The 72,089-nt window shown below is 38.4% G+C and overlaps 3 protein-coding genes and 1 long non-coding RNA gene across 11 annotated transcripts in view; 2 read left to right on the top strand and 2 right to left on the bottom strand.

Moving 5' to 3' along the window:
• Positions 1-18,813: 18,813 nt before the first annotated feature.
• On the bottom strand, positions 18,814-22,936 carry asb1 (ankyrin repeat and SOCS box containing 1). Its single transcript, XM_007256379.4, has 5 exons — positions 22,665-22,936; positions 21,204-21,345; positions 19,901-20,203; positions 19,358-19,740; positions 18,814-18,997 (listed from the first exon to the last, which is right to left on the bottom strand). Exons 1-5 carry the CDS (start codon positions 22,771-22,773, stop codon positions 18,828-18,830), a joined length of 1,107 nt encoding a protein of 368 aa, XP_007256441.3. The 5' UTR covers positions 22,774-22,936; the 3' UTR covers positions 18,814-18,827.
• Positions 22,937-25,822: 2,886 nt separating this feature from the next.
• Positions 25,823-49,525, bottom strand: traf3ip1 (TNF receptor-associated factor 3 interacting protein 1). Of its 8 annotated transcripts, none has more exons than XM_015607631.3 (17): positions 49,244-49,525; positions 44,632-44,700; positions 42,539-42,700; positions 41,322-41,450; positions 40,518-40,973; positions 40,229-40,306; positions 39,022-39,045; positions 38,761-38,784; positions 37,784-37,859; positions 37,612-37,632; positions 36,647-36,731; positions 36,099-36,194; positions 35,112-35,247; positions 34,890-34,926; positions 34,698-34,774; positions 28,109-28,332; positions 25,823-27,185 (listed from the first exon to the last, which is right to left on the bottom strand). In XM_015607631.3, exons 1-17 carry the CDS (start codon positions 49,364-49,366, stop codon positions 27,020-27,022), a joined length of 1,983 nt encoding a protein of 660 aa, XP_015463117.3. In that variant the 5' UTR covers positions 49,367-49,525; the 3' UTR covers positions 25,823-27,019. The 8 variants fall into 8 exon arrangements, with proteins under 8 accessions (XP_015463117.3, XP_015463119.3, XP_015463118.3 ...); XM_015607633.3 differs by having other exon boundaries at positions 36,099-36,188; XM_015607632.3 differs by having other exon boundaries at positions 36,647-36,728.
• A 2,575-nt stretch (positions 49,526-52,100) lies between these two features.
• Positions 52,101-57,933, top strand: agr1 (anterior gradient 1). The gene is made up of 8 exons (XM_007256381.4): positions 52,101-52,224; positions 53,237-53,335; positions 54,862-54,925; positions 55,016-55,068; positions 55,734-55,810; positions 55,955-56,018; positions 56,171-56,254; positions 57,761-57,933. Exons 1-8 carry the CDS (start codon positions 52,149-52,151, stop codon positions 57,814-57,816), a joined length of 573 nt encoding a protein of 190 aa, XP_007256443.2. The 5' UTR covers positions 52,101-52,148; the 3' UTR covers positions 57,817-57,933.
• A 12,931-nt stretch (positions 57,934-70,864) lies between these two features.
• LOC111194893 (uncharacterized) overlaps positions 70,865-72,089 on the top strand; it is a 4,234-nt gene continuing 3,009 nt past the window's right edge. The window contains exon 1 of the long non-coding RNA XR_002651344.2: positions 70,865-71,977. This is a non-coding gene — a long non-coding RNA (uncharacterized LOC111194893). The remainder of the gene's footprint in view (positions 71,978-72,089) is intronic.

Here is a 72,089-nt window from a genome sequence, read left to right as displayed (position 1 = left end):
ATACTGACATAAAAAAAATCAATAACAATGTTAAACACAGGATTACACTGAAAGAGACTTTATGTATATATATATTTTTTTTCACCAAAATATTGTGACTACGAGTACATACAAAAACAAGAATTATATTTATACACCACTGGAACATAATAATGTTAGAAGTGTAAGGCAAGCTGAAGAGAAATAATAAAAAAAAAATCTTAAAATAGTTTTTAAGATTTAACAATAACTCTAAATCCACATCTGTTGCACTGATAAGAACATTTAAATAAAAATCAAACAAAACAAAATAACAAGCAAAAAAAAAAAAAGTGAAATTGCTTGCCTTAAAAATGTGAGCATTGTGAGGTTGCAAACACCTAAGAAGAAACTAAAGAGATTTAGTTTGTTCTTTTAAGGAGGAGAGGGTGTTATATGCCTATGTACCAACAGTTTCAACTATTTTAACTATATTCGTTAAACAGCTCTGAAAGACAAGAGACCAATTCAGTATCTGAATCAGTTCTATTAAATTCCAAATAAAAATATTGTCATTTAGAGCATTTATTTGCAGAAAATGAGAAATGATTGAAATTACAAAAAAGATGCAGAGCTTTCAGACCTAAAATAATGCAAAGAAAACAAGTTCATATTTATAAAGTTTTAAGAGTTCAGAAATCAATATTTGGTGTAATAACTCTGGTTTTTAATCACAGTTTTCATGTATCTTGGAATGTTCTCCTCCACCAGTCTTACACACTGCTTTTGGATAACTTTATGCAACTCCTGGTTCAAAGATTTAAGTGATTCAGCTTGGTTCAAAGGTGTGTGATCATCCATTTTCCTCTTGATTATATTCCAGAGGTTTTCAATATGGTAAAATCAAAGAAACTCATAATTTTTTTCCATAGCTATATGTTATATGTTAAAAAAGGAAAAATTGAGTATTGTAAAGAAATAGATTTAAAATTAATTCTAAAATCTCACTTGTTGCAGTGATGATTCAAATAAAAACAAACAAACAAACAGACAAATAAAAACTCCAAAAATAATTTGTCTTTAAATTATGTAGAGGCAAGATCTTAAGGAGAGCCACATTAATGATAATGTAAAGAGATGAGTAGCATTAAGACAGGGTCTGTCTTAAAGGTGGAGAGTCAGCTGCTTACAGTAAATCCAGCTCCAGAGTAACTCTCTCTGTCTGACATGTGTCAGCCCCTTATGTTTCCCATCTACCTCATCTTAGGAAGTGGTCTGCCATCAGCGATGGTGAATGTGGGTGCGTGCGTGTGTGTGTTTGGTTGAGGGGGAAACTGTAAACACTCTTAATTTCTCAATGGAAGTGACCTGCTGACAGACACTACAAGGACTAATGAAGTAAATAAACAAAGTGTGTGTATAAATAGGTTGGATAAATAAACCTCGCAGAGGAAACACGTTTGCCGTAACATCTGCCCTTCGTCTCAGGCTTGGCTCTGAGCAGCTGGGCTGGTGGAAACCATGATGCCAAAAGCATATTTACTTGACTATGAAGAATGGGACAGGGCCTCGTTTGGCCTCATTTTTTTTTTTTTTTTTCGCCTCTCGTTCTTTGTCAGAGCTTATCAGAGCTGCGCAAATAAAGTATTAAAGCGAGTTGCAGTAGAGCAGAAAGCCAGAATGATTTGAGATGCTGGCAAAATACATGGGTTTACCAGTGCATGCTGCGCTCTCAGGCTTTCATTACTGTACTTTATGACACTGTCAGCCTCTAAAAGGCAACAGACTGTCCAGCAGTTTCAATGAAAGCGTATGATTTAAACATCCAAATTTTAATATAAGGCCTCTCTCTGTAGGTGAAGTAATGAAATGTGCAAGAATGAGTGTAAATCAAAGGGTAAGCAGGTTTTTCATGTAATAGTGCAAGCTGCAGACTGCAGAGGGCTACAAGGGGTCAGACTGTACAGTACAATAAGAACACATGACCTTAGAACATTTGGTAGATGTTCAGCAGTAGGGTACAGGCTATAGTGCGCAAAATCAGATTCCTGCTTTATTATCCTACTTTACTTAAGTACAGTACTTTCAATTACGTGTATGTATATATAACAGTAATTATGTATCAATGTATTAATTATGTGCAGTAGTAATTATTATAGTAAGTATAGTATATTATGTAGGTATAGGTACATATCCAACAATTTATCTGGGTTTTTACACCTTCATGTAAAATAAGGTAAAACTGGACCACTCAGAGGAATATACTGTATCAGCAATACAATGCAAAAATCAATGAATGTCAGAAGCATTTCTTTTGGTCCATTTATTTTATTTATTTTTTTGGAACTTATTTTTTATTTATTTTACGTAGTACAATATCATTCAATACAAATACAATTTTACGTTTTCCTTTTTCCAGTATTTTGCATAATTTTATTTATTATATTATATTTTATATATTACACATACTGACAGTATGCATTATGTCTCATTCCAAAATGTTGTGTGTTGATGTATTATTTGTTTTTATAAATGGCTCGAGCATACTTTTCACACAACACTTTTTTCCTCATTGCCTGTAATGAGTTTAGCAGTAGGCTAAAGTCTACTTGCCTGCATTAAAATGCATGTTAATCTGTTTTTAAGCAGCCTGTTTAAGAGCTGGATCACAGAAAAGCAGGTGTATGGCACTGCAGCACTGCTACGAATTACAGAGAGACACAATCTGATTACTCCTGAATAAGGACACTTTCTTTTAAGGAAGATGAGAGGAGAGGGAGAGAGAGAGAGAGAGAGAGAGGGAAGGAGAGAAAGGTGGGTGGGAGGTGGGTGGTGGTGGTCAGAAGAGCAGACCTGAGCCCACATGTGGTACGCATTTGACACTATAAACACACACAACCTCCTTGGCAAACCTCCCACCCATCAAACACTGAGCGAAGAATAACAGCGTGTAGCGCCCTGTTGCATGCAAAGCACACCCTACCTCCTCTTCTTCCCCTTCCACACCAAGCCCTTTTTATCGGAGAAATATGGCCACCATTACTGTAGGAAGTGCGCTACGATAAATACAAAGGCACTAGGAGCTGAAATGTTTATGCGGCGTGTTAGAGAAGCGTAATTGGACCAGGCCCACTTCATTCCCTCCCTCCTGCTCAGACAGAAGAAAATACACAAAAGCAATTACTAGCTACTCTGCCTGGACCAGACCTATCACACACGCGTACGTACACGTATAAACACTGGCATACACACGCGCCGTATGTTTCTGCCTCCTGTTTATCAGAGTGGGTCCGAAGCAAACTAAAACACAGTGTGTTTATGATAGCAGGGATGATTGCGCAGTAGGCCTCAAGCGGTCCTTGGCAGCGTCACTGTCAGCGTGGTCCTCAGAGGCATACAGTAATGGGAGCCCCCGACATATACACATACATCTGACACAGCCCCTGAACTGGAGCAGGATATTGGGTCGGAGCTATAAACTCACATCAAACACTTATGCTGACCCCTGGCATTCTAGCGCTACAAAAAAAAAAAATCTTTAAGGACTCAAGCATATTCTTTCCTTCTCAGTACTGCCTGCAACCTTAGCTCAATGATCTGCTTGAGTTTGACCCCAAACAGCACCCCTCTAAATACTGCTGATCCCATAAATGCACCAGTAGATACAACTTTATAAAACATTTGGATCCGATGCAAAGTTCCGGATCGTTCCTGATAATCAGCTTGATTTACAGATGAGCGAAATGTCAGATGCCTGCTGGCCACGTTAGGGAACGTCCACAGTGCAATGGCTGGGTTTGGGCCTCTGAAACGTCTCTGGGCTCAGATCAGCATCCAGCTGTTTCCCTAGTTCAGCGCAATCTCTGTCCCCTCCCTTTGGCTGCAGATCGTAATGTGGCGAGCAGACGCAGTGTCCCCAGCAGAATGAGAAACTAGACAAAAGTAAAAGAAAATAAAAAACATTTAAAAAAAAAAAAACCAAATGCACCCGGCTTTCAGGGATGTGATCAGAGGAAGTCCTGTCCATCAGGCAACCTTTACTACATCCTGACATGTGCACACTTACTCAGGAGAAACAGCTGATTTAATATCTGGGAGTGGACACAGTTTTTCTTTGTGATTAGGTAAAGCAAGAGATATTTAGTTAAAGCAATGGTTCTATATCAAGCCATGGCAACTCTTAAATAGATATAGCAAAGCAAAGTGTTTTATGTGGTCAAAGAACCCATGTTTGAAATAGGACCCTTTTAGCCAGAGCTACTACTAATGGTGGAGAGATGGAAGATGCCAAAGTTTGGTGGAAAATCTTCTCTAAATGGTTCTATATGTGGCAAAATGGTGTTCCACTACTGTTAGAAAACAAAGAACCCCTTTTCAGTATAAAACCCTTCTGCTTTAAGTGGTGCTGGACTGAATATAAAAGTAGTTTCTTAAATGAAGTTGTCTAAAATATGAATGGGGCATTAAAATATCCACTGGGTATGCACAGGGATGTGGCATTCATGCACAGCGTCGCTGGTGTGTGGGCGAGAAAATGAGAAGCAAGATGACCTCAGTAAACCGAGGATTCTGCCACTATGACAAGTAAATTACAGAGACTGATTCTGCTAATGGGTGGATGTCCTCTTGACTGGAAGGAGGAACAAATCAGGGATGAAACACTAGATGTTTAAAGCATCTCTGCCATAATAAGGTTTTTTCCTAGTGTGCAGATGCCCAGGGTACACATCAAGCTCATCATCGACAACCGGTCATGTAGAGGTTGCAGTGCATTCATGTGCCACACATTACCTCGTGTCACTCAGGATTCAATTACACTAAAGTATGGGATTCGGGACACTTTCAGCCCACAGACCTCACGCTGATGCTCAAAAAAGTAACTGAACGCCTTAGAGCAAAAGCTTTAATCATAAAAAAAAAAGTCAAAATGTGCTGATAAACTAATCTTGGAAAAGATAAAACGAAGGTGGGGTCATCGATCTTCCAGTGCAGGCAAGTCTCTTTGCACCCATGTTTATCTTACTGGAACTTTATAGACTCATACAAGATCATCATATTTCATCTTTCCTGCGCTAAATGTTTTTTGTTTTTTTTGTTTTTTTGAAAATTGCATCAAATAATCTGAATGTTTAACTGGATCTCAATCAACTCTGGTTAAATGTCATTTCCAACACTGACCCAATCCTAGTGTAAATTTGGACACATTTTACCATGGAATAAGGAGGATTATCTACAACAGCCATGGAATGGTTCTGGGTTTATTTAGAAGGCAAAAGTATCTTAGTTATGAATCTGATAGGAATGTTATCGGGCCACATAGATTTAACGTATATAAGCTTTAATTAGCCCAAATCCTACAAGACAACATTATTGCTTTTCATATTTATGCAGATTACATGCATATATCTGGCTGTACATAGCAACTCCCTCTTTCAGCCAGCAATAATAAAACAAGGCCAAGGGAAAAGACAATATGAAGAGAGTAAGTAAAACAATATGTAAATAGAAGGTGCCGAGAGCCAATAGGAAATAGTTTTATTCATTAAGGCTGCACTGATCCAAAATGTATTTGAGTTAAATGAGGAAACAAATTCAAACCAACAACATAATATTTTTTTGAGTAATTGATGGTATACTGTTCAATAAATACAACCAGATCTTTAAAATCAGAAATTGTGATTTTTTACGAGAACAAATACTATTGCCGAGAAACTGGAACAAAGGTCTAAAGGTCATCAGATCTGAGACCTTTCTCCACAAATGAATGTGGCTATTCTCATGCACATTACGATGTGTAATTCGGCTTGAGAAGTGAAGGTCTGAAGCTTTGGGTTTGTCTCAGTGGAGTGTCACTGTGAAGAATGACATCTGAGACTATAAATCAACAACCCTCTCCAAGACTTCAGAAACTGTTGGAAACCACAAGAGCAATATACTTCTGGATGGAATTCACTGAGGATGGGATCTTTGCTCCACTGTCACGCAACTCTGTTTGAAATCCAAAGCGACTGTGCAAAGCTGCTTGGTTTCCTGAACACCTCTCACTATGCCACAAGAATTTTGCAAAAAAGAGAACAACCACAGAGCAAGACCAAAAATGAAAATATTAATTCATTTATTTTTTATTTCAATATCAACAATGAACATGTAACACTTACTTTTACAGTTTTTATTACATGAATAAACCCACCACTCTCCACCACAAGACCTGAAACATTTCCATAACAGTTCGATTTTAACAAAAGATCTTGTAAATTACATTTTTCCACATTAAGAAACGACTTAATCCCCTTCTGATGGAGCTTGGTGCAGGTCTCTTTACATGCCTGCATAATCCCACTACTGTAGTCACCATTGTCAAAAGAGGTTAATTTCAGCTGATTGTTGGCCATGACGTCATTTGTCATTGTATATATAATCACTAATTTCTAAATAAATATTAAATTAAAAAGGGGCGAAAGTGTGTGAACAAGCTTAAAAGGTTAGCTTGAAAAAGCACACTAAAACTTCCCCTCTGCTGCATCAACTAATACTAATTCCACCTTTAATGCTGTTGCTTTATTCACACAATTACATTAATTCCACTTTAAATGCTGTTGCTCTAGTCACGCAATACCACTACTTCCACCTTAAAAGCTGCCGCTATGTTTATACACACTATATACATTTTTTGTTGATGTATACAATTGTATTGCTCATGCATTTTGACCCTCATGCTATTCTGTCCAGTAAGGCAATTGTAGTCCTATGCTTGGGTATTTTAGTCTTTTAAGGACGTCAACAATCAATTTAAGTGCAAGACAATAAACTTCAGTCTTTTATTTGGCAAGTAAATTATTCACGACGATACAACAAAACTGGCGATGAGGATAAAAGTTTTATATACGGGTAGGAGTTCCGGAGCACAGTTAAGGACTAACTGAGCTACTCGCAGTGCATCTTACACTCGAATTTATCCGTGTGGAGTTAGCGCATGGTGGCTAGGATATGTCGCATGGACGCTATTTAGGGAAGGTGCTAATGGGAGATCGGAGTATGAACACTGCTGGCGGTAAGAAAGTAAAGCACTGCTGATCCTTTAGATACGAACAAAAAAAACTATCACAGAAAGAAAGGAAGAAATACAGACATCTCAAGTTGCAAAAACAATATTTATTTATTATTATTTCAGGGAGGTATACCCCCGCACCTGGACATGGTCCTCATTCTCCAACACCTGTGATAGAGTCATATACCTGAGCTTCAGAAGCTTGAACTAGCCCAAAATATAGTTACGTCTGTCATAAATGACAAAACAACTATCAGTGTACAACTTACTATTTTGTTTCTAAGAGATTTAGTAGCAGTATTGCTATTTATCTTAAAGTCATTAATAGTATTGTAACATTTGGGTTTTATTAGTTCTTTTGTAACAGTTTTATATCCCATTCAAGAACATTTAATAGTAACATAATTAGCAAAAAAAAAGAGAAGACACTTGTAAACTCTCCTTTTTAACATTTCCTTTTCTCCGCCTTGTGATTTCACGTTATATTGTAATCTCTATCTCCTTTCCAAGGAAGATTAATTGTAGCGTCGACTTGTACACCTTTGCCTGATGTAACATCCAAGGCAACACCCACTTTTTTTTTTTTTAGTCAGCCGCAGTAATTTTTAAAAATAGCCTAAACATAAAAGTAGCGAAAACCGCAAGCCTGGCAACTCTACCTGAGAGACTTAATATTTAGGCCCAATCCCATTCCACCCCTTGGCCCTACCACTCCTACAAGCTTCTTTTTGAGTGTAACTCTATTCCAAGGGGGAAGGGGTGAAATCCTCCACCCTAAGAATTGGGACAACCCTTCCAGCATCCGAAACGTCATCACGAGCGCTAAAGTTCAGTAACCTTCAGAAAGGGAGGAAATGGTGCAGAAATTAATTATTGACAATTTATTAATTTCTCTGTAACGTGGGGGGCTGAAATTTGCTTTGATTAGTTTTTATTTTATTTTTCCGTTCCGCCTTAAATGCTGCAGCCCCTGCCGTCTGTTGCACCATTTAAGGTGGAACGGGAAAATTAGCTAGCTACTGAGACAAAATACTAACAGGCTTTTTTATGCTTGTTATGAAAAATCTGGCCATAAAACATTGAAAATACACATTATACTCTGGTAATATAGTTCTAATTGTCACTTTTAACAAGGAAAATACTTACATTTGTGGGTTTTTACCAGTGATTCTCATATACCCAGTACACCCCTACCTACCCCTAGGGGTGAAATATGATTGGGCCTAATCTAGTAGTGTGCCTGGTGCAAACGCGTGCACGCGCTCCCGCGGCAATGATGTCATTGCTTTCTCCCTTTTGCAAAGGCAGCAGGGTGGGATTTCCGAAAACTACTAAAAACCGTACCATGAATTGCTCCAAAAAGCAAAAGCAAGATAAATCAGTCCAGTTCATTCCATTCTGTAGTGATGGGTTCGGCAACACTGATGCGTCGGCACATGCGCCGAGCTCCTAGAGCAAACCCCGCGTCCGTGCGCGTATCGGTTTTAGCAAGTCACATGACCGATACAGGAATTGTTTCGAAAAGACATTAACGCGCCAAACTTTGTTTATAAGGAAGCGCATCTGTCGGGCTGCATCTGCCAAAAAAATCACTGCACTTTAGCGGTACATCAACTTTTTCATCCAAAACTATGGAACAGCCTCAAGGAAAAATAAATTAATTAAAAAAAAAAATCTGCTGTGTGGGACCATTTTGATCTTACATCGAAAAATAAGGTATTTGTTTCAATTGTGTTATTGTTTATGCTGGTTCCTTTCAGAGCTTCAGCTTGATCTATCTGAATCCAAATTGACTCTTAGCTTACTATTCATATTTTGTTCTGCAGGTTAAATGTCGCATTTGTTTGACAAACCTGTCATATTTAAACGAATCCACCACCACCCTGCTGAGGCATTATAGGGACAAACATAAGAATGAAGTCCCAGATAGACCCAGGATGAACTTAGGTATACAACCATAAAAATTTGTAAAAAAAAAAAAAAAAAAAAAAAATGCAAAATGATGTGTTTCCATGTTGAAAGCAGTGGGAGGAGTAGCGTTTAAAAACACCAATACAATAATAAGAATATTACAAAGGACAGCAAATTGGCTTTTCCAAGGCAACTTAATAAATCTGCTAGTGGCGCGAGGAGGAGACCTCTGGTGGTCGCGAGAAGTACTACTGCACATGCGCAAACCGCCGCCGTCCGATAAAATTATAAATCTGGAGCCCTTTGTTTTCTACCAAAACTAGCAAGCTAACCAGCTAGCTCAAAAAATATTAAATTATGAGCTCATTAATAACCTACTAGCTAAATAGATAGCCTATCTAGATTAAGTAACAGCATTAACAGGTAGCAATTTAGAAAATAATCATAAAACTGTTCAAATCTTTTCCTAACTGCTCAAAGAGCATCCAGGTCTTCAGGGTCACACAGACTTGTTGACATGGTTAAGGGTATATTATTACTTTGTACTAAGTAGCTATAAACATTGACAACATATTATTGGCTGGTCCTGTTCCTGTTCCAAACACACACTAAGTGCAGTCCACTTGAATACTTTTAGTTTTTGAGTATTAAATATTAGATTATTTAGAAAATAAATCTGTTCACATTCCCACATCCAGATATTAAGAAAACAATGGGGATATTAAGCATCTGAACCTCCTTATTGTATAGACTTAATTGCAATACTTAAACAAAATTACCCACATAACTCAATGTATGAAAATTTAAGAATAAAATTAGGGGTTAATGTAGATGATTAATGGGAAAATTAAGTTTTGCCCTTAAATATTCCTGAATGCATGTACATTTTGCATCCATTTCTAAAATTAGACTTTAATCTAATTTTAAAAAATTAATAAGAAAATGGTACATTTTGTAAATTAATGCATGACACATATTTGTACTCTTTAAAGACTTCTGATTCATGCACACATCTTATAAGTTTTACCTCTAGAAACAGTAGTGTTTTTTATGTGTACAAATGAATTTTTATAGTGTACAGTCATACTGTAGGCCTGTAGTAAGTCACTGGGTCCCCTAAACCACATCAACAAGTCTGCATGACCTAAGTGAAGATAAAGATAGAGTTTAATCTGTTTGAGAGTGCGAAGTGTGTGGACATAAAGAACATTCATTAATTGGTGACCAATGATGCTTTGTGTTTGTGTTCAGTGTTAGTCTTGTAGATCTGGTGCAAAAACTAAAGCAGCACAATTTGGACATTAAACATATCTTGGCTGAGTAAGTACATATGGGGTAAGTTAAAAAACTATTTGTTAACTTTTTTTTTAAGTGGAAAGCTTCATATCTTTAAATACCTTGATGTAAAGAGCTAAATCTGCTCTGTGATTTTTCTTGAGGACACTGAATTTAATTGGAAGGTAATATTGATAAATACACCTCTGTGATCCTTGCAATAATATTTTGATATCAAGTGCAGTGAAAAGGCGTATCATGTGCACACCTGCCTGTTGCTGTTGAGGTCTGGAAAAAAAGAAAAGCAGACAGGAAATTCATGATCTTGACAGGAAGCTAAAAGGGGGGAGGGATTGGTCAGAAACCTTCAGAAATCAGGGGCCACTAAACAAGCGTGGCTGAGAGGGAGTGCTCTAAACGAGCATGCCTGATTCAGGCCTCCTCTTGGCTCCACTCCGCTTAGGGAGTATCAGGTTCTGCCACATGGGCCAGTCTGTATGTGCCTTCCTTTTCATGTGCTGACTCCTCATATTTAGATCTCTCCGTCACGGCTCTCTGTCAAAACCGGGACACTGCCACCCCCCGGACTCAGGAGTCTTGAGAGTCTGCTTCGCTTCAACTTCCTTCCTCTTAAATATGCCATTCCGAAAGGATGTTTATTGACTGTCATGCAGGTGGCTTTGGAATTTAATGCTTGAAGCCATAGCAAAACAGATTTCATAAAATATGTTGGAATAGTCACAGGATGCAACTTACATGCATGTATTTCTTGAGGCCAGCGCACTTTAATAGCAGGTAAAGCAGCTGGAAAGGGCAACTTAAATTATTCTGCACAACATGAAACTGAAGTTCTACCATCCCTCGACGCAAAAGGAGAAATGCGAGATGCTTTAGAGGGGGCTGGAGGGCAAAACAGGGCCCCTGCCAGGACCATGAGACTTCTAAATGTCTCTTTCCTTTCTCCCCTCTTTACAGAAGATCTGTGAAGCTCGTCTGTGCCTTCTTATCAGGGGAGGAAATGGTTGATTTGATGTGGCATTGGGCTGCGGACTTGGACTTGTTCCCACCCTCTGTCAGAGGGGTCATGCTGGGAGGAGGTTTCTGGGGAGTTCTGAGCACCAGGCTCCAGTCCAAATGGGACACCCCAGTTTCTAGCTCTTCTCCAGTCCTGGTTCCATTTCGGTTTTCTAAGTCACTTGATAGAAATCACAGAGTGTGATATCAACAGACATCCTTTAGCAGTCTGCTAATGTAAGCAGAGCGAGGGAGGTCATGCTGGGTTTGCTGTTGGTGTCAAGAGGGTGGGAATGATGCATTGTGGTGACTTCATCCAGAATCACTGTGAATCACTGTGCCTGCAGGATTCACAAGTCTTTTGGGTAAGCCCTGTCTCGTGGGACACAAACCCTTTCTCTGCTAATTTCCATGCCTGCAGGTTTAAGTGTGGGATACTGGGCTTCAGGAAAACACATTTTACTGCATTCCCACAGTGGTCGTGGAATTATTTTCCTCCACTTTCCTGGGTCTGCTGCTGATGTTGTTGTCGAATGGCGGTTTGTCAGCCGAGTGACAATTCCTGCTTAATTTCACAAGGAAGCACATGTGCTTTCAGACACATCTACTGATAGCTTTGTTCCCTGGCCAAAAGCAAGGCATTCCTCTCAGCTGCAGAGCAGCTCCCCAGAGCCTAAGCTTGACTGAAGCAATTAACTATGGGTAATTTGGCTTAATGAATACTATCAATTACAGATCCTCTGTACTTACAGAGCTGGAAAGATTCGTGGACTGTGGTATTTCAAAGGAAAGAAAAAAACTTTGTGGCAGGGACATATCAGTGATTATTTTTAGTACTATAAGAGATTATTATGGAGTTATAAAACAATTTAAAAAAAAATCTTCTAAATCGGTAGATCAGATAGCATTTATTCACATGAGCAAATTAGCCAGTCTGCCCAGATTTTCTGTACCAACAATCTGCCAGACCAACCACTAGAACAGTTTTTAGTTTATTAGTTTGTTTTTCAGATTTCATACGATTTCTTGGTAAATATATTCTTTAGACGTTGCTCTGCAGTCATAGTTGTGTTTACAGGGCTGCTTAAAGTGTAAATGTTTCATGTGGCAGCTCTTAATTTACAGTGGCAAGAACTGAGATTCTGGGACAGTAATTTGTGATCCTGCCTTCCTGTATTTGCCACAGTTCACGACTACCGGTGCCTGTGGAAAAAAGGCACATTAAGCGCCATTAAGCAATTTTGGTTTCCCAATTAAAATCAAGCAATGGATTTATAGGTAAACTTCCTCCATTCCATATTTCCAGCGTTAAAACCCTACTAATGGTTCCAGTGTTGCCTTTCCTTGAAGCTACAGGCACGACACCAGTCCAGACACCATCTTACACTGAACATGCATCATTTATTAAAGGAAATACTTTACCACACACACACACACAAAAAACAGTGTAACTGGTTCTGTATGTGCTTGACACAAAAATGAAAAATTACCAATAATTTTAAAATCACATCGCATAACCTCTCTTGTTGTCTTGGCTCGACACATAAAAAACATTAACATTGTTTTACTCGGAGTCCATATAAAAAGTGTTCTTGATCTTGACAGCATTCTACTAACAGGAGACACAAAATGCATGCGATCCACAAATAAGAAATGGGAAATGTTTTTAGTCTGTACTAAAAACATGCATTGTCTAAAGCAATAGAGGAAGTTCAAAAGGAAAAAAATGAGATCATCCTTAGAAAAATGTTTTGTAATTAAGGCAGTGAAATCCTAGTGCAAGTGCGAATTACTCAGGCAGGCAGACAGAGATTAAATTGAACTCCAAACAACATGCAGCTGTTGCTCAATCTCAATAAAAGCCAAAAAAGCCATTTTATATGAAACACACGCACACATTTTATATGGTCAAATAAAATCTTTAGATGTAGTCTGTAGCATTTCCTATTTAGCCCATATCAACTGAACCGCCTAAGGATCTGCAGACGTTTCACTTAAAAAAAACTGTAATCCCTAATGAACATATTTATGAGGCAAAACTTCTATTGCCAGTTGCTGCAGCATCTGTGATTAAAAAATAGGCTAACACCGGCCAAACACAATCTGTAAAGCTACAGGAAGACTGCTGGTTATGTTAAGCTACATAACTAAAGCTGTATTTACCTAATTCTAATTAAACTAAATAAGGGCCTTTGGTCAGAGACAGTGATAATCACTAAAGAGAGTAATCACATATAGTGTAATTTAGTATTTGGTGGATTTAGAGCTTCTATTGCCTTCTATAGACTTTTAAACATATTTAGGATATCATCAGTGATAGCCTGATAGCAGAACTGTCTCTACTTTCTACAGGAAAGGATTTCTGCTAGATTTTGGAACACTGCTGTAAGGTTTTGATTCATTGACAGGAACATTGATGAGGTCGGGATCTTTGATGATGACCACTCCTCCTCATCTGCAACACCCCAACTCATTGTAAAAGTATTTGATGGAGAAACACAAAAAACTCCAAAGAACACAGTTCCACTACTCATACAGAAAAAATATACTTAGTTTGCATGTGAACAGTTACATGTGGTTAATCATGTTTTAGGCACCTTTTCCCCCACATTTTCAACATACTTATTGTTTTTTTTTTTCTACTTATGCATGTAATGTTTTGTTCCAAGATGTTAAAATGGACCATGTTCACACATCTGCTTTTTCAAGACTTGTTTTCAGATGATCACATATTACGCATATGATTTTTTTAAGACAAATATGTTGTGTGATTACATGTGTAAATTGTTTGTGGGTTCTGTAAGGGTTCACAAATATAACTTTTGAAGAAGTAATAATATTCTAAAACTCCTGCATGATATTTGGATTATGTAGTATTCCTGTCAGAAATCACTGGAACTGAAATTGTTTTTCATACAACTTCATGGCTCCATGGTGAGTCAGACTTGGACTCCAGTGCGGCACCAGTGACTCGGATGTGAGCCATAGTGACTTTAAATTCAACTCTGAGGACAGAGTACAGAGACCTGACAGCACTGGTGTCTAAGTCTCAGAACTGAATAGTTCAGATATAATTTTTTTGCCTTCTTTGAACTGGATTAGTTTTACTTAGGGACGTGGGCTCATGTACATTTACGTCTCTAATGTTAATGATGGATTCACACGGAATAAATATCTGTATAAATGACAGAGATGGGAGTTGCTCCATGATTTATGAACCAGTCAAACCACAAAAGGCCCTTTAACAGATTATTGGCTACAGTTTTGGTCGGATGTTAACATACACTCATTGTGGACATAAATATAATGGCACTATTGGGCTTTCATTAATTTCTAAACTGTTTTTTTTGTATCAGATACACCAATCAGCCATAATATTAAACACCACTTATAGGTAAAGGGAAACATTTATTATCTTCATCTACAATGGCCTCTATTAAAGGATGGGATATATTAGGAAGCGAGCAAACAGTTATTTCTTTAAGTTGATGTGTTCCAAGCAGAAAAAAGGGTCAAGTGCAAGGATGTGAGTAAAATTTGCAGACCCGAACTAATGCAAAAGCCAATCTGAGCCACATGGCGCAACATGTATTTCACGTAGGCACACTGAGAGAGTCTCAACCATATTTGCTATGCTGTGACTCATTTAACCACACCCCTTGCCTTTGATGCCATGCCCCCATGCAATGAAATTTGAAACTGTGAAAAAAATAAATAAATAAATGATTCCAAAAACTCAAAATCTGCACCTGAAAAATATAAGATCTCAAATATTAAAATACACAAGAAAGTAAAAAATTTAAAAAACTAAAATTGCTTTAAAAAATTGCTTTAAAATTATATATAAGCTGGAAAAAAAATTGATACACTTGTTTATATTGTTTTTTTTTTAAAGCTTAATACTTAAACTTTCAGTTTCCATACTTTACTTTAATTGCTTTACTTTTCCAAATTTAAAAACGTTTGTCCCTAATTAGTCCCTAAAGGGCTACCTCAGATTTCTTCTGCTTAAGCTCAAACCATAAGCTAGACGGATATCTAGGACACAGTTGGGTGTTACAACAGCACAATGACCACAAACACACATCAAAGGTAGTTGTGAAAATAATACAGAAGCCTAATGTTATTCTCGTGGCTTTTATCGCTTTCAAAAACTGCATAAGCGTCAGGTCCGTGCCAGGAAACCAACAAATTTAATTGAACCAATTCTGCCAAGAGTGGTCAAAAAACATTCAGAATCCTGCCAGAAGCTTGTTCCTGCCAAGAGGCAACTTGCATTGGGACATTTGTATGCATATTTTTTATTTGCCCTGTATGTATATAGTCTTGACCATACGATGATTTCAGATCCCCCTCTTGTGAATCAAGTTCTCAAAAAAATCATGATCATGATCGTGTATAAGAAGTTCCAACTGTATCATTGTTTCTGAGTGTGTATGGAACTAAACTCTTACTACAGCTTATAGAAAATGGCCCATCTCTAAAGGCCTTTGAAAACCTTAAATATTTGATTGTTTCGTTGTTCAACACTTTTTCACATTTATCACAGACCTGTATGGCCTGCTTGGTTTCTGACAAATTGTGCTGGTTTCACTTACTTTCACTTTACCACACACACACACACACACACACACACACACACACCAGCACATAACACGCACCTTAAAACAATACGACTGCAAAAATACCTTCATCACAGTATGAAATGGTTGGTTTACAAACATTTACCACCCACTGTAAGGCCTTGCTTAAACTCTGATATTTGAAGTTGCCTTGTCTTAAACATGCTGGCCAGTATTTAGCTTTACTCAAAAGATAACACCTCACAACTTACACAGATGTGGGAGTTTCTAAGCCATCTGCAAGAGAACACTTCATGCTTAATTTACATACTGCTATATTTTGACTTTTTGCACATTTCACATTTTAATGGGCCATTATATATAGAAATGAAAGGCAGCATTAAAAAAAGCAACTGATTTGGCAAACTCTGTTAGGATGTAAATCATTGAATTACATTCTTAATAATTATATCACCACCATGTTAAGATAACCATATATAAATAGGGTTATACCTTCTTTGATGGTTATTACCAAGAAGTCAAGTGACCGAAGGACTAAAATCAGAAAATATCAGAAGTTGTTTTAAGCCCTATCCGGACGGGATTAGTTTCTCAGGGGGTCCTGAGGTAATTTTCTCTTTTATGGGGGGTCCTCTCTGATTTTATTCCTGTCCGTAACGACCACGTATGTGTTTTTCTCAGACGTCTTCTGAGAAAATTACAGGCTGAATTACCTACTGTTTTTCGCTGAAATATTTTCGTGCTGTCTGGATGCACATCTCTGAGTTTCGTCACCTCGTGTTTAATAAAATAGCTATTTGCCGCACCGTAATTACACTTTGGGTGCACGTTTCCACAGAGATCCAAGTGAACACAACAGCTATTAAAAATGGATGAGCTACTGAATGCGATGTCATGTGACCGAAAAAGCCAAAAAACTCACTGGTCCTCCTGTTTTATTACTAAGTAAAAGTGTGTAATATTCTCACAGACATCCCCCTGAGAAACGTATCCCATCCGGACAGGGCTTTATACCTGCATCTCAAACATTACTGTGTTTTAAAATACAGTTTATAAATAAAAAGTGCTTTTCTCATTTCTATTCCCAGACATACAGAGACACAGTGATTAGATAAACATTTCTTACTATTTTATAATTATTACATTAACCTAAAAATATATATTATCATAAAGCTCGAAAACATCACCAAAGGTAACACACCCTGTTTTTAGATAGACAAATGTCTTAGGGGAGGACACAGGAGAGAAAAAAAGAGAGACAGAAATAGAGAAACACAGACAGAGCATGACATGAAAAGAGTGCCATCTTTTGGACATCACTGAGACACACACAGATAGTAACATGTTGAAGCATTATTAGACCATACAAGCATTCCTAGCCCTGATCCATGAAATCTCCTGACTGGCAGCTATAAGCAGGAAACACTTATATCAATACTGACAAGCAGATGTATTTGCAGTGGAACTGTTGATTCCACACTATGCGTACTGTATGCAACAGTTAGTATTTCATGAGTAGGATGAGATTCCTAATCGCATAGGAAAAATCAATGTGAATTGTTGTGTGGAGGGGGCCTTTTGGCTGAGAGCAGAATGCTCTAATAAGGGAGAGGGGAGAGCAGTGGGAAACGTCACTCCCAGAGCATGCTCATGGGGATTCGGGTTTTTCACTGGCAGCTCTCCAGCTACACAAATGAGAAGCCATCGGAAAGAAAAGGAGTTTATTCAAGTTCTTCTGCCGACGAGCTGACAGTGGGGCTGCTGCCTCCACTTGAGCTGCTTTGATCCTTCCTCTGCTGAAGAGTCTAATAGCCGTATTAGAGAGGAAACAGGCTGGGAGAAGGGGAGGATGATGGTGATATCTTGAGATTTGTGAGTGTGTGCATCTGTTAGTGTGTTACAATCCCACCTTACTCTAACAGAAATGCATCCGCAGTCTACTGCACTAAGTGTGATGGGGTCCACAATTTCCTGGCACATCCCACCATTTCCCAAGCTTTACTTTTTCCACAGTTTGTGGTTTTTGACAAGATGTGGTTTTGGTGTTGTAGCACTGAAGTGAAGTACACTTAAGTTACAATTCACGGGGGAAAAAAGAATTTATACCCAGATACCCCAAGAGTGATCCTAAGCAAATCTGCTGGGGAATTTAGTGCAGTATATGGTTGGAAACCACAAAGAAATGCTACATCATATCAAAGGACTATTAATGTCAGTGAGATTTCAACATGATATCTACTGAGACCCCTGGGGTAGAGTTGTGGGCAACAGTCTGTGAACAGAGAATAGGTTTTAGAGGAAATTTGGCTATATCTGCACTTCCTGTCCTGAATGGTAATTAAGTTTATAGCCAAAACATGATTCATCATTGGACTAAAAAAAACTCAGTTGTATTATAAAATCTGAGGGACTAACACAAGCACCCTGAGTCACAGAGAATGAAGATGTGCCAAACTATGGAGACATTGAAAATCTGTGCACAGAGAGAGTTTGGGGGTAAACATAGTTTATTAGTTTAAATTAAGGCAGAAGCAATGTTTAAAATGTCTAACTATAATATAAATACAATACATAAATTAATGAAAAATAATTTTCCACTTTAACACCACAGTGACATAACCACAAATAAATAGAAAATTTGTTCTTAAATATAAGTACAGTTCAGGAGATCACTTTGAGTATACACAGTCTACATGACTGTGAAGTTGTGTATATGTGGTTCCTTTGTGTATCACATAATTACATTGAATACACTGTAATACAATTAGTCAAGTACACTTGTGTAAAGAAAGACCGGAGTTCTGATATTTACCAACATGCTTGACTCACAGAACGTCATGCTGCGAAAGTGGTACGTAGAGTGCCTTCTGAGACAATACTGATCCCCTTCCAAAGCCTGTATGAGAAGTTTTAAAAACCCATAAAGCAAATGTAACAGCAGTAAAACTCACTGCAGAACCAGTGGAGCATTACCTACCGTCTACTAAAAAGTACCGGAGTCCCATGAAAATGTAGCTTTTATTAAGGCCTTAAGACTTTCAATCAACAGCCAATATGGAGGACACAGCAGGTCCACAGAAGTCTCTGTGTAGCAGAAAATTCTTGATGGCATCAGGCAGAGGGAGGCTGGAGATGTTCCACAGACAATGCTTACCCAAGGCCTGTCGGATGGTTATGCGACACAGATGAGTCAGCCTCCTCGGACATCCTGAAAAAGAGAGCACAGAAAACACCACAGCTTGACACAGCCATTAACCGATGTGATGGTTTGTCCCGGAGGTTGGACCAAGGGAGGTTAGCGTGGTGTAGGTCTTAATTGGTGGCACTTGAAAGCAATAAGCAAGGGTACTTAAACACTCTCTCTCTCTCTCTCTCTCTCTCACACTCACTCACTCCCTCACATCCCAATGTTAGAGTAAACACTGAAGTATTACTAAAACAATAAATTGTTTTGGTTGCCCAACATTCAATGCATCCCTAGCCTCTAGTAAGTGTCTTCAGTAACAAAATGGTTATCACAAGGCTCAAAGTAAGAAGCTTTTCTTTTTTAAAGAAAAATGAAACTTACTCCTGGCCTCTTGGTAGACCTGCAAGGCCTCAGCATTGATCCTCACCCTTCCCATTGTCTGTGGGTCAGGTTCCTCCCAGGGCACAAGCTGTGGATCAGCACCATGATCCAGCAACAGCTGGACAAACGCAGGCTCACAGCCATGCTTGAGCACAGCGTCTAGGAGGCAGGTAGCCAAGCCTCGGGCCAGTGATTCGCGGCTCACCGGGCCGGTATAGTTGTAGTCAGGGTTGGCACCAGCCTCCAGGAGCAGCCGGAAACAGTTCAGGTGGTGGTAGGCAGCACTGATGTACAGGGGGCACACCACCAGTGTGGAGAGGGTGCGGGCAGTGAAGAGAGGCCTCGGTCCCAGCTGGTGGTCCACATCCACATCTGCATTGAACCTGGGAAATCACACATGCACGTGTTAAACTAAAAAGGAGCCTTTCAGTTGGAGCAGGAATCCTGTTGTTTAGTTACAGCTCTTGATATTAAACGATATAAACACAGACAAGGTCCTCTTAAAACGTTTTAAAACTTTGTACAGTACATTGGTGCTCTCACCTGATCAGTTCCTGAAGGATGTCTACTCTACCTACTCGAGCAGCATGGTATAAAGGTGTGCTACGATGGTGCTTGCTGCCGTTAGGATCAGCGCCAGCCTCCAGCAGGATCCGAACACAGTCCAGGTGGCCATTTACCACAGCTACATACAGAGCAGTCTGGCCCTTCACATCCACTAGGTCTACGTCTGCCCCTTGTCCAATGAGGAAGTCCACGCAGTCGCTGTGACCTGCAGTGGCTGCGATACGTAGAGGGGTGCAGGGTAGCCAGCCACAGCACCACACCGATTTTTCATTGATCCGCCTGAGGAAACAGAAGCATGAGAAACATAAGATGCTGCCGAGAAACAAAAGATGTGTAAAATATTCAGTAACAAAATACATGTCTTTTCAAACATGGCCTGGTCAGATAACTCTAAATTATCTGTTGATGCCTAAAAATATTAGAATTTGGTGCCAATGGTATAAATCCAACCTAACCTGCTTTGTGTAAACAGTCCAGACAGGTGGAGATGGTGTAATGGTATGAGGGAAGTTTTATTGGCACACTTTAGACCTGTTAATACCAATCAATCGCTGTTTGAGTGCCATAGCCTAATCGAGCACTGTTGCTGGCCCTATGCATTCATCTTATAATAAAGACTACATCAAGCATGACTATGCTCCATGTTACAGAGCAAACCGAAACAATAAATTCAGTGTTCTTTAGTGGCCTTCCCAGTACCCAGATCAAAATCAAGTACAACACCTATGGGAGAAGTCTCCAGAATGGGAGACTTGAAGCATGAAAGTACCATACTTCTGAAAAATCTGAATGTATTGTGATCTGAAATCATGTCAGCATGGACCAGAATTTCAGAAGCTTGTGGAATATATGACAGAAAATACTGAGGTTGTTTTTGAGAGCAAAGGGAGGCCCTGATGAGTACAGTGTTCCTGTAGAGCTGTAAAACTGTTCTCTTTAATGATGGAGCACCATCGCATAAAAATGGGATGAGTCAGAGAGGTGTTTGTTACCTCAAGGTAATCATCAAACATCATTCCTGTAATCTTGAGGCTAAAATCAATAAAATCCTCTAAGCAGTTCTCCAACATCTAGTGTACAGCCTCCTCAGAAGACCAAAGGCTGTTAATGCAGCTAAAGGAAAACTTCAAGTGAGTATCACTGATTCTAAAAAACCCTGAATAACAGATGTCTGTAAATTACTGGCTGTACAGCACCAATGTAATTACAACCACAGTGCTAGAAGAAGATGTGTGTTACGGTCATGTCTGTCAGTCTGTGATAGGATGGTGGGTCTCACTGCTTGAAAGTGTCTTCCCTCAGGAGGCTCTTGATGGTGTCCAGGTCTCCTACATAGGCAGCATTGTGTAGGCGCATGTCCTCACACTGCTCCAGGGGCTTATCGCAAAACTGCTCCTGCAGCCATTCCTTCAGATTACGACCTGAGAGAGAGTAAAAAAGTACAGATAATTCTATGAGAGGGGGTTAATACCACCCTCGCTGTTCAGTGTGTATCAGCATGTCACCACCTGAGAGACACCGAGACACGCCTACCTTACCATAACTCACTGTTGACTCTTTACTGTAATACTTTCTTCTCCATTTAATATTTTAAGAATGTGTGTATATTTTATATCTGTGTATAATATCCTTTTGTAAATTTGTCAGAATTTATTTTGCTATTTTTATTCACAACTGTTGTGACTTATTTTGGAACTTGTGTCTTAATATGACAATATTGTTTTTATTACAAGTCTATTTGGCAGAAAGACAATAAAAACAGAGTGCGAGACACAGATAAGTAGGAAAAAAAAGTCTTGGATAGAGGTGGACAGAGAGAATGAGCAGAGAGTGAGAGGGAGGCAGATAGTCAAGCAGAGAAGAAAAGAGAGAGAGAGAGAAGCAGAATAGAGAAAAAGTAATAAAGAGGAAAAAGATGGGCAGAGCGAGAGCAGAATCAGAGGGACAGACAGATAGACAAAAAGAGAGTTTGAAAGGCAGGTAGACAGGCAGAGCAGAAAAGACAGAACAGAGACAGATATAAAAAGAGACAGAGGGAACAAAGATGAGAGAAATATACAGATAACAAGAAAAAGAGAAACACTCTAATAGAGAAACAGAAGGACATACAAACATAAAATCAGAAGACAGAGTGAGATAAAGACAGACAGGCAGAGAATAAACGAGATTGAGAGAGAGAGAGAGAACAAAGCGATACTATGATAGAGACAGAACTAACAAAGAAAGGAAGGCTCAAACAGAGATAAACAGATGGGCAGAGAGACAGCAGATTCAGATGGACATATAAACAGATATAAAAAGAGAAGCCAGTGTGTGAGATGCAGATAGAAAAAGGACAGATGTAGATACAAACAGTGTGTATGTTTGTGTGTGTGTGTGTGCGAGAGAGAAAGAGAGAGAGAGAAAGAGAGATACTCAGAGACAGACAGAAAGGCTCAAATAGAGACAGAGGGGCGGAGAAGGCAAAATCAGAGAGACAGACAGACAGATGGAGAATGTGAGCTGCAGATAGACAGACAGAGAAGGAAAATGATAGAAAGAAAGAGTGAGAGATTGTTGTTTTTTTTAAACACGGTTCTGTCTGTACTTAAACTGACCTAATTTAGTCACATGATTAGTAAATGATTCACATATGCTGCTCATAGGACGGAAAGTCATTATTAAAGCCGAGAATGAAATATGGATATATTAGTATGGATTAATATATCAGCTGTAGTGGTTAGGAGCCCGTTAGCTTTACCTGCTGTCACAGCGCTGCTGGCTGAGTGAGAGACAGTGACCAGCGGGTAGCTCGTGCTGGGCGGCTCATCATCCACATCCCCTTCCAGAGCGCCCCCACCTTCCGCCATGTCCCCCCAGCTGTTTCTGACACTTTAATCCGCGTTAATAATCCCACAGTTACAGCAGCGCTCTCAGCCGCTCTATCACAGATCCTTAAGGTGCGGCTTCTACGCCGGATGTTTTGGCTGGGCTGGTGCTTTGCTGCGCTCTGATTGGCTGAACGTGAGATACACTTCCTGCCTGTTCTTAAGGTGGATCTGCAGTTACAAAAGTTTTCGTTTAAATTCGTTTTGTTTTTTAATCAAATTGAATAATTATGAATAAATATTTATTTCATATAATTACATGTTTAGAACCGCCCAGTTTTATTGCACTTAGGAACAGACAGGTGTAGCCCAACACTGTGGTCAATAAAAATGCAAGAAAATTTTTTTGAATCAATAGGCATCTACAAAATAAAAAAAAACATGTGAGCTAGGGTATTTAGTATTCTTAAATTTTTTTCTTGATTACGATTTTAAGTTCTTACCTAACAGCTTATTTTTATTTATTTGTGAAAATCAGCACAACTTTACATTCAATATATATATATTTTTTGGCAAATGCCAATTGCCCTGCACGATGGTGTTGGGCTGTGAGCACAACCCCCCATCTGTGGACGTCGGGCCCTCATACCATTCTCATGGTTTCTAACCGTTTGTGCAGACACATGCACATTTGTGGCCTGCTGTAGGTCATTTTGCACGGCTCTGGTACTGCTTCTTCTGTTCCTCCTTGCACAAAGGCGGAGATAGCGGTCCTGCTGCTGGGTTGTTGCCCTCCTACGGTCTCCTCCACGTCTCCTGGTGTACTGGCCTGTCTCCTGGTAGCACCTCCAGTCTCTGGACACTACGCTGACAGACACAGCAAACCTTCTTGCCACAGCTCGCACTGATGTGCCATCCTGGATGAGCTGCACTACCTGAGCCACTTGTGTGGGTTGTAGAGACTGTCTCATGCTACCATGGGTATGAAAGCACTACCAACATTCAAAAGTTACCAAAACATCAGCCAGAAAGCATAGGTACCGGGAAATGGTCAGTGGTCCCCACCTGCAGAACTACTCCTATATTGAGTGTGTCTTGCTAACTGTCAATAATTCCCACCTGTTCCATTTGCACAACAGCATGTGAAATAAATTGCCAATCAATGTTGCTTCCTAAGTGGACAGTTTGATTTCACAGAAGTTTGACTTACCTGGAGTTATATTGTGTTGTTTAAGTGTCACTTTATTTTTCTTTGAGTAGTTTATTAAAACAGTAACAGTGCAGGCTTGATATGGATGTCAACTGTTAATATTTTTACTACTAAAACACAAGTTTTAAACCAGTCCTAAACGCTATTAACATATTCTGTGCTCCTGTCTCTTTAAACACCATGTTCATGAGAATGCCTAAGCAGATACTGGGTCAGTGCCTGTTCCAGTGCGAGTCCAGCGGTCAGAGGCAATGCTCAGCTCTGTGTTTATCTGTGGTAGGTGACTTAAGACTGTCATTGTTGAAAGTTTATTTCGCAGAGCCACAGAGGCATGCCTTATTGCTGCCTGACGACAGCTGAACCGTGGACACTGGACTGTAGGCTCTAAAAATAAACAGGGAGTCGGACGGCCCCCATGTGTCACTCAGAACGGACTGGAGCACGGGGAGCTGGAACACCCAGCTTTCTAAACACAGGCCACTCTGCAGTGGAAAGAAAGAATCCATCGGTCAGCTACTCTCCTCATTCAGTTTAACGCCCCCTTTGCTTTTCTCCAGGCCCATCCATTATAATGCAGAGGTTTTAGAATTTCACAGCTAATTTGTGCTACATTTATGCTCCCACACCGCCAATTTAAAATATAGACTATCTGACATTAACGGTACTTTCATTTAAAAATAGACGCGGATGCATCATTAAGAAGATCAACAGTGGTTTCCTACAGTAAATGTGCTCCTTTCATCCAATGAACATTTCAGATGGAGGGGATTTATCCACACTGATGAAGAAGCAGAGGCAATCCCTCTTCCAGTTCCAGTGCCAAAACTGTCAGCTCACACATTGGGAGACCAGCCTCAGAAAGAGAGAGTCTGCTGTGTTCGTCATGGACACAAGGAAAAGGACAATCGAGACAAAAAACACAGAAGCACATGCAAGCAGTCTGGTCATTCAGCCTTAATCCCAACGTTCGCTTAGAGCTCATAGAGCAGCCTCTCAGGCAGGTGCCTAGTGTTTCAAGAGCCTTTAAAAAAATGACTTGTCTGAAACAGGCAGATTAGCTCATTCTCAGTTCAATGCTGAAGGGTCTCCACATGCAAGGAAAAGAAAAAAAGGGAGAGATATGAATGTGTGTGTGTGTTAAGTCTTGCACAAACATTTCGAAGACTGCCAGAAAAACAAAAATCAGGCCTCATGTTAGTCTCTAATACAGGCTTTTACAGCATTAAAGTGTTGTTGTTCTGTCAGATTGGACAGGCCTTCAAAGGCAGGGTGTAGTCGAGCATGTGACTGCGTTGTGCCAGACGCCACCAGGACTTCACATGAACTCGTCAAAAGCACAAACTGCACACATTCATCACTTCCCTGTAACTCGGTCCAAAATAATCATTAAAATGCCACACTAATGTTTACCTCACATCAAGCAAATGGCAAACTTTCACAACACCAGCTATTTTCCTGAGCATTTTCAAGAAAAAAGGCATGTGCACGTGTTTTACTTAAATGTAGCCATTTATTTCACTCCACTACAAAATTTATAGTCATTTGTGAACTATGATACAAACAAAATATACATAATATACAGCAAAGACAATATGTATGCGGTAAAAATAGTTTACAGTGTAAATGGTCCACTCTTAAAAACAATGGGAAATGTTTCGCATTCAATATCTAAATGTTAGGAAATGGATGTTTCACTTTTTGCAGTTCAATATCTAAGTGTACTTGCTGTGGTTCATGCTATAATATAGCTGATAATACTGATATGAAATATTCATATTCATTGATATGCAGTATTTAATATATGCATGTTGTGTTTAAAAACATGACTGAACTTCTGTGCAGTTTATGTTTTTATCTCTTGAAGAATATCAGTCTTGGAGCTTTTAGCTCAGTGTCCATGTGGTGAAATTTGTACAAAAAGTCCATTTTAAAGTCTGACCTTTGGTGAACCCAGTAAGACATTTCCCCACTTCAGCTCAAGCTGGGCTGTGTTAAACAACACTAGTATAATTTCTATATTTTTTGATCATACTTTTTTTTTTAAACCCCTCCAGTCTCACATTATTGTTTTTTTACGTGGTTACAAATAAAAACACAATCAAAACATAAAACGTAAAAATCAAATTAAATGTAAGTGATATAAATCAGTAAGACTATCTTAGAATCTTGTTTTCTTTTTAACTGTACCACAACTCTTCTCCTTGTGTACAAAAATGTACTCTTTTCGCATTAGAACAGGCATATTCAGTCACAGTCTCATTGATCAAAGTGCAGAGGTGCTTTACTAGTGCATCTCCAGCTTTTGGCATGCATAACTTTCAGCTAGTCTGGGCTGGTCTTCTTGAACTCAAAGCTGAAACCAAAAAGAGGGTTCAATGGAAAATGCTTACTGTTAGAGGCGGTATGATTTAAGCCAAGCCTAGAATGATGCCTCAGTCCAGAAAACCAGCCCCTATTGCTTAAAGACAAGCTTTGGAGAGCTACTGAGACAGTACACCTGATAAGCAGTAACAAATTAACCTGACATATTGCCAAAAAGTTCTCCCTCCCTCTCTCTCTCTTTCACACTCACTTATTACCAGTGTGACTAAGGCATTGATTCAGCCAATTAACAAAATTCAATGTTAATTCATTTAGTCTTTTTTCTTATAGACAACAAAGGGATGACTTGAAACCCTCAAGACAAAATACATAATTCTTTCCAATATAAATGTAAGCAAATGCATCTACTGTGTTTACTACATATGCATCTAATGTGCAAATCTACTGTGGAAGAGAGCAACGGTGTATGTGTGTTTTCCTTCCTTATTTCCTTAAATGTTGCAGTGAAAATCCGAGGGAACCCAATCAGAACAACATCAGACTCTTCAGAGTCTCACAGAAGGCACCTTAAACCATAAGGGGAATGTGAAGAGGGTCACTGTATTGTGTGTTACTGTGTATCTTCCAGGCTTCACCCAACACCCACTCTAAGTGCAAATCAGACAGCCACAACCAGAGAGCCTCGGTGAGACTGAGTAAGGGAGCTCTCCTGTGTGGACAGTGCTTTAGGCTTTATTTTATTTTAGATATTGCCTTTCATGTCTGTGAGGAGACGTTAATGCTGGACACCATCTTGTGGATCTTTTCCTCGTTCTTGAGGATGTTGGACTTGATGGCACAAATCTTGTCTTGCTGGTCTTTGATGAGCTGCTCCAGTTCAGTCAGCTCAGCTTTCAGCGGCTCCACAGCACTGTCTGTAATTCTAAAAGAGACAACAAATCCTTAGACAATGACACTGCTTTAATCGCTGACTTTGCTTTCAGATGTTGTGCATAATCATGCTGGAAGAACTTTACAGCTTTACAATGACTGACTTGTGTTAATGTCCTAAAGATTGGGAAGAAAACTACATTCGCCACACCATTACAGCACATCCAACAGCCTGGACTGCTGAAACAAGACAGGCTGACTCCTGACTATCATCTTTTTAGTCTTATCAGAAATTATAAGAATAATCTGACCATGTTTAAATATTACAGTATTAAACTGTTCAGTTTTGGTGAGCCTGTGCTCACAGCAGTTTCAGCATTCTGTTCTTGGCTGACATAAACAGAACCCAACAGGGTTTATACACTTTTTAACTAATACATTTCCATATTTCCAAATTTTCATGACCAAACGATTTTTAAAACATCAGTGCAGACATGAACAATAAAAACAAAAATCAACTAAAACTATAATTAAAATTAATTATAGTAGTCCTTAAATGAATCTGATAAAATGTTGAGATTTTTAATAATAAAATGTTTCAGATACTGAGAGCTCCATTGTGTAGGTTAATTACTGAATTAACTCAGAGCTGATGTATTTGTTAGCTCAAAATACATTTTCTCTATCAATAAACAGAAACACAAAGATTTGTAGACCACATTTTCATAACTTTTCCAAAACTTTTTATTCTTCCAAAATTTTTTCTTGACAGTACAAACCCTGGCTACTGATGTTGTAGCCCATCTGCCTCAAGATTCAACATGTTGTGCATTCTGAGAAGCTTTGCTGCTCACCTTACCTGTACAAAATGGTTATCAAAGTTCTGTAAAGTATTCTGGCCATTCTCCTCACCTCTCTCATCAACAAGGCATGTCTAAACTAGTGAACTTTATCTATGCATGTTTCCCACATTACCTCTGCTCCTCCAGTAAGGCCTGTGCGTGCTCCCTGTTCTCCTTCCTCCAGGTCTGCAGCTCGTTCCTCATGGCATCCATATCCTCCTGGATGTAGTCCATGATCTTGCCCAGAGGCAGGGCACTGCGGCATACAGTTTGAACAGACGAGCGCAGCCGCTCAATTTCCCTGGCCACCAGCTCACGCTCCTTCTTACGAGCTGCCTCCAGCACTGGCGTCCGGTCCTGCAAAACACATCAGCACACAGGTTAACCAGAGGGGTAGAGGGGCCAAAAAGGTACAGGTGGAAGGGTCAATATGAGGCCTGCTGAAATAAGCCAGCGATGACAGACTGGCAACAGGAAGACCCTCACGTTTTTAAGACACACATACCTCACAGAAGGGAGCACTTCAAGTGAATTATACAAACTAGGCTAGAGGAATTCTACCCCCACCAGAAATGTATTAAAAAAGAACAAGGGAGAAGTCTGCATTTAGCGGTTTAGGATTTCAAGGCTACAAATGTTTAAGATTTCAAGGCAGGAATTATACAAACCTAGCAATGTATATAAAGATCAAACCCAGAGGGCCATGGGATCCATAATATGAGTGGTTAGTGAGGGCCTCCTCTGTACGGTATGTGGTTGGGGGGTCTTGCTCTGCCCCAGTCACCCCTCCGCCTGGCACACACACACACCAGCCATATATGTTTACTCAGCTGGAGCCACAGGCTGTGTGTGGCACTAAGCCAAACAAGCCTCACTCTCACAGTCTGCCCACACACACACTTATACTCATACGTACTATGGTTTGTGAGGCCTGACTTTGGGCCTAGTTTATTTAAGTAACAGAGTATGGCAGTCAAGTTATTTTACAACAGTATTCGGTAACAACTACTTTACTTTTACCGCCTCTAAGCTGAACTCCTGAGCCAACTTCTGTCATTCTGCTCACAACCTTTACGGTCCTGTGCGGGATCACACTCAACCTACATGACAACACAAACTAACCATCGTCATCCTCAGTGAGAAAAAAACACACAAGTGTCAAATCCTCTGCTTTGGGGGTTACAACACACTGACACTATATTATATTGTATTACAACTTCGGTTTGAGGTGTTTTCATTAAAGACTGCTATCTAATCATATGTTATGAAAATAGGTTTATTGTTACAGCTTGGAAAGCGTGTTAATTGTGGACGTATGCTTTAAAAACAGATTTTGTTCCGTTAGGAAGTTTGTAAAATATCTGACAAGTAGGCTCAGTTTTTATTATTTTTTCCCTCTGTTTCTAGCACTGAAATGTCTGCTGGCCATCAGCAAGGTGGGTGGCTCTGCTAGCCCTTAAACACCCCTGTTAGACAAACACTGGCCAGCGCATTCGGCCCACTGTTGGTGAAGCACGAAGTCCAGGCAGGATTCGGTCTGTTTGTCATCCTCTTGCGCCTCGCCCCTTTCGCACAGAAACGCAAAAGAAATAGCAAAGGAAGAAGAAGAAAAGCAGTGCTTTCTGTCTCTGTGGACATAAATCAATCGTTTATAGGGGCCCTGTCGGGCTCAGCAAGCCCACTGTGCTCTTATTCTCCCCCTTCTTTGCTCGGACCCAAGAAAAATATTTGTTTTGAGCGCGGCGGCCGAGGGCAGGTTTTCCCATTAGCTCAGACAGTGACGGAAGCAGGTCGACAGTATCGGTGCAGCAGAGCCTACTGCAGGTGGCTTCTGGAGACAGCAAGAGCTAGACGCAATGATGCCCTTTGCCTTGCCTCCTAACCTCCCACCAAGGAAAGACAGAGGGGCAGAAAACCAGCCTGAGAGTAAAGTGATTTCAGTGAACTTATGCCTCCATTTGCAGGCCTAATTTGCTTAATGAGGAAACGCACATAAAATGCATGATTTATTGAGTGCTGATGAGGAACGAAGGAAGGAGAGAGGTATGGAGCTCTTCAAAGAACATTCTGACAAGAAAAATGGCTCCACTGCATGAAAGCTCTCAAAGGCATACAAACCTCACAGGGGTAATAGATGAAGGAAGCGTCTGTCTCTGTCGATAAAACAGCACACTGCATCCAAGAGCATTACATCATCTACAATTCTGGCAAGTTATATCTGGACAAATGAGCCAGGACAACTGAATGTCAACAGATTACAAAGTCATGCATAATTTGCTCTGACTTATTGACCAGGAAGATCTGACCTACTATAAAAAGATCTGACCTACTATAAATCCCCCTTTCCTTCACACAAACATGCGCAGTACAATAACATACTGACATGATCTAAACTAATAAAGGTCTTATATACCTATCTATAGTACACTATATTAGAATCCCTATCTTAAGGAAAGGAAAGGACCACCACTAGCACAGAGCACGGAGTCGTGCACAGAGAGCCACTCTACTGGGCTCTGCTCCTGTTGTTTATGTTTCTCTTGATGGTGTGAGGCTCCATGGTGGGTCTGTGGGCTTCTGAGGGGAAAGTTAATTGAGCACTGCTCAGGGGTTTCCTCCATAAGGGAAATGCAGACCCTGTCCAGCTACATCATAAAAATAGCGGCATTGCAGTGGGCTGAGGAGAAGGGAGCACGGGGGAGTTCTGAGCACAGGATACAGTGGGGTCAGTTTGTCCCCATGAGGATCCCTGCTCTGACCTCACCAAGTCTCAGAGGAGCCATCACAAAATCTAACTTGTCTGCTAGGGCAGCCACCTTGAGGAGCTGGAACACAATCAAGCAAGAACATCATCAGTTATATATACACACATATATACACACTATCAACTTCAAATGAGTTCCACCACCATAAGTCACTACACTTGTGGAGTGGGTGTGTCGATGTCAACAGCCTCTCTCTCTTTCTCTCTCTAGGAGGGCAACACACACTTCCAGGAATGCAGAGGAGTCATTTCCTATATGTTTGCACAAAAAAGGTAGGTGTTTATTAAGACACAGGCCTGAAGAGATGACTATTTATTTTCCTTGCTATTCTACAGAGAATACGCTGGCCTTTCTCCTGTGCAGTGCTCACTCAACAGCCATCCATTTGTGTGCCACAGGGTTTATTTATGTATTGCAAACCTTCATCAGGGCTAATTTGATGGTGTAAAAAAGGGAGGAAAAAAATGCTTATGAAAACGCAGCTGCTGTGAGGGGCCAATTCTGTCTAAATAAGAAGACGGCCTGAATAAAGTATTTTATAATAATATACATGCGTGCTGGGGGTCAGAGAGGAGGTCAGCTCTAAAATACACAGCACATTCTTCAGTCACACCGGCTGTGCTGAGAGAGGACATACCTGAACCTAGATATGATCTACAAGGAGTGCACGTGTAATAGTGTAATAGTATGCGTGTTAATTCCAGTCACAGTATAGACATCACAATTCGATGTACATCAAAAGTTGCATGACTGATGCATGGTAACATTTACAGCTACAGACCATAGACTGTACAGTGTGTAAGAGTGGAGATAAGGACAGCAGTTGAGAAAAGCGAAGCTAAAACATCTCTTACACCCTCAGGTGGCTGGATGCAGTACAACTTTTAACCGTGCCCAATTCCATGTAAGTAAGCGATACTGAAAAAACATTTCATTTCATTAAATGACACAGCCAGCGTCCACACATAACTACCCCTCTCCAGTGTTTCTCTATACAATCAATGCATTTTACAGTTTATGAACCATTTAACAATGTTTATTACTTTCAAAAGTGCTGTGCATCGTGACCATTGTTGTAAAGTGTTACCTGTTTATTTAAAATGTAAAATGTGTACTAAAACTGTATCATGACATTACCCAAACCTATAGGCCAGCATTCTTCAATATCTGTCTGGTTGTTCACCCAGTCATTATGAGTAATAACAAACAAAGACTCACTGAACGTTTGTAAGAATGTTTTGAGGATATCTGATTCGTTTGAAAATTTTCTGAAACAGAAAAAAAGGCATACTCATAAAAGGAGTTATAAGCGCGGTAACCCTATACCTCTCGGGGTGTGTTGGTGGAAGGGGGGGAAGCTCAATATTTACATTTTTAACCCTAGATGTTACACTAAGATTATAGGAGAGCACCGGCTTTATTAGGCTGAACCCTCACCCCTTTCAAGTCAGGAAGGAAGTCATTGCCGCTTGTTTTTCCATCCAGCTGACGAGGCAAGGGAAGCACGGTGCGCTAGTTAACCTGCAGCCCTGTTTTAGAGTGCGCAGCAGCCTGAAAGCCCGCGCCCAGCTCATGGCCAATGTTAATGGCAGGCCAGTCAGAGAACTGATGAGGCAGCATTAAGTGAATTAAGTGAGTGCTCTGTGCGCTGCTCAGATTCCACCCCAGAGCCGGCCCGCGTCTGATGGGGAAATCTAATTTGATTATTTGGGAACGGAGGGAAATCCAGACTGATTATTTTGAAACGAACGACACAGAGAGAGACGGAGAAAGGGGGTGCAGGGCAGTGGGCTGGGGGTTAGGTGGGGGCAGGTCCAGACGGAGTGGTGTATAACTGCTTGTTAGACATTTGGGGACACTGGTTTCTTCCGAAATTGAATTTTGCTTTTATATTTTAGTGAAATACTATAAAAAATAACTGCAATGTTTTTTGATTGGAGTAAAGAGTTAGTTTTGCCTCAATAATGATAGCAAAGTTTTACAAACTAAAAGCTCATATTTAAGACATTTTTATACAAATGTATGATAAGAAATATAAATAAATGCATAAATAAAAGTGCTACAAAATGATTGTATCTGTGATTGCATTGAAGAACAATTTCTGCAAAAGAGATGTTTGTATAAAATACCTTTTATAAATAGGTGTAAAGGTTCTGGATCAAATTAAGGATGTTCATGCTTTTACCAAAACAGATTTTATGGAACCAAAACTGGTTCTGCTATGGAATTATTTTAAAGAACCTTTTGTACCACCTTTATTTTTTTTGTGCTGTCACAAATATGGGCATTTGTGTTTTCTCACAACAAAAGCGATTTTACTACATTTTGGTATGTTTAATTCAATAAAAAAGAAGTGTGAGGGAGCATCCAGGCAGTGAAACACTCACACAGCAGCAGACTACATAACAAGCAGACACCCGGCAAGTGTTCCTGTGTGTCAGCGCACGTGGCTAAGGTCAAGCTAAGGCTGGGAGTCAGGGGCTTTCTGCATGAGCTGCACCACCAAATACTGCATCCATCAGACCAACAGCCAGACGGCAACAGATGGGAGCAGAGTACACGCTCCAGGAAGGTGGACCACCCAGCACATCCCGGTCCGGGCAACTGTGAGCAGGGTACAGACAAGAGCACCTCAAAACTGAATCACTGTCTAAATATTGACCATGGGAGCGCTCCCTGGCTCGCAGAAAGCCAGCGCGAGGACTGGAGGGCGCTTGAAAATGCAGCACATCTGAATGGAAATCATCCTCCAGTGGTTCTGAAAAATATATCTACTATAAAATATGGAAAGAGCAGTTTATTGTTGCTCCATGGGAAGAGAGAAAAGAAAACTACATTTATTGCCTGCTTGTGCCTTGCTGGAAGACTGGAACACACATGGCCTTGAAAGAACTGTTTTCTGTGGAATGGGTTTTTATTGATCTTTGAAAACGAGAAATGCTTTGCTTGTTACTGAACTTCAGCCAGTGATGAATCTGGAACAAACTGGTGCCATTCATTCTAATCTATTTTCCATTGATAGAATGACACTGTCGCAGGGCTGTGAGGGACGGGGGACTAGGAAAATTTAAGATTTTATTTAGAAGTGGCATTGCATCTATCCTGAAAAAGCCTGCAACTTTTCAAGACATGCAACTTTTGTTCACACATTCCAAGCTAAAGTCCTTAGATTACACAGCTTATCTAAATAAATAACCAGGCCACTCTAAATAATGTTGTGAAATATCTTAAAATTGTCATCTGTGGAATCTGTTACAGTCGTTTGTTTCTGTTTCTAAAGGTTCAGTGCGTCTGAGACCACAATTACCCCGATCCAGTCCATTTGCAAAGCTGCTTTCCTTAATAAACGGGGACTCGCTGGCGAAAGCTTCCAAATCAAAAACAGCAAAAATCACGTCCCTAAGGTCTCATATTTACTGAAACCCACACTGATAGTCTCAATGAGCAGATTTTGAAATGTACTTACTCACATTACTGGAATGCTATTGTAAAAAAAAAAAAAAATCCACAGCATTTCTGTTAGCAAGTTGAAACAGCACTGCCCTCTAGTGGAAAGTACACACATGGTCAGGTCTCTTTTAAAAGTTATATCAGTTTTAACAGTTATATCTGATCTCTATTAACTTCAATACCGAGTATAACCGCTACATTAGATCTCTATTAACAACTATAACAACTATATCTGCTCCCTATTAACAACTCTATAACCATCTATAAAAAAATATCTGTTCTATATTAATTACTATACCAAATATAACAGCTCAATCAAATCTCCAATGGCAGCTATATGTGTTCTCTATTAACAGCTATAGCAATTAAAACACAATCTCTAATAACAGCTATACCAATTACAACACAATCTCTATTAACAGCTATAGCAATTACAACACAATCTCTATTAACAGCTATACCAACTATAACAGCTATATCTGATCTCTAATTACAACTAGGCCATACCTGATCTTTTGACTTCTGTGATGAGGGTGATGATTCAAAGTCCTTCTTGGTTTCTAGGATTTTTTTCACAAGCCCACCTACGATGAGAAAACATTCAAACACTTTAACCGGATTAAATCATAATTAGGAGAAAATACACATTCATTCAAATCAATCATACATAATTGCTTGCACATGGCTCTTCAAACTCACCATGCTTCTCGTCCCCCTGTAGTTCAATGGACGGCTCCTGAATTTCATAAAAATGTCATTATTCATTGTTTATAAAGCTTTAAGATAAATATTGAACTTTCAGCATACAGAAATAGACCAGAGCACAGAATAAAGCCAAATATGTCTCATCACTCCTATTTCCTAGTTTTTTAAACAGACACTGGTCTGGTTCGTCTCTGTTAAAGAGAGGAAGGTACTCACCACCTCTAGTTCAGGCATATCAGGTGGAGGTGGAACTGCTTCCTCCACCACAAACTGCCCATCTTCATCATCCTCATCGTCTGAGAGTTTTTTGCCTTCCACAATGACAGCAGCGGGAGCCTTCGCACTGCCCAGTCTGAGACACAACACAGAAGTTTTCACATGGGAAAATATACAATGTTTTATACACTGTTTATACTGTGCTTCTGTTTATGAGCACAAAGGAACAGTTTAACCAAAATATGAGCATGATAAGAAGTGAAAACTAGAGGTCTCTAACTTGGATTGTTACTCTGCTCTTTAAACAGTAGAGAAGAATAGTAGTGAGAAGGTTTTAAAGCCATTTATTATTTATGAATGAAGCTATCATCAGCAAACAGCAATTGCTTCTGTAATTTTTACGGTGCACTGTGAGCCAAAAAAAAAGAACAACAAAACAACAACTTCTTTTTTAATTATTACTTCATAAACCAAAAAGTTTAGTACAATAGAGTTTCAACAAATACTGAACTGCCACTTTCACCATACGCATTTCTTATGTTATTGTATCTTACAACCTGCTCAAAACTCTACAAGAAATACATTTGTGTCGCACAATAAAAAAGTAGTTTGGTTTAGAATATGGTAAGGTTTACTTTCTATAGTCTATCTAAAGGTGAAATTCTAAATTTAACCTTTCAGCAAAGCCGGATGTTGGAACAAAAGTTACAGACAGTCAAAGCATTATTCATGAATTTTGGAACAGAAAATAGATAACAGAAACCATGCTGGTGCTGATATCCACACAAGTGTCATATGTGCTCCACAGAACAGGTTTAAAAACTGAATGATTATAGGTATTTCTTTTTTTAGGAGTGCTATTGATTTTTTTTTTTTTGCGTCTTAATGTTTTCGCACCTCTGGTGACAGAAATGCCACCCTGTTGCTCTGTTATCACTGACAATATGAGAATACTGCGGCATGAAAGCACTTTATTAAAGTACTCGCCTCTCCACTGGAGCTCCATCAGTGTAGCTCTCCTGCCTCTTCACTCGAGGAGGGGCTGGTCTTGCGCTGCTAGGCCTCGGTATCCTCCTGCTGTTGCTTCAGAAAACATGAGATTATTGTTTCATTCATTTTTAAGACTAATCCACAGTGCAGCTACTTTTATCACCTTTTGCTAAGTGTGTTTGTGAGTAGGCTGCTGACGTACAGTTAAATAAGTGTTGAGACATCAAGGGTAATTTTTCTTGTGTGCAGAGTGAAGGCCATCAACTGTGAAATGAAAGGCTGCTATACATGCTGCTTTGAACTGCAATCTGGCAGTACTTTGCAGTGAAAGTGAAGCATTTGCATCAATGAGTAAGCAGCCTAAAAAGGCTGCAAATAACTGGGAAGTGCCAAAATCATTACAGTTTTTTTATACATATACACACACACACATACACCCGCTTATTATCTCTTCTCACTTGACTGGGGTCAAACTAGCTAAATGTTCTGAGTTTAAGGTGTAAGCTAATTAAAAGGGAAAGAAAGAAAGATGCCTTTTGGCTAACCTGTGGGGTGTGTGGGATGGCACAATGTCCGATGCGTCTCCATTTTCAAGGTGGACTTGTTTTTCCACTGAGGGATTGTCACCTGCTGAAACAACCAATTCCACTAGAATTAAGAAGAAGCCTCAAGGCCTGAATCCCATAAGTAGTAAAAACTGAACATTTCTGTTAAAAATGACGGTGCTTATTAAGGATGAGAGAACTGTAACAAATATAAAAAATAGAATGGGGTAAATGTGAGAACAAGTTGGCTTAAAGTTTGCTTATGAAGTTAAAATTTGTTGTATGAAGCTGTTCAACATTGTTCAGTAAACTATACATGATTTAATTAACTACACTGTTCAATTCAGAAAATCTAATGTAATAACTCACTAAAGGTGCATAATGTTTTATTTACAAAGTAATACTGGGTTGCTTGAAGAATGTTATGTGGTTTCATTACATTATTAGATGGCTGCTATGGTTTCCCAAGTAGTTGCTAGAGGAATTTCTAAATTGATGCTTTAGTATTCCAAGTGGGTTTTTCTGGTGTTGCTAGATCACTGCTATGATATTCCAGATAGATGGTTACTATGGTTTCACAGGTGGTTGTTTGATAGTGCTGGGTGTTTGCTATAGCATACCCTGTATAGTTGCTTTGGTGTTGCAAGATGGTTGCAATGGAGTAGCAATGTGGTTAGCAACAATCCGCTGCTATGCAGTTAATACGTAGTCACTATAAACTCCTAGATAGTTCCATTGGTGTTGCTAAGTGGTTGCCATGTTGTTGCTAAGTAGTTACAAGGTGGCTGCTATGCAGCTATCCCTATCCATAACATGAAAAACATATATAAAAAATATCCCAAAGTCCTACTAGAAATAAATGTCCTAGAGAGTAACATCAAGCCTGAAAATAACATCACGCTTAAAATTAAGAGCATCATTACATCATTGTGAAGCCAACAGTACTGTGAGCAGAGTCTGCTTACCTCCATCACTATCTGATTCATCTGAAAGAGAAAGAACAGACAGAGACTGAATAACAGCATTAACTCATACATTTACAACTATGCAATAAATACTGAATTATATATGTTATGCAGTATCAGAAGAGAATACGTGTCTATAAAAGGTTTTTGAGGTTCAAGACTGGCAGCTTACCTGGAGCTCCTGCTTTGGGCCAGCGCCGCTGTCCTTTGGCAGATGAAGGCCTGGGTATTCTGGCAGGACTGTCAGTCTAGACACAGAGACGGAGGGACTTAGCCACAGTATCCTGAGATAATAGTACTTCTATATGACAAGGTCCATCAACCTTTCACATTACATTGTGTATCTTTGTGATACAGAAAGACACATTACGACACAACACTACTTTGTAGTGATGTTCGATTGGGTTATTATTGTTATTATTATGCTGAGTAGAAGTCAATGCTGGTTAAACTCAGTATTTGTGCATGTTTACATAATACAACCACAAAGTTTGGATAAGATGTGCTGATCATAATAATAATGATATTAATGACTCATTATTATGATTGTGAGATATTACTGACTGATTTTTTTAGTAATGATTTTTGTTTTATTACTGTCTTACAGTGTGTGTGACAAGATCAGTTTGTACTATGAGCTTGGTTTCGATAGCATGTGTGTATTAGCGTCAGCATTAGCCTCCACTTAGTTCTAAATACGCATGTTCAGTGGTGTTTAAAAAAAATGCATGTGGCCTTTTAGTCTCAGATATTATGTTATGTATGTTTTCATGTTTTACTGTAAAATAATACCACAATGCAGACTGTAACTAATCTCCTTTATTTATCTTTTGACTGTTAATGGCACATTAAGGACACCAGATAGCGCTCTGGACACCGTGGTTAAAACAAACACTTGAAACTGGATTAGGATTAAAACAGCAGACATCCAATCCATAAAAATATGCCTGAATCTGCCTCATTGAGTGTCTCAAAATCTGATAATATCGGAACATACAGAATGCTTTCATGTTATTAATGTGTTTATAGATTTCCATCTTTATACTGACAGGTATAATCAGGTATTTCCAAATTTATTCCGACAGGAATAATCAGACTCCAAACATGTTTTTTACAAAGAGATGAAAAGATTTCATCTGCTGTAATTACCTGCAACTGTGAAGCCTCTGTTGGCTATGTAAAAATAAAACAAGAATTAAATGCAGTGTAGTTTACAGCAAAAAGATCTTTGATTAACATTTTTGATTTGCTCAAAGCTTACAGCTCAAAACTACAAGATTGCTAAACACTTAAGCACAAAATTACACAGAGCACAGTGGCCTAAAGCAACTACCCATATAATTTGCCACAAAACTCAAGCAGCCTGCTACTTTACAGGCGGTTCAAAGCTATGAAAAACAATTGAAATACCTCATCAGCTTTTGCCTCAAGCACCTGTTTAGGAATGACAAGGCAAGCAGGTTTAATAAATGACACACTGGCCCTTTTCTCCCAACCCTGAAGCTCCAAACATTAGCATACCACTCACTGAACACTAAATAGCAGACATATAGGAACACTCACATAAAGCTCATAAGAAGTACCTCCCTTCATTCATTCGTTCTCTTCAGTGAGAGAAGAAAAAAAAACACCAGCCGACTAGAAAAAAAAAAGCTTCCATCACCAATGCCACCTATTCGCACCCACACTATGTTCATCAGAAAACACATAAAATGTCTTTTGAAAGGGACCAAAGCAAGCAGCTATTCAAACTTGACAGTGCAAATGTACCTCGTCTAGCTCATCTCTTTCAGTCTTGAGGATTAAAGAGACAGAACTTTGATATACACTCTCCAAGCACTTTATTAGGGATTCTAGTGTGACAAGCAGAGCACCATTTAAATTCATGCAGATATAGGATTTTGAACATGGCAGGAATGCTGGAGCCAGATGGGCTGGTTTGAGTATTTCTAAAACTGCTGCTTTTTTGAATTACTTAGAATAAAATGGAAAAGAATCAGCAAACATCAGTTCTGCAGACTAAAAATACCTTGATAAGACAAGAGAAGAGCAAGACTGGTTAGAGATGACTTTATACAAACGTCTTGAGCAAAACCCATGACAAATTAGCAGCAGACCCAAGAACAAAAAGCCTAGGCTGCAGAGCACACAGGCTCATCAAACCAGGAAAGTAGATTACTGGAAAAACAACACCTGGTCAGATGAATCTTGATTTCGGCTGTCTATAGTCCGTGCTGGTGGAGGTGGTGAAATGGTATTGAAATCTGCATGTCACACTTTAATTAAAATCTCAAGGAATGTTTCCGGTATCTTTGTGGAATTCGTGATAAGTAGATGTAAGGCCATTTTGAGACCAAAGGGAGGCTTAACCAATATTAGTGTAGTGTTCCTAATAAACTGCTTGTGAGTGTAAAGAGATAAGACAATAGTCTACATCTGAAAGCATGGCCGAATTGTAGAACTTATGTACTGTATATAAAAGATAAGAGCATTATTCACAACAGTTTACAACTTACAATCTTTAAAAAAGAAACGAAAACAGTACAAAATGTATGCATGAAAGTATGATAAAACATGTATTTCAGTTTGCCACGCCAAAAAAGGAAGAGTTACCCACCTCTGCAGGCTCAGCTTTATGGTTTTTACTGGACTCTTCTAGAAGAGGCTTTTGTCTGCTGAGCTCCTCAGCTCTGACCTGTAGATACACAAAATTAGTGAATTAAACCTGCACGCCAATAAGGATACAGTACACAATACTATACATTAACAGGCATAAGCATTGTTGTAGAATATTTTATATTATGAAGATAAAAATGACATTTCTTGTGGAAAAAAATTGCAAAATCTTCAGTGTAATAAATACTTATTTTCCCCACTCTTTGGAGCATCTAAACAAGATTACTAACCTTTTTATCCGTTTTCTCCTTGGGCTTGTCCTCCAACTCTTTCTGACGTTCTCTCTCCCTCTCACGATCTTTGTCTCTGTCTCTTCTTTTGTCCCGATCACGTTCTCTGTCTTTGTCCCGCTCTCGCTCCCTATCTTTGTGCGATTCTTGATCCCTCTCTTTGTGGGAATCTCGCTCTTTGTTCTTCTCTCTCTCTTTATCACGTTCTCTCTCCTTGTTTCTGTCTCGGTCCTTGTCCCGATCTCTCTCTTTGTCTCTGGCCTTCTCTTTATCCCGATCACGGCTCTTGTCTTTATCTCGGTCTCTGTCCTTGGTCCTGTCTCTTTCACGACCCTTTTCTGATCTCTCTCCATCTCTGTGTCGGTCTTTTTCACTCCTCTTGCTTTCTGGGTCTTTGGGACGGTCTGGATCTTTCTGTTCTCTGCTTAAGCTGCTCTCTTTAATCTCCCTCTTTTCCTGTAGAATGTCAAGACATACCCGTGAACATGCTGTGTATCATGAGTTTTGCAGTTTTCCACTTTTTGAAATCTGGCAGTGAATCTGGCACATAAAAATGTTTTAAATTATCATTAACATTTTTACGAGTAGTATGTGCTCTGGTCCTATTAGACTTTCCTTGGTAATTTCCTTAAATCTTTCCTTAAAACATCTTAATCTGATTGTGTGCAATATATTCTTTCTTGGTCAAGTATAGTGTGTCCTCTATATTACACAAGTATGCAGACACTATCAATACTGATTGGCTCTTGGAGTATCTTTCCCTATGTGTGTGTAATTTTAAGTGTTTTTGGAAGCATGTCTGACTTCTCTGTCCTGGTGCCGCTCTCTGCCTTCTCTGTTCTCCTTGCCCTGAGACCTAGAGGTGCTGGGCTTGCCCTTCAGATCCACTTTGTCTCCAGCCAAGACTCGCCTCACGGCCTCTTCACTGGATAGCTGCATCAGAGATATAACAACCTTTAAGATTGATAGTTTGATGGGAAAGAAGATGATGATGATGCATAACATACAGCACCTTGTCAATATGGTAAATAAAGGCATGGTAAATCAGCAGCAAAGTTCAATACTAAATTCCCTTTCACACATGCACAGTAACCCTTAACTTTTCTGGATATTACCCAGAGTAATATTATATGTAAATGTAAAACGTTGGACTGTCCCAACATTTTGTCCAAATGTGCAAACATGAATAAAGCAGGTAGAAAATTCACATTGCACCATGCCGTGCCTCCTAAAAGCATTACACAGGTGCCAACCCCTGTGTAAACTTAACCCTGTGTGCTGCATGTGCCTGATCCTCCAAACATTTTCCAGAGTTCATATGTGAAAACAGCATAGTTAAACTAATTTAAAACTAGTTCAACCTCCAAATTACCTACTGTTGTAATATGTACATAACGTTTTAACCAATTACAGCATCTGTTAGGTCACAATAATATCAGCTGGCAATGTTTTTAGTGGTTTTCCCATACTGGGCAATACAGTAACAGACATCAAGGACACTGAGTGGTTGTATCCAGAGGGAGATGTGAAATGATGATATAAGCAAAGATCATAGACTACAACAATACATCTTTAGTGGTCCACCATATACGTAATTAAAAATACATTAGTTTTAATCCAGAAACATGTATAGGTACATCTCAATAAATTTGAAAGTGGTCATCAAAGAGTGATTTTTATGAACTTTTCTGAGCTGCACCTATATATACACAATATTGAAGCATAAGCAAACGTTAAATGTTTTACCACAGAAAACATCTGCCGATTGGGAATTACAGCTGAGCACTGCGAAACCCTTTTCTTAGAACTGCATCACTACGCTCCCATGATGAACAAGCTTATCCCACTTTGCATGGTCTCTCTGAATCTCAAGAGACCAATTACAGTCAGAAAAAAATACTAACATGCCCAGGAGTCCCATTTCCATCCCTGACAGTCCAGCAGGATGTCATGGTTACAGTCTTACAGCGATTGAGTGGCCTCCTCAATCACCTTTCAGAAGCTTTTCAGATATGACTGACCTTGTTGAGGCAGCACTTGGCGATGGCTTGGAGCAGTTCATTGGTCTTCTCTGGCTCGTGGCCGGCAACGATGCGTGCAGGCTTAGCAGACAGGGGCTCTCCGCTCACTAGCATGACTACATCAATGGCTTTCTGGAGGAAAGCAATCTTTGAGTCTTTATCCTACAACACAAATGAAAGAGGAGACAAAGTGCATTACATCTGAGATCATATGATACTTGTGTGACAACTTTATGGGCCCGTTTCACAAATTATTTTTATTAGAAATATCAGTAATACAGAATTATCCATCATCCTATACAGAAGCGTAGCTTTGTTTGCACTTAATTCTCAGGAGTTTCATTTAAATGGTTGGTAGATTATGATGCAGTGCAATTGTCCATGTTCCCATTAGGAGCTAATTATAATTCAGCCAGCTGGTAATGTGCTTCCAGACACGCATCAAAGACAGCAGACAATATTAATCATAATTCATTATTTCTTACCACAGGCAGGGGAGTTCATAGATCAATAGTATTTGATCTGGATTGACTTTTATTCGCAGGTTAATAACTAAAGTGAGATTTTCAGTTTAAATCTGTTCATCAAAGCAGCCTCTTATTGAGACCTGGCCAGCTCACTCTCAGGCAGAAGCTCTTCAGTCTCATGTGAGTGTAGAGAGCGAGCGAAAGAGCATCTATTATGCATGCTGTAGCATCAAAGACCTCGGCTACTTCTACACTCCACTCTTGTCTGAAAAGAGATCAGGTGTGAACGTTTTAGTCCATGTCATCAGCTCTATACCTCTCTTTAGTGAGCTCTCTATTTTCCGTTTTACCTCATACAGAGCTATTTAGAGGCAGCTGGGCGAGGTGCTTCTCTTACACACTAAGGGTGATACTGATCTGTGTTCAGTTAGTTAGTGGCATTCAGCTTGTACACTAGGAAACTGGCTTTTCACCTCCCGCCTGATAGAGTCATCGACCCTTGGCATGCACACTGGAGAGGAAGACTTGAGTTACACTTGGACAGTTTAGCAGCTTCAACACTCAAATAGGGACACTGCAGTGTGGGATGCTTAACTGTAGCCAGGGAATATTGATATTTTAGTGAGCTAGTGTCTTACTAAAATATCACTCATACAAAATTCTTGTATCTTCATTTTTACGTAATTAGCCCAGTCGTTGCGGTACAAAATAAAATGTATGTACATTAACTTCCAAAGTTAAAAAGGTCTTGCCCTTTTTCTGTAAGGTTGTCACTTTGTTTGACTTAATGCATTCATTTGAAATGTCCAGTGCGAGGATGGCACTGATCTGACTTACATTGTGAGAGCTGTGTGGCTCTTTTTGTGGGGTGGTAGAGTGTTTGTGTAGTTTGAGCAAGGGTAACCTTTCTGATGTAAATCTTAAGTGAAGAAATTAAAATAAAGCAATACTACAAAATTTTTTTTAGCATATAATAGCAGCTCAAGTTGATGATCCACTGATTGTAATAGGTAGAATGGCGTCCCTGTCATTGTCACTCCTGACTGGAATGCTGCACTATTTTATCTTAGTTTTTAACAGAGGGCCATAACTACCGGTATGTAACTGTGTGTAACAAGTTTGCATGCTTCCTTCACTTACACTTGTCAACAAATGCATGTGTACAATGGTCCAAAAGGTCAAGGGTGTTTATATTAAAAAAAGGGCAATTCTTACATAAAGCTGCCTAAAAACATCTGTACTGTTAAGGGTACACTAATGAATAACAAAAGGAAAGAATTGTAAGTAAACGGAATGTCTTTCAGTATTGATATTTTAAGTGTATTTGATTCCAGACTGCAATATGAATGGATCAGGAAAACTTTAATACAATAACAATATTTATTTTTCCAGTGATCTCAAAAGTAACAAACAGACAATAAAGGACTAGTGGTGGCACAGTTTTTAATCATGATAATACAGCATAATTTGGTATCATATTCTCATATAAACCACCACAACCTACATCAGTGCCACAAAGAATCTTATGCATCTTATGCATCGTAATAAATTCATTTATTAGGTTATCTAAGAAACTGAAATGGGCTGAGGTAGAAACAAAATTAAACGTTGAAATCACAGACTTACTTTTACATTATCTGACTTCATCTCTGCTTCTCCATAAAGGCCCTTCATGAAGCCTGTGGTTCGAATTACCTAAAAATAAGACAAATCAGGAATTAAATATACAACATTTTAACAATGCCTTTCTTGAAATGTTGGGAACACTTCAATTAACACATTCGAACTGAAACAGGAAACAAATACACAAATAATCAGCTCACTGGAGTGTAGCATGACAGTGAAGGCCTGCATCAATAATGCATAAAACCAGAGCTGAAAGCTGAGCTTAAGCACAGAATGAAAGAAAGCATAGAGGAAAACACATTCCAGCACACGCAATAATCAGATGGGAGGTGTGCAACCTTCTGGGGTGCAGACCGAATGGAGTTTTAGAGCTTTGAGAAGCTGACGTGACTCAGAAGGCAGTGACATGGGTGGAGGAGCTCAGTGACCTTTCTATGGATGTAAACATGCATTCCCATCCTCCAAAACATTTAGTGCCAACTTGGCTAATCTTGGCTGAGCTTTTAGTGTTCAGATCTATCTCTGGACTTTGGTAGAAAGAGCCACTGAACAACCTTCCGCAGACCTCCAACTTATTGTATTGCTACTGCCGCTGTCCAAAAATATTCAGACACACATTACAATTAGTAAACAACTACTAATACTATCTATTTTAGGGGGCACCCAAAGGTGAAATGGTCATTCATCTGAACATACAACTTCAATAACCTCCATTATGTCCACATATGAGGACTTTAGTTTTATATTTCGATAGAACACAATAAAGTTGCAATTAGTAGTGATGTGCAAAACATTTATTTTCTGCCTGAACACAGCAGCATTTTGTGCCTTCTTGAGCAATATGGCTTATTTGAAGTGCTGCTTCAACACAAAGACATAAAGTAACACCACCAGCTTCAGCTAACTAGCATAAAAAACATTTACTGTATTTACTGTTCATTTAAATTTCTGAACAAAATCGAAACTGTAAGGTGTTAAACTCTGCTGCCACCACTAGGTGACAGTATAATGGCCTCATAAGAGGACACCAGGCCCTTGTAGAGCAAACTTTACTCTTGTGGTTTAGACAACCCAAAAAATGTGATGTCCACACATGTGGATGCCAGGTCCTAGGAGGTTAAAAGCCCTACAATTAGGGCTGTGCTATATAATATTGTATGCAATAATATTGTCACATTCATTTTGAAATATTAATGATTATGTATTGGGAAGCAGTTTATTTTATATTTGTTCTGCTATTTACTGTGAAGCTTCAAGGATTTATTTGTAGAATTCTTTATATGCATGCACTATAAGCACATAATTAATTTTCTTTGTTACATTTCATTACTTATTTTGTATACAAATGTTTAAAACTGCTTCATTTATACAAAAAAAGAACATTTTTTTTTGTTACTGTCAAAAGAATGGGATGCTCTGTTGAAGCATAAATCTAAGTTGATATCCCCAAATCCAAGCATCTGCTAGAAGGTTATAAAGATGATATAAAGAGGGTATAAAGATACTTCACATGACTGAGGAGTAGTGGAAATGTGTTCTCTATTGAGTAATAGTTAGTGTAATACTAAGGATTTCCAAAGATGTAGAAGCAGCTACAGTCATAAATGGAATAAATGTTGAATGAACAGATAAATGAGCATAAGTCTACAATGAATAGGTACTTAATCTTATCCTTATGAAAATATTTATCACTGCATATTCAGCACAGTTAGAATTTCAGGTAGATGAGTCAGCGTCCACAGATGGGTCGGTGCAGCTTTAGTGTAGTGCAGTGGTTCCCAACCCTGACCTTCTGAGTACCCCCTGCATGGCACAGTTTAGTTTTAACCCTGTGCTCCCAACACACTGATCCAGCTAATCATTAGCAAGCCTTTGCTGAGTTGAAGGTAGTGTGTTAGAGTAGGAAAAACACTACATATGCACGTCATGGGGTCTTCCATGACCAGAGTTTGAAACCACAACCCAAACATAGTGGGTAACAAAATTGCCCTTCCTGTGGCAGATTCCCCAGCTGGACAAATACATCTAAACAAAGATATGTTAACCATGTCTCTAACACTACATTTGCCTGTGTAAAATGATTTAGGTATATAATCACTCTGGATAAGAGTGTCATCCATATATCATTAATGTAAATGAAAATAAAATCATATATGTGCACATATGGCCTCTTGAATTTGTTAAAAAGCAAAAAAAAAAACTCTAAAATATAGTGGTAGTTATCCAGGGCCAGGGTTGGGAACAACTGGTGTGATGGGTACCAACATTGCTCCTCCAGCATCAGTAGATGTCTACCTCTGTGGCTAGGTAAGCGGATGCAGACCGTACAAGCACCCATAAGGCTTCCTCGTTTGTTTGCATAACCATAGCTAAGCAAGGTGCCTGGCAACAGTGAAGCAGTGAGAGAGGCACTAACAGAACAGAGAGACAGTGTCTCATTCTCTAATCTGAAGCTGAATACAACAGACCAAGACATACATAACTGTCTGACAGTAGAAACAGTGGAAGTATTAGATACAGGTCCACTTACCAAGTATTATTAACTTAAGGTCAACCCCCAAAAGCATCATAATGATAACTCAATAACAATGTAGGTTTCCAGAATACCCATCTATTATGGACGCTGGTTTATCCTAAAATGAACCCACATAAACTGTGTTTATGTGCACCATGGTCCTTGGAGGAACGTTGTTTCGTTTCACTGTGTACTCTGTATATAGCTGAACTGGCAATAAAAACCACTTTGACTTTGACTTTGACTATACAAGTCCTAACTCAGTTTTTACAGATAAAACCTAAACTCAAGATCTCTTTAATGCAGTTTTTACTAATAAAAACCCATATTTCAGATTTAAGCTATGTAATATTAACTAGTAACACTATCAGATCTACAGACCAAGCTATTATCACTAGTTATATTACCAGGAGAACATATCCTTTATGTATTTTGACTAGTCATATTATTATGACTGATTTACATTATTAAAATACACTCTCTTATCTATAATACATTTTTGTTTACATAATTACATTATGTATAACTTCTCTTTACTCTTGAAAATTGTCATTCCAGACATCTACAATGTAGTTTTGAGAAGTAGAAATTGCAGTTTAATACACTGAACTAAACTGTAACTATATACAATTTCCATATTAGAGATATAAACCTCAATTCCTTAACCCACACTACTAGAAGTCAAAACTATACAAGCCAGAATTGATTCATAGATGCAGACCTAGACTATATTAGTCAGAATGGCAGTGGAGATATCTTGAACTATATTTTTGTTTTGTAAGGGAAAAAAAGTAATTGTAGATATCTATTACTGAAGATTTTACTTGTACAAATGTAATTATAGGTAAGAAATATAGATTAAAAATACAATTACATTACATATATGTGGTCCTGGTAATATTAGAGATATCAAAACGTGTTTAGACATAGATCTGTAGATCTAATATTATTTATTAATAATAAACATCTTAGAGCTTATATCTGAAATGAGATCTGTTATTTTAGTTTTCATAGAAAAAACTGAGTTAGGACCTGAGCTCTTTTAAGAATTTAGAAATCAAAATTTTGTTTTTTAATCACAGTTTTCATGCATCTTGACATGTTCCTCTCCACCAGTCTTACACACTGCTTTTGGATAACTTTATGCCAATCCTGGTGCAAAAACTCAAGCAGTTCAGTTTGGTTTGATGGCTTGTGATCATCCATCTTCCTCTTGATTATATTCCAGAGATTTTCAATACGGTAAAATATAATAAACTAATCATTTTAACTGTTCTCTCATTTTTGTTCCAGAGCTGTAGATGATGTGACTAGTCAGAATGTGTTTAGCTATAGCTCTGTAGATCTGACATAATCACTATTAAAACTTTCAGACATTATATTTCAATATATAAAACTAGGCTAACTATACACAGGTTACAGAGATCTGCAGCTACTTAAGCTAGCTAACTTGAGTTTTGACTAGTAAAATGAGAGTTAGGACCCGAGTTTGGTACTGGTAATGTGTGTCTAGTCAGAATGTGTTTAGCTACACATAGATCTGTAGATCTACAGATCTAGTAACTAAACATTTCAGAGATGATATCTGAAATAATAGTTTCTATTAGTAAAAACTAACTAGCTAACTTAGCGTTAAGTTAGCTACAGAGATCTGTCACGAGCTAGGTTAGCTAATTAGCCAACTTGAGTTTCACTAGTAAAAACTTGGGCTTGGACTAGCCCTTGTAGCTAGTTAGCTGAAGCTGGTGGTGTTACTTTAGGCTATAACGGTGGGCTATAATCTACAGTGGTGGTGAAGCCAGAGCAAAACTTGGAAAGGTGCAAAACAGCAGAAGAACAACCACCTCACATCACCTTACAGCACTAATCCAGATCTGCAGCTCCCTGCAGAGCTCAGGAGAGCTTAAGTAGGAGTGCTAACCGTTAGTTAGCCTGTAATGCTGTGCGCATCTGGACCGACTGAGCCGAGGAGTTCAGAGCCAGACACAGTAACGTTAGTGAGCTAGTTAAATTATCCAGCTATAGTTACGTGATGTTTAGCGGTTTAAGCTAATTTCTCGGTAAATAACCGAACAGACAGCTCTCCTCCGGACTCACCTCGCTTAATATATCGTGCAGGTATCGGAACGGCGGTTTGCTGAGCAGTTTTTCAGTCAGGGGAGGCTTCTTTATCACTCTCCCCAGAACCTCCTGGGTCTTTTTAGCCACCGAGCCGTTCATAGCAAAGCCCTACGGTCCTCTATTCGACGTTACCGCTGCTCCCGTGTGAAATATTGAGTAATTCACCGCAAAAAGACCCCAAAAACGGAGGAGCTACAATCACTGAGCGGCTCTCAGTGTTGCTGTGTCAATAGCGTTCAATCCCACAATGCCCCGCTTCGCCAATATGCGCACGCGCACACCCTGCGTGGTTGTCAAGGGGTGGCAAATATCCATGGCAACGGCTAACAACTCCGGGCCTGTTTAATAGCATGATACACTTTAGCTAAAGCTAATACAGGATTTTAGCTAAAAACACATTTTATTATACATTAAACATATGAAAAAATTAAACATAAAACATTTACTGCACAATATACTGACTATAACAGAATAGAGAGTAATGGAGAGTAATGTTTATATGAATATAAATATTTAAAGGGGATATAGATGAACTCCTACTACTTATAATGATAGTAATAATAATAATAATAATAATAATAATAATAATAATAATAATAATAATTTTGCAACGATCAATTAATCAGTCAATCTTTATTTTTTTCTCAGAGGTAGCTGCACTGAGGGTGAGCCCGTATTTTCATTGCCGCCAACAATTTCCAATAATAGGGATTTATACTCTTTACATAAAAAAAAAATAAAACAGAGGACAGTAATCAAGCTAAAACTAATGGAAAAAAACCCCGAAAATAATCATTATTATTAATTAATATTAAACTGAAATTAAGACTTTTTTAAAAAGAGTTCAGAAAACCCAGATAGCAGATCTAGGGAAATACATAATAAGAAGGTAAACCAAAGATAAAGATAAATAGGTATAAGAAAGGTTTAAAAACAAGAAAATGTAAACAATTCAATGTAATATTTTAAGTACAAAAAATAAACTTAAGCTAACTAACTAATAATGAAATTATACAATAATAAAATATTATTGATGATAAAATAATAAACAAACATAAACAAACAAATAAATAAAAAGTGATTTGAAAAAAGTAGTTAAGGTTAAGAAAAACAGGTAGAGGCAGAATGGATGTGGTTAAAAATTAAAGTATAAAATGACTGAGTGAAATGCGGAATTTTCCAGTTAAGTAAAACATTTTGTTCAGGTTTACCAGAAGAATAAAAGTAACTAGTTTTTATATATAAGTAATTTAAACATCTCTCTGCATGTGCCCATATAGACATGAAATCCTTTAAATAATTTCAATGGTATTTTGTCTACCTTGGCCTTAGCCAAAATAGTACAATGGTTTAAAACTACAATGGTAAAAATACTGTTGAATAATTCAAGATGTCCTTGATATTTATATGATACTATTGAGTATTGTGGTATATTGAATATACCACTGCACATTTAGTACCATGAAATACCATCATACCATGGAAAAACTGCTGTATTTTTTCACATTAGATGGATTTATTAATATTAGGCTACAGTATAAAAAGCTGTCCAGTGGTGGCTCAGCTGCAAGTTCTGGATTGCTAATTACAGGGCTGTGGGCTTGCTATAACTATAAATGCAAAAAGGCACATTATTATTGCAATCAAAGTAAGTGTTACAACAGTGAAAGTGAAATAATAGTTACAGGTTATGAAATAGATCCAATTCCAATGAGCCAATTCACAATATCACTGATTGCAGAGCACTGCCTGTGCTAAAATCTGGCTTGTTCACTCTTTGACACACCTAAAAAAATCTGCCGGTCCCATGAACAAAGCTACAGACAGGGAAAAAACCACACCTTTAATTCATAACAGCCTCTAGGCCTCTAACTGGTTTAAGCAAATTCTGTGCTTCAACATACACAACAAAGGCAGCCACACATTCTTAATTACAAATCACCCCTGTATAGTTCCAAAGCAAGATCAATACACCCCTGTGATTAACAACTGAACAGGTGTTATTTTCTTATTTTATATTTTCTCCATCTTTTATTCCCCCCAATTTAGCTTAGCTAATGAACCTGCTCTCACATTAGGATGTCCTCTATCACTATTAATTCTGTTACATGTGAAGCCAGTCGTTGTTTCTTCAAATGCAGAATCACTAGGTAATCAATGAGCTTAGAAAAAAGCACCAAATCCCTAGTTCTGATACATCAGTCAACATACATCTGTGCCAGCCAGCATCACAGACAGTGCCATCTACCTACCCGGACAAAAAGAGAATGGGTGGCAAGGCAGCTTGACCTGTGATTTGAGCATCTGGTCCTTGTGCCATAGTGTCACCTTCTTATGAAAAGAGGTTCTTTTCCTGAAATTCTGAACCTGCATGCTGTATCTCTACAGGTCATGCCTAAAACCAATTTTATCTCCACCAATCCACAGGACGTGTTTCTTTGAAAACTTGTGTCACAAGAAAAGTATTCTTTTGCCTACATATAGGTCACAATATAAAAGTGCACTACCACCCCAAAGTCAGAGTCAATCTTCCTTAAGGTCTTTTACAGTCAAAGAGTGGGTTTTGATTTTCCTTTTTCGAAACCAGTCAAATGTAAAATTTGGGGGGGGGGGGGACTCAAAACTAAGCATATTAAATATCAGATCATCTTCTATTTACTTCAGTATTTCTTTAGTAAGAGATCAGTATTTGTCCAAGTGTAACCTGTGCATGATTCCCATTAGTGCTAGTAAACAAAACATGAAAAAATAATTGTAAATTGTGGTTTATATGAATGTGAGAATTTGAGTCATTGAAAAGCTACTGGGAGGAGGACGTCTTGTTTAGCCATGTGTTCGTACGTGTATTCAGACCTGTTTGGCGAGTTCTTTTAAGCTATAAATGCACCTGCACCACCATGAATACTGTCAGACTGACAGAGCAGAAGAGCAAAGCTGGTTCAGCCGTTTCACTTTTGGTAAGATTTCTTTTTACTTAAAAACTGGTATTTATTGTTTTTTAATTAATTATGTATTATTGGGAAATTGAAAGGTGTTGTGTTTATGCTTGGCTGTGACAAATTAAATGTCATATTTGTTTAAGTTGTGTAAAGTGTATATCTGTGATTTTTTTTTTTTCGTTTTTGACAACAGTATAATTTATTTTCACACAACTGGGATAAGTGTAAGCTAATATTGAGATATAGAGGAAGTTATGAACAATTATTATAATCAAAACAAGATGCTAATGCTTTTACCAGCCTGTCTAAACATGCATTTCTAAAAAAAAAAAAACTAATCACATGCAGGGTTCTCAATATTTACTCCACAACATGATTTGTAAAAAAAAAATCATAAAGGAATGGTCATAAAGTAGCTTTTGAATAGACCAGTTATTTGTATATTCAGACCAGTTTGGTGGGTTTCATAGCTATACATATACCTGCATACCTGTGGGTTCTGTCAGACAATTTTTTTATGTCTACAAAATGTTTTGTTTATTGTATTGGCCCAATGTGTATGTCATTAATACAAATAAATGTGTGTAGATATTTTATAATTAAAAAAGTAGCTGTTAAACAGACCAGTTGGCCATATATTCAGACCTCTTTGGTGAGTTTCATAGCTGTAAATACACTCGCATGTGTGTGAGTTCTGTCATATAAAATGTGTTTAGGCTCATGTTAGCAATTGCAGGAAGATTTTTCAATAAATCTATTATATCCTGATTTGTAAAACATCCTCAAGAAAAACTACACCTACAAACAGTGCAGTTGCCTTTTAAACCGACCAGTTAATCATGTCCAACCACTTGCTCAACCAGCCACCTCCTCTTTTTTTTTTAAGCAATCCCTTTAATAGCTACAGGCTGCAATGTGAAAGGGGTATGGTACTTAACTAAACACATTCCACCATACTGATCATACTGATAATTTAACACTTAACACAGACATGTGCACAATATACTCACTGTTTGTCTGATTCTTACAGTAATCATGGGCCGCTGGTGTGTGTACGCATTGCTCTTCTTCTTATCCTGTGACGTCTCCATGCAAAGAAAAAAGAAAGTAGTCCAGACTCTCTCCAGAGGTAAGATCATTTCAAAATATGTATACGTATTTTTCCACACTATAAGGTGCACTGGATTTTAAGATGCATTATGCGACACTAGCAATGAACAGTGGTGTCGCCCTGTTTTCCTTCTGATTCAGCAGGTCTTGCCACTGGGTGACGAGACCTTTAAATCTAAGCCATGCAAAGTAACAAAACTATAATTCAAATAAGCACTGGATGTTAATCTACACAGATTTCTCTCCTAAATACAGTTTATTTGGGTGAGTAAGGAGCTTCTATTTATTTGCTGCAAGCTTAGATTTCCAGATTTCCTTAAGTGTTCCGGTAAACCAGGGTGCTATTAGCTAGTGGTTTACAGGTTAGACAGGTTAACCTGGTAGCAGGTTACAGACCGATAATACTCACCTCTGAACGGCGAAAGAGCTAGCTAATGCTAATACTGCTCAAGTTTTGAGTCTTGGGGCTGGAGAACCAAACTAAAACTCCTGTATAACACTGCACTTCAGCAGAGTGGCTTTACTGCTCCTTACAACCTTTCTTAAGTAAGGCCATGAAAAAAAACTCTTGGATTTAAATTTGTAAAAGAAAAACTGTCTTTGTTTTAACTAGACTGACTCTTATTGCACTAAATTAGGATGATGTGTCCTGTAGATCAAACAAATTTGAAAATGTGCTATAAAAAGAGCCCATATATATATATATATATATATATATATATATATATATATATATATATATATATATATATATATATATATATCTTTTATGCTATATCTACTTGACTGTGTCCCAATGGGTGCTGTTTCTTGTAGAAAACTAGAGGTCCTACAGGTAAGAAAACATAAAGAAGTTCACATTTAGATGCAATAAACCAACCAGTGTGCCAGTTGTCATTCGCTTTAAGAGCCAGGTGTGCTCAGACTTTGGCACATTGCTATTTCAATGCCACAGCTACCTGGACATGTCCACTGCTTCTTAGCAGAGGAAACTGACCTGCTTGTTCATTCTGTTTATTGTTGATGTAAACATTTCCACCACGCCCATTGGTATAGATATATTCACAAACATTGTTGCTATTTAAACGAGTCAGGTTCAAGGCGTGACTATAGACTGTTAGCAGGGTGTAAGATAGCAATGAGCATTGCAACACAACCATAATGTTATGTTGCATTAAAATAATTACAGTTCAAAAATTCAAAGACTTAAAATATTAATGTGTTTGTGAATGCTGCAAATTTTCTGAGGTCATCTGGCACCCCAGCTTGGAATGCTTTATTTACCACCAGTACTCTATACAGTCCTACTGGTCTAAAGTAACACAATAAACTGGTGTGATTTATATAAAACTGAATGTAAAAGACCTTAACAGAAGGAATGTAATCAGAAATAAAGGAATTATTAAATAGGACAGTTATTAAATATTAAGAACTAAAATGCAACATACCAAATTCTATCTCTGCTTCCAGTACTGATATGGTCACTAGGATTGTCACTTGTGTTTTTACTTTACCTGGTTGAGTTGAACTGTTGCTTTATTTCAGGCTGGGGAGATGACATCACCTGGGTTCAAACATATGAAGAGGGTCTATCAAAAATGAGAGCAAGGTAAGATTAACTGTTAAATCAGTCTTTTGTCTGAGAGCTGCAGAATTCTTTATTATAGTTATGGATATGTCTTCTGTTTTATCACTACAGCAACAAGCCTTTAATGGTCATTCATCATCTAGAAGAATGTCCACACAGTCAAGGTCTGTAATATTTCTCTATTGTTCATTATGCATGTTTTTAGAAAATCTTAAACATGAACTTGTGACAACCTTGAAGTCTTGTCCTTTATCATCATATACTAGTTTAAAATATAATAAAAAAGATAATCCCACAGCAGGTAGTGCAGAAGATAGAACAGAATAAAAAAATCTTTAAAAAATATACAAAATATAAACATACAGAAAATCTTATAGTGAAATGTTCCCTTATATTTTCAAAATGGCAACTTTACTGGCGTTACGTTTAGTAACCAATAATAATCACAGAAACAGCTTAAACTATAAATATATATATATATATATATATATATATATATATATATATATATATATATATATATATATATATATATGTTTATATATATATTTATATATATATTTTTAAATCTGCCAACACTGACTGAATAATCCTGAGATAACACAAGCATGCACACTCTGTAGCACCAGTCCAACACAGAACAAAGGTAGCCTACAGCACAAATGCACAACCAAGACACATTTAATACACAAAAGCATTTTTTCAAGTTTACAAGTTAAATTTAATTTAATTTAGTTAAAACCTAAAATCACTTTTTAAAGTGTGGACCACATATTCATATTTGACTGTTTGACTAATCTACACTTTCTCTCACTTATCTCTCACCTAGCTCTCAAAAAGGTTTTTGCTGAGAACAAAAATATTCAGCGGATGGCCCAATCAGATTTCATCATGCTCAATTTAATGGTAACATTTTTCACTTGATTTCCTGTATAAGCATTGAATTATTGGATAATAATGGAATTTTTGATGATTGATAATAAAGGAATATTTTTTGTTAGGTAATTTCACAATTTTAATTTTCTAACCCAGCTTTAATATTATTTGCAGCATGAGACAACAGACGCTAACCTGGCTCCTGATGGTCGTTATGTTCCTAGAATTCTCTTTGTTGGTGAGTATTACATTTTGCTATGCATGTCTTGGTTACTGCTTAAGTGAAAACTCTAATTTTCATAATCCATTGTTTATACTGATCTTATCTCTGCCATTATATCTGCTCATTTTTACATGCTAAAACATCTACTTCTGTTTTCTTCTGTCAAGATCCCTCTATGACTGTGCGTAATGACATCACTGGGAAGTACCACAACCGCTTGTACACCTACCAGCCTGATGACGCAGACCTTTGTGAGTATCTAATGAGGCTTGTTGAGTGGCAACGTGCATGTTGCTGCTTAGCCCGACATACCAGTACTACAATACACACCCTCTCTCAGAGTTCCCTTGGGAATCTAACACACTGACCTCCACACTGACAGAACTCCATTTATAAATACTAATCAAAGAGAGAACACTAGAGTGCATTGATTATAGAGACGTTCTTTCCCTTAAAATGTTGTAGCAATATTCACTGATTACTGTATTAGACACAACTACCAAGTCTCCATTGCTAAACCAACTGTTGGAATATTTGCAACTGCTTACTATTCTGTGCCATCACCACATATAAAAGTGCTGTCACTATTAATGTAAACATTTATTATTTGTGCAACATGATGCGTGCCATGCGACAACAAATAAGGGCAGTTGGTATAAATAATAATTATATTTTTAGTAAGGAACTAAGAACACACAGTATTGAAAGTTTTTTTACTCATGGTACCAGTTTTAAAATTTTAGCTAGTATAGTATACTATATACCCTCCATGAATGAGAGGGAGACCTATTATTCTTTGCAGAAAAAAAAAAAAAACATTTTGGTATTTTTGTACCATTATATTCTGCTATATTCTATCTATTCTCATGAAGATATGTAGATAAATGTATTATCATTTAAAAAAATATGTCATCCATTAAATCCATTAAAATAAAATGATTTTAGTTGGAATATATTCCACTGTTATCCTGGCTTTTAGGTATAATTCCTATTGTAAGTTAATTTAAGTGATGCTATTTGGTAAATTGTTTGCTTGGCAAATCAATTGCAGAACATTAGACTAAGAAAGAAAATGATTAAAACTCAATAATCTCTCTTTTAAATGTGTATGTGGCCACATATGTGTGTTTGACAAACTCAAAACATTTGAATAATGTTAGGAAACTTTAATGTAAAAAAAAAAAATATTTAGTTGAGTTCAAACTAATTGTGGGTTTACAGTGTAGTTATTATGAAAGCCAACCATATTCAATGAACCTTTGCTGGGAGAACAGACAGAGTAGGCCTCCGCCTTTAACCCACCTGTGCAGTGAACACGCACTTGCTGTGTCACCTGCAGAGCAGTAAGGTTTAAGAGCCGTGCCCAAGGACTCAACAGTGGCAGCTTGCCAAACATGGATACTGAACCCACAAATATGTAATCAATAGACCAGGTCTGAGCCACCTTCCCATTGTAACTGTACAGCTATTTATGGACATACATGAAGCTTAATTAGCATTAGGGGTTTAATGGCATGATTTTGTCTTTATCCAGTCAAAACAGTATTTATAGTTACTCTAGGGCTATTTAGGAAAGGTTTTATATGCCAACTCAAATAATCATTTAGATTACTCTTTATTTAAAGTTCTTTATTAACTTTGTTTATTTTTTGTTTAGGTTATACTATATTATAGTTTTGTTTGACACTGTAAGGAACATGATATATGACCTGATATCTGATTAATCATGCTGTCTCCTTCTCTGTGTTTGTGTTTAGTGGTGAAGAACATGGAAAAAGCTAAGATATTGCTCTCTGAGCACACTGAGCTGTAATAACTACAGAGCCACCATGCAGGACTGACACTATTTCATGACCAGAAGGTTCTGGATCAAAAAATGACACTGGAGAATACTGGAGACATTTTTAATAAAAAACACCTGTCTGTTAAATGCATGTTTTTGGTGAGCTTTTATTTGTACTTTCAATATCACTTTAATTTCTGTCCTTTTTTACATTATCTTATCGATATTCAATCAATAATAAGAATTATCTCACATGTGAGGTTGTTTAAAAACTATCTAGATCTGTTAACAGTGCAATGACACATTTTTTATATATATTTAAGGCACAATAGAACCTTGGGCTGTCGACGTTAAAGCGTTAACACAGGTGATTCATTTGGAATCAGTAATGATTTATTATTTTTTAACGCAAACTAATTACACCACTGAGCTTGACCCCAACTTCCACCGTAATCTGCCCCAACCTCGCCCAATGCGTGGTCTTGGTCCAGTCCCAAACGAACTCTGGAGCGGTTCGCTTGTGGTGAGAACTTGGTCTCAGTCAGAACCAGCTATCAAATATACTTCATTTTAATTGATATAAACTGCTGAAATGCTATCTCTGCTGCTCCATGCTGTTACACACTGAGCACACAGTTTAAACCACATTTTAAACCACATCACACTGTAACATGAAAGTTTCAAAACTGGACATCTGCTGTGCTCTCTTCCTCAATGTACACTGGTCACACTACATACAGCTCTGCAAAAAAAAAAGGGACCACTTAAAAATTGTGAGTTTCTTTGATTTTACCAAATTGAAAACCTCTGAAATATAATTTATAGGAAGGTGGATGATCACAAGACATGAAACTAAGCTGAACTGCTTGGATTTTTGCACCAGGAGTGGCATAAAGTGGCAAAAGCAGTGTGTGAGACTGGTGGAAGAGGACATGCCAAAATACATGAAAACTGTGATTAAAAATATTCTGCAAATATATTTCTGCAAATAAATGCTCTAAATGACAATATTTATACTTGGAATTTGGGAGCAATGTTGTCCGTAGTTTATAGAATAAAACAACGATTGTCCTTTTATCACACATGAACCTATAAACAACAAAATCAGAGAAACTGATTCAGAAACTGAAGCAGTCTCTTATTTTTATTACAGAGCTGTACACCAAGTGGCAATGTAATTTTCGGACCGTGTCAGTAGGTGGCACTGCAACACGCACTACAGCATTCTGAGCAGTCAGTCAATTCTACTGTAAAACTGAACTCCAGAGCTAAATTAATACAGGGCAACAGCATGTTTTGTCAAACCATAAAACAAAGAAATAAACTATCCTAGGGTGGTGCTTAGTGGCACTGGGACCCCAAGAAACTGCTGCCTATTCTGCTCACAGCACAAAACAGCCACTGAAACTAATATCCTGCTGGTGATGTTCAAATGCAGACTGCAGTACCCTCTAGAAAAGAGTACTCGACACTTTTTTATTTTTCCAAAAAGCTTTATTTACAAGTTTTCACCCATTCTTTACATTGAACAGTTATATTAAAAAAGGCGCTTTGACATGAATTATCAATAATAATAATAAAAAATATATATATAATAATAATACTGATAAAAAAACATAAATTAACAAGGGCCAGTAGTAAGTATTGTGTTATCATTAAAATGTATATAAAAAAGTTATTCAAGGAAATTAAAACTTTCTAAAAAGTAAATAAATGTATCTGCATTTTTTTACTTAATGCAGAACCACTGGGTGTCAGGAGAGGATGAATTAGTTTATTGTAATATTAGAGCACTATGCAGGAAAGCACTTCTGTGCAACAGTGTTTCAGTTTGTTTTACTTTAATATTGTATAAAGAGGGGTTTTTTTAAGTTTATAATTGTAAATACATATAGGTCACGCTTGGATTAAATAAAACTTCATTTTTGTAATGTTTAATAATTCAGGGCCATAACAGCCATCTAAAGCAGTGGCATAGCTCCTAACCTGCCTTTGTACTGCTCAGCATGGCCAGAAATATTAATTAAAAAGGTCAGGTTGGTCAACACCAACTTTCTCTAAAAATAATATAAAATAATGATATATAAAAAGTATTCTTTGTAGGCGCACCAGGTTATAAACTGCACTATTAATAAAACTCTATTTTCTGGTCTAATAATCAAGGAGCTTACAACCAGTGGCTCTGGGTAAAAGCTAAGCATGTAAAGCTAAGCTAAGTAAACAAAACTGGAAAAAAAAAAAAAAAAAAAAAACATTTTCTTTTAAAGTCAAATGAGCACTGCATGTTAATCTACACGGATTTCTCTCCTGAAAACTGGTTATTTGGGTGAGTAAAGTGCTTCTGTTTATTTACAGTAAGCTTAGATTTGCAGAGTTCCACTAAAGCTAGTTGTGATTAGCGGCTAATGCTGCCTGACAGATCTGCTCTGAAGAACCCTGAGTGTTTTGGTAAGCCAGGGCGATATTAGCTAGCGGTTTATCCCACATAGTTCATTTTAACTTATTAAACACACAGACTACGGCCTGCTATACTTGACTCTGAATGGCGAAAGAGCTAGCACTTTAAGCAGGGTTAGTGGGTAATGCTAATGCTGCTCCAGCAGTTCGAGTTTTTTTTTATCTTGTTCCAATACTTTAAACATGTGCAACATTTTTCTGAAAAAAAAAACAAGTGTGCAAAGACTTTCCACCAATACTGTAGGTATTGTCCGCTACAAGAAGTTATGCATTATTAGCTGATTTCACAGATTAAAACATCCCTATTGAGCACATTGTTGCTGTTCAATGAAAATCATGTATCTCCGTTTTTATTTTACCATGTAATTTGAACACACAAACTGTCCCTTACAGTCTGTCAAAATTTCTTTATTAATAAAGCAATGAAAATTCTCATTTTTAATTGACTTTCATTGTAATTTAGGAAGGTTTTATTTCTCTTCTGTGAAGTTGCTGTTTTGGAGATACTCGTTTTTCATTGGACAGTGACAATATGCATTTCTTAATCACCCAGCACACTCTATTTTTTTTTTTTTTTATTACAAAAGATGTAATAACTCAATTTCTTGTGTGTGAAAGTGACCACTGCAGGACAGCAAAAAAATTCACTGCCAAAACTGGAGCCCCCATGCATCTTTTTGATCCCCTGCTTCATACCCTGTAAGCCCTTGGTGAAAGCCTGTGTCTGCAGCAGTGCTGTGATCTACTTCTGTGTCCTCCAGCCTCGCTCTCTGACTGGCCAGGGTCAGCGTGTAATGGAGCGGAGCGCTTCGGTCAATCCTCTGCTGCCTTACTGAATTAATGCTACATGCCTGGTTATGGCTCTGACTGACACCCGCCCCCGAGAACAGTCTCATTACCCCCTCATAACACTCTACCTACAGGCGGTAAGCCGGAGTGCAGGGTAACATTTTTGCATAGCATCAGCGGAGCTTATACTGTAATGCACTGCAGCCTGTAGTTTAGGTTTTAGGTGTATAAGGTTTAAGATTTGCTTAAGTATTCTATTAAATTAATTAGATTTTTCATTATAATACGGCTCATGCCATATGTAATTTTTTTAATCAGGTAATATATAAGTTGCTTGGTGATGTTTGTCTGGTTTTACAGTGTAGGTTATCTATTCCACTGGTAGACACCATCTTGACAGATTCTGCCATGCATGGGAGGCAGAAATGGAACCAACACCCTTGGCAGCAGGGCTGGACCAAACTCATGGTGGAAGTGGGGAAGGAGGTAAAAGGTGAAACATCTGCATCTGAAAGCAGCAAAGCAAGTGTGTAAGTGTGTGAAGGGCTTTTAAAAACAGGTGGAAATTAATGTACCATAAAGGCCAATTTATACTAAATTATATGCATATTTATATGCCTATGCTGTAGCCCAACATGCGATTCAGATAGCAGCAGCTCTGATTTGTCTACTGAGCCGCCCACACATTCCCCGGCTTCTTGGATTAAACTGCAGAGTGACGCAGAGATGCAGACACATGCATGCAGAAGTATAAACGTGGGCAGCTGCATGGAGCGCTCGCACAGGCAAAGCTGTAGACAATGTGTCAACTCAGTGCAGAAGTTTAGACTGACCTTTAGAGTCGTGTAATAAACTTAAACTTTCACTGAAGCTTTTATTTGTAATGAAGAACAACTTTTACAGGTAACACAGAGTTTTCATTGTTTCTCTCACCTGCCACCTGACAGTCTTTGTTTTTACCTGATCTTTGTTCCTACATATAATGATTGTATTAAATTAAAAAAGTACATCAATTAACATTTATACCTATACTAATTTCCAAAAAAGATACGTAGCACACTTTACTGTCTGTAGAACATACCGTATCCACTGGATGTGAATGGGAGTGAGGATCCAGATGGGATTGGTAGTTGATGTTTTGAGTAACTAGAACATTGCGTCCTCCCAATCACAAATCACACTGATCAGGAAATGGTCCTGGCGGAATGTGTTTTGCAGTATTCATTTCAAATTCAATTTGAACGGGACGGCAAGTAGAACATTAAATCGTCAGAGAAAATCTGTGAATAAAACATGCCCAGTCCGAGTGTTTCTTTAATGTACATTTTCACGGAAGCATTACGAGCGTGTATGATGGAGTGAGGCCCTGTTTCCCGCTCTGCCTTTGACGAAGCACTTCTCCTGGTTCTTAAGGAATGGTTAGCTGCATGCTTTTAAACAGCTGAAACACTCTGATTGCTGCAGGCCACTCTCTCTCTATACTGTAGGAAGCATGCACTTCTCAAAAACGTCCTCCAATCATAACAGAAGCAAGGCGAAAGGCTATATTTTTATATTCACTGGAACCTCAATCTGTTACAGGCACTGGCTCACGCACACACACACATATCAGGGCATTCAATCACTGACTCAAAGTCAGGGACATATTCGTATTCGACGACATAAGCATTCCTCTCCCTGAAGGGCAAAACACACTGTGTTTAAAGTGTATTACACATTAGTCATTTGTTCTGCGTTTAGTGAGCAATTTGGTGTCCCCTCAATAGTTCAAAATATTGGAAGTTTTGCTGTAGACTATAACTCACATTTAAAAGTAGTTCCCTATCAATCTTATTTTCATATTTTCTTTTTTTTTTTAAAGGCATGGAGTCTGAAGGACAGTGTGAGGGTAGAAGGTGTTGCATTTAATTGGGTAAAATAGCTCCAGAGCTCTACTGTTACACAAGGCTGACTATATGCAAAGCACTGCCTATTAATCACCGCACAAAATGTCAGCGACATCTTTGGGAGGAGCTCACTGTATCGTCCATATACGCACAACAACTTTTCAAGGTTTTTTTTTTTCACCTTAAAAAAATATATAAAAAACAAACAAAAAAAAAGCTTTCCTGACTGACAAATTCCCTGTAATTACGCTCAACTCCAAGTCAACTGCCATACCCTGCCATCACCGGCATCTAAAAGGAGCTACTGTTTATAAAGGCAGCTAGAATGTCAAAAAGGCAAGCTGGCAACGTATCTGACTGCACGAAATGTGGCATTTCTCACCTGTAGATAGAAATAAAGGGAAAAAAATAACCAGAGGCAAGCGCTGTTGTGTCAGCCACTCATTTAAGAGTCAGAGTTTTTCTTTTGCTCCGAGAGATCTTTGACAAGGACACAGGCCCATTAGCTGCCATTCCAGCCCCGCGCAGACAATTTAGATATTCAAATATCCCCCCGCTCGGCGGAAACTGTTTGCAATGAAGAGCTGAATTGGTAATATGTTATTAATCTCTTTCTCTATGCAGCCTTTTCTCGCTTCACCGTCACCGCGGCGACGCTGTCGGTTCCTCGGACTCCTCTCCGTGGCCTGAAAGAAGAAGGGCAGATGTGCCATTGAAACAGGAAGGTCAAAATGCAAATTCCCCCTCATTCTTCCTTCAAACAGCACCCCCCGCTCGCGCTCTCCTGAATAGAGACAGGTCCCTGTTTTTAATTATTCTGTCATGTTCAAAGAAATCCCTGTCAAAACTGTTTGCCACCCAAGAAAGCCGGGACTTTTAAGATAAGGGTTCTTCATTTTTGTTGCAGTGTCTCTCTCTGCCCACCTCTCACCTACCTTTCTTCCCTGTTCTGCTGCTGTAGCCTACCTGTGGAGCAATTACAATACAGCCGTCTGCTCAGAACCGGCAGGAGACTGGCCTGGTTACTGAATAAAACCACTGAATCAGTTTAGTACAATGTAATTAAAAGGTGTTTATACATTTGAACACAATTGTATGCCTACATGTACTTGCTAACATGAACATGCTAACTAGACTTGTTGAACATTAGCCTATCAGACAGTTTTAGTCATTCTAGTTTTTAAGGGGCCTGTATTTGTGGAATTACTTTAAGAAAAACTGTGTGTGATAAGTGTGATAACCAGTGTTAACAAATCAGAGAAATTTAAAACTAATAGTTTGTAGTTTGGGTAGTGCAGCTGTCTAAGTGTTGTCTTTTGAGAACAAGATCACAACATCTCTGGTGATGCTCCTCTGGCTGGGAGTCCGAGTCCTAGAGAGCACAGCTGCACACAATGGCCACTTTGTAGATGATAAACGGTGAAAATGTAAATTTTATGTCACATGTTTATGTGAGTTGATTGGCTGATTGCAAAGTAGAAGGTTCATTATTTCCTGACTTATAGAAACCTGGAAGTTACCTTCTATCTGGTTACCCAAATGCATGCAAATGTTATCAGATTGTTGAGTGTTTACATCATATCCAATATTTTGTATATATGTTGGTAACTGCTGTGGAGATCTTAACAAAGAGAAAAAAGCTGATTAAAGAACTAATATATATGAACAAATATATTACACTACATATGAGGATCAATACTGATTTGCTCCTATTTTAGTTTTGTTGAAAATATGGTAGAAGGTAACATGTCATCTCTAACCCTGTATACCGTAAACCATTTTAAACCATCTTATTAAAACAGACAAGAGAATCTGAAATTAACTGTCTTTTTTTCCCCACAAAGATTTTTTTTCACCATTCTCACTGCAGTCTAATATTTCAAGTCAGCACAGTGATTCCTTGATTAAACAGCAGTGATTGATTGGTAGTTTAAAGGATCTCTGCTGAGGGCTGAATGAGCTGAGGGTGATGCTCTCAGACAGATGTAATGAGCCTGGCTTTCCGGCCCGTTTCATTTTGTGCTGCTCCTCTTCAGCGAGGGTGCCAGCAGGTGCAGCATCAGCGCGGGACGCAGAGCCAAGGTCACCGGGACTCCACACTAATAAATAGCGTGGAGAGGGAGCGGGCCATGCGGTGGGTCTGCAGCATGATTCGCCACATACATCAGCTCCACTGAGCAGAAAATTGAAATGGAAATCGGAGCCTTGAATGAGCGCGGATCCCATTGTCCCCGGGACATGGACTTTCATGATTTATGATTTCTTTTAGGGCCGCCGGTGCCCACTCGCCACTTCATTTTATGCCTGTGCCGGACAGGTGAGTTCAAGTGAAACTTTGAATGGGAGTGTGATTCCGGATCCCTAAATAGAATATGATGACTCTTCAGTTGGGCCGGGTGGCCATCACTGGGCACCGAGGATTAATAAAGTAGAAGATATTGCTCTTCTCCGCAGAGAAAACTCATAGCTGGGTGTATGATTAGAAAAGTCATGAGCACTATACTGCAGAAATGATGATAAAAAGCAATAGACAGTAAAGCAATAGATGCACCTTCATATATCTATTTTACAGAGCCATTTCAGTCAGTTCGAAAGAATGGCAAGACTGTTGATAATGAGCTTTAGGAATATAAAAATATATTAAAATATATTTACATTATATTGTCAAATTAACTTATTCATCATTAATTCAGCAAAGGTGTAAATGCTTTTTAAAGATTGGTTGGTTTTTCTTTTTTGAGGTCAATAGTTCTACATCTAACCATAACCATGAAAATAAAACCTTTACATTCGATGTGGTTTAATTTAAACAATATATTAATGTTAATGTACTTATGTAAACAGTAAGTAATGGTAAGTAAGAATTAAAGCAGCATTATGTAGCAAAATAAAAAAAATAACAGCTTATAAATTTATGCTGATGATCCACTGCCCTGTAACAATTAGAATAATTGTACTGCTAGTTTATCTTGAACCACTGTGTGTTTTGAGTGGTGGTTCACAGCTCAAAAAATCATGTTTAGTACATAGAAGACTCAAGCTTAACAAGCGTATTAACAAGAGTAAAAAAGTAGTAGTATTAGTAAACTAATAAAAGTGATGAGTTTTTGTAATATTTAAATACAATGATATAATAAGATAATTTTCCTGTCAAGTCATTGGAAAATTTGCCCAAAATAAAAAAGAAGAACAGCAGCAGAAGTCCTGAGTATTTTGTAAAGATATGCTCAGTCAAAGCATACCTTGGGTCACTAAAAATGACACTGCATGCAGTCCTCACACTTCATTTCAGCTACTGATGTCCAGAAAAAGTGGCAAGACCTTCCAAGTCAGTAAGAAAGGAGCAATGGAGCAAAAAAGATAGTGGGCCAAAAGCAGAAAAGACAAGTTGGCATCACTGCCACTCACTTTCGAGAAGGAGAAAGAACTAGCAGTGCTTCAGGCATGATGCCAGCAGGAAATATGTGGAGGGACAGAGCCCTGTGGCAGGAAATCTCCGAATCACATCTCCAGAGGCATCTTCTAACACAGATGATCACTTTTTGGCAGTCTGAGGCAGATTATGTTTTATTCTGTAGGATACAATGTCATTGCCAAACCCAGTCAACGTTCCTGTCTAGATGGTTTTGCCTAAATTATGGTGATGGTGGAGCTGGATCTAACTGGCTGCTGAGCTACTGTACACTGGCATTAAGATGTTTTAGTCATTTTAAAAGTCATTCTCAAAAAGGTAGACTAGAGCCCTATTCGGATGGGATTCGTTTCTCAGGTGCTCCTGGGGTAATTTTCTCTTTTAAGGGGGGTCCTCTGTGATTTTATTCCCGTTTGAAATGACCGTGTACGTGTTTTTCTCAGACGTCCTCTGAGAAAATTACAGGCAGAATTACCTACTGTTTTTTGCTGAACTCTGTGGTCCTCCGGTAATTTTAGTCCCATCCAAACGCACATCTCTGAGTTTCGTCACCTTGTGTTTAATAAAATAGCTATTTGTCTACAGCCACACTGTAATTACAATTAGGGCACGTGTTTCCACAGCAATCCAAGTAAACAAAAGAGCGAGTGAAAATGTCATGTGACAGAGAAAGCCAAAAAAATTACTGGTCTTCCTGTTTTTTCAATTGCAGTCCGAAGGAGTAGAAGTGTGAAATATTTTTACAGACACCCCCCTGAAAAACGAATCCCATCCGGATAGGTCTTAGGCCTGTTTTGTTCTTTACCTGTTGCCTTTATTTGGTTGGAACCCTTCAGTTGAGAATTCTTTTACTGGAAGCTGTTTTTAGCAGTAATGTAAATATCAAGCCAATTGTGCAACAAATGCACCTTGTCATCTCTCTCATTTGTTTGTAATAAACTGATTGGTAACCATACTTCTACATCTGAATAATGAGCCTAAACATACCTCAGAATCCACAAAGGGCTACATCAAGATGAGTCCCTGATCTAACAATCATTAAAAATCTGTAAGCGGTGCATGCAAGACGGCCCAAAAACCTCTCCAGAATAGGTGAAAAAACATTAAACATCCTTATACAGATCTTTATATCAAGGCAAAAAAATTAGATCTGTGTCACTTTAGCCTGGTAATATGAATACAGACTTGGGGTATGTTCACACAGCAGGTGAAAGTGGCCCAAATATGATTTTCTCAACAAATCTAATTTCCTTATTTTTTTTAATTTGGTCACACTTTTTTTTTTCAATCTGTATCAGACCTCAGACATTGATCTAAACCGTCCATGCTGTGTAGCTGATGTGAATGTGCAAAACAGCATTGCTTCATCATGTTAGATTTTGCTTTAATCCTTGTCAGAATCTTAAGAGCTATTTTTTTCCCCTTTAATGCTGCAGCTGGCCCAAATCTAAGCAGAAAATATCAGTTTCAGTGTGCTTTTGCCATTCACACTGCCTTATACACTACACAACTGTGTCAGATTTGAGACACAACCTGCTGTGTAAACATAGCCTTAGACTGTAAAGAAGGACAAATGTTCTGCAGAAATTAACATTACTTCTTCTGTAAAAGGGAATTTAACCTATATATACTTTGGTAATAAAGTTGAGTGTTAAAAGCTCATCTGTGGTCTTCTAGAAACAATTTTAGAATCAAATTTAATTTGTCCTGTTAACCAGCCACAAACCAACTGATTGTTTGTTGCCTTCTGGTACAGTTCTTAGCTAACCCAAATAAATGCTTTGCCACATGAGCAACGAGTTGAAGCAAAAATGGTGATGAGTATCTGCAGCACTAGAGTTCTCCAACTTTGTACAAGTCAGTTCTTTTTTCTTGCAACTTTTTACTGTTTGGTAGAAAAGAAATAAATATGTGAGTGTACTCTATGTAACACTGCAGATACTCTATAGATCAGCTTCAGCACAAGCTTGACTTTAGGCCAGAGGTATCACCAATGGTCTGCTGCAGTTCTGCAGTGATAGCCAGAGTCTAAACTAAACATCAGTGTTTTGCGTCAGATTGAATGTCCAACAGTATCCAGGTAGAATTTTAATCACTGAAAGTCTATATTTCTCAGTTATAGCCTCACTGTTCAAAATAAACTGAGAACTTTTTAAGGTGAAGTTGTTACTGCTGTTTGAACCACTTGATTGTATCTATCTTTAATTTGACTTAGTAAATAAAGGCAGGGCTCCAGAATAACACAGCCACACTGAACCAGGATCGATAAAAATAGTACACGGGACGAGATTCAAGCTTATGTGGGCTGGAGAATTCTTGTGTGGTGAAACCGGTTATAAGCATATTTTAGGGAGACAGCTTACTGGTTGAAATATGAGGGACGATTTCCTACTGCTTAGCAATAGAGCAGCTTTGAGTGAATGTAAGTGTATGTTAACTCACAATAGTGCATTCAAAACTAGGAGAGAGGAGCAGCTATATCAAAAATGGCCATTTAATAAAATCAGGCAAAATGATCAGCTGAGTGTTTTGCATAATGACCTTGTTAAACACACAGAATTTAACTGCAGACTAAGTAAATGTATAGAATGCCTTACTGTTGTTAGCTACACCTGTGCCAGGTTTTCCCTGTAGTTCTGTTACCATCTTTAATAAATTCTCAGTTTCTTGCATGTGTCTCACCCGTGTCTGGCATTCGTGACAAATGTTTAGTGTGAGGCTGAAAATGTTTTTTATTTATTTAAAAATATAGTGTTTAATGGCACCAGTGTGCTGGAATGCCCATCTAAGTCTAAGTCTAATATATTCATCCTAAAAACTGGGGTCAAGGGTCGCTTTTCGCATGAGTTCTTCTGGCCATGTCACACGTCTTTACGTGCTTACGTCACATGTACAGCCTCTGAAAGGATCCGGTGTTCTGTCGAGTTCTGCTACCCTGTCAAACCGTGCTACCCTAGTGTTTGTTTACCTGTAAAAAAAATAATTACCTTTTTTTTTTTACACGGGTTTAACACTCAGCAAACGATGACTGTGAGTCCAGATATTGTACAATACACCCGGGAAAAAACAGGAAAATACTACAGGTGGGTAACCCTGGTCCAGTAATTAAATGTCCCACCTAGGGTTGTGTATCTGCAGCAGAGCCGCTCAGGGAGTTGGTACAAAGCCCTGGGTTGGATTTTTACTTTCTGGACCTAGGTTACCCACCTCTAGGAAAAGACGCATGAAAACAGTAAAAAAATAGAGTTTTGCACATGCGCAGAGGCGCTAAGTGGCACATATCGATGGGTAGCACAACTTGATAGGCTTAGATTTACGGTCAGTTCACACTGCAGCGATGCGAAGCATTTTTCACTGCGCCTCCCTCTGTGCTCTATGGAGAACGACAGCAGCGGCAAAAGTTGAGATATTTTCATATATAAGTTAAGAAAACGGAGGAGAAGCGTTTTTACTAGTTATGGCAAAAGTGGGGCATTTGGGAGATCGAATCAAATGAACCAATTGATTCGGAAAATGATTATATCTTGTGAGCTGACATTATTCATTTTACATTGCAAGGTAGGGAAATGCTTGTGTTATACTTTATTTATTAAACATTACAAGTAATCAGTTGTTTTTATTAATAAACAGGATCTGTTCCACAGTGCTTGGGCTGCTGGGTTGCTGGAATCGAGAGATATTTTTTTATAATTGAAACAAATAAGAAAAGACGGCAGAGTGTCTGAGCCAGTAATCCATAGGGTCTTTTCCTCTGGGCAGATATGAGACCAAAGCATTCTGATCTCAGACCAGCTGCTTGAACTTAAGCGCGGACTAAAACGCGCGAAAAGATACGAAACGTTTCGAAACTGCGTGACGTAACGAAACCCGTTTTTTGCAACAGTCACGTGGCTTTCTCTTTTGATACGGACTTCGAAACAGTGGCTGTGACCAAAATGGCTCCCTACTCCCTCATTAGTGTTCTGCTATTTAGGGAGATACTATGTAGTTCACTAATTAGTGAAAAATTAGTGAACTCTGACACTATGCGCCAGCGCCGGTCGCATAAACACACACAGGTGAGAGAGGGTTGAGCTGTATTTAAAACTCCATAAACACACTGAACTGAGCTCTAAATTAAAGTTAGTGAAGCTCTGAGCTGGTCATGAAGTAATTTATCTGACTGTTATATTTATGCTCTTTAAAAGATAATCCTCACAATATTGAACTACAAGAAGAAAACCTGAAATTAACAGCGTACACCGGCTCACGGTGTTCCCAGATTGGGATGTTTCATGCTAAATGTCGGGTTGTGTCGGAAATTGTCTGGAGGAAACGCTGTGATTTGACGGGTGAACAAAACTACCAAGTGAAGAGTTTGGAAATTAAACTAATCATCAGTGTTGTAGTTCGATATCTAACCTGGCAGAGACAGAGCTTAGTCCTGTTGATGGAAATTTGAAGCTGTGTTTATGTTCGTTATTATATGTATTTATTTCTTCCATTGCTTGCAAGGTTATTTTTATGTACTGTATTTACTCTTTTTGGTTCGTGTGTCCATTGATACAAGGCACAAAACACATAATACAAACATGCAGATAAACTCATTTAAATATCGTTTTTTGTAGTTAGTGATATTTAAGGTATTTATTTAAGAAAATGTTGGAATAAACGCTGTAATATTGTTAATGTGATGAACATCAGCTGTTTGGGTGGTTTGGCTGAAATACTCAATAGTGCCCTAACTAGTAAATAGGGAGCCATTTCGGTCACAGCCAGTGTTTCGGAACACCGTGATTCAAATGAATCGATTCAGTTCGATTCCGCGTTTAGAGTTTGTCTTTACTAGTTTTTACAGCTTTTTTAGACTTTATTGTGCTCTACATTACCTCTCTGTTTGATTACAGAGACGGAGGACCAGCTGGTCCTGAGCTGGATATTTTAACAGGTTTTACCGCGCGATAAAATAATGGACTTGTTTGAGTGGCGGAGAAAGCGATTGGCAGCGATGGTGCGTCGCTACAGCTTGAACGTACCGTTACTGAAGGCGAGCGGCTGGTGGAGAAATGGAGATTCAGTAGAGGAAACTCGTTACCCATTCTCACCAGAGAGGGGCCTCAATCCCTACATCCCCCAAATCCCAAAACTTGCGGACATCAGCTTTAAAAATTCTGCTGTGTTGGGGTCCTGTTTTATAGAAAACGTGAAATATGCCACATTTAAAGTAAGGCACAGAAAAATGGCTTACTATAGCTAACAACACATTTCGCAGTGCAAAATATGTCGGCGCTGCTTCCAACGCTTAATACAGCGTAACTTCCCTAGTTAGTTGGTTAGTTAGCTTCCTAGCTAACCGACCAGGCTAGCTAGTCAGACGAGAGGAAAGCTATCTAGTTACTCGGTGAAGAATGAACGTTAATTTTCAGTCACGAATTACCAACCAGGTAATTATACTGACACTGAGATTTATACAGAATGAGAGTTTGTGCTTGTGGTTGTAAAAAAAAAATCCAACGAAGTTTAGTTAGCTCATTAGCTAACCACAGCGTGGGAATGCTCACTGAATGTGAGCTGCTCTCTGAAAACAGTATCTGCACATTCAGGCAAAAGAGTCTGCAGGATGTTCCTCAAAACTCTTCTGAGATCATTCACTCGACTGTGTGAGCAGGTTTGGAACTTTATCTTCTGGCTATCGTTGACAGTAAAATATATTAAAATATGCCTTGGTTGAATTCTAATATTTTTTTAAGGAAATAAATTGCTACTGCAACACAATTATA

The sequence above is a fragment of the Astyanax mexicanus genome, chromosome 11 (assembly GCF_023375975.1).
Source record: "Astyanax mexicanus isolate ESR-SI-001 chromosome 11, AstMex3_surface, whole genome shotgun sequence".
Taxonomy (NCBI): Eukaryota; Metazoa; Chordata; class Actinopteri; order Characiformes; family Acestrorhamphidae; genus Astyanax; species Astyanax mexicanus.
This window is presented reverse-complemented; position numbering and strand designations above follow the sequence as displayed.

Excerpts from the sequence above, each read along its gene's own strand:
- asb1 (XM_007256379.4), bottom strand. The coding sequence starts at position 22,773 with ATGGCGGAAGGTGGGGGCGCTCTGGAAGGGGATGTGGATGATGAGCCG. Across the intron at positions 21,346-22,664 it reads CAGCAGCGCTGTGACAGCAG|GTCGTAATCTGAAGGAATGG; the intron begins GTAAAGCTAACG and ends ACTCTCTCTCAG. Across the intron at positions 20,204-21,203 it reads AGGGAAGACACTTTCAAGCA|GCGGATCAATGAAAAATCGG; the intron begins GTGAGACCCACC and ends CTGTTTCCTCAG.
- traf3ip1 (XM_015607631.3), bottom strand. The coding sequence starts at position 49,366 with ATGAACGGCTCGGTGGCTAAAAAGACCCAGGAGGTTCTGGGGAGAGTG. Across the intron at positions 44,701-49,243 it reads TGCACGATATATTAAGCGAG|GTAATTCGAACCACAGGCTT; the intron begins GTGAGTCCGGAG and ends TCTTATTTTTAG. Across the intron at positions 27,186-28,108 it reads GCCTTACTGGAGGAGCAGAG|AATTACAGACAGTGCTGTGG; the intron begins GTAATGTGGGAA and ends TGTCTCTTTTAG.
- agr1 (XM_007256381.4), top strand. The coding sequence starts at position 52,149 with ATGCACCTGCACCACCATGAATACTGTCAGACTGACAGAGCAGAAGAG. Across the intron at positions 52,225-53,236 it reads GTTCAGCCGTTTCACTTTTG|TAATCATGGGCCGCTGGTGT; the intron begins GTAAGATTTCTT and ends TGATTCTTACAG. Across the intron at positions 56,255-57,760 it reads GCCTGATGACGCAGACCTTT|TGGTGAAGAACATGGAAAAA; the intron begins GTGAGTATCTAA and ends GTTTGTGTTTAG.